The 72,089-nt window shown below is 39.0% G+C and overlaps 1 protein-coding gene across 1 annotated transcript; it reads left to right on the forward strand.

Annotated features, from left to right (window-relative positions):
* The first annotated feature begins 2,500 nt into the window (after positions 1–2,500).
* LOC149163371 (DNA polymerase zeta processivity subunit-like) lies at positions 2,501–57,532 on the forward strand. Its single transcript, XM_089430728.1, has 5 exons — positions 2,501–2,638; positions 2,754–2,834; positions 2,943–3,055; positions 56,696–56,885; positions 57,023–57,532. Exons 1-5 carry the CDS (start codon positions 2,608–2,610, stop codon positions 57,217–57,219), a joined length of 612 nt encoding a protein of 203 aa, XP_089286854.1. The 5' UTR covers positions 2,501–2,607; the 3' UTR covers positions 57,220–57,532.
* Positions 57,533–72,089: the final 14,557 nt, after the last annotated feature.

Raw genomic sequence — 72,089 nt, forward strand, 5'->3', positions numbered from 1 at the left:
TTCGTTAGGCTAGATGACCAACCCATCAAGGGAAACCAAACTTGCAAAGTCGACATACTTTTTGAGTCATTTAGCCCATCACACATAAAAAAATTTAATATCTCCATTTGTAGACCTCCTCTCTTGGTGCTTGAAGCTGCCCCTTGCTCCTTTAAGGGTGTTCTTCCATCTCCAAGGGTTAAATCAACAAAAGTCGTCTTGGTTTTGGCCCAACTCGTTTGGGTGCAAAACCCCCACCTTGAGTTCTAAACCCACAAAATCCTTTTGTGGTGCCCATTCCTCCACAACCCTGAACCCTAAGGTTTGGGGTACCTCCCAAGCTACAAATCTCAACATCCCCAACACTACATCTACCTAGTTATTTTCTTGCCATTTTCTGATACTCTATTTTTTTGCTTTGCAAGCCCCCTTTTCTTGTATATACATTTGATTGCATAGGGATTGAGACAATATAACTTATTCATTATTTAGTTATGCATTTCATTGCATAGAACTTAAGGCAATGGCCCCACAATAAGGGGCCAGAGCTTAAGATTTCTTTGGTTTTTGATTTATCATTGATATCCCTTTCACTTATCTTTTGCAGTTTAAAATTCATATCATGCTCTTTCTCTTTTTTTATACAACTTCATGAACCTTGGGCACCTGAGTCTCTTCTTTCCATGAGATTATGAAGCACAAACCTCTTTGTGGTTCATGTAACATCCAAACCAAGAGAAAGGACAACAGAGATGGGATAGATGGAATGCATTAAGTATAGAAAGGACATCAACATGTCACCCTTATCAAGTTCCTTGGTAGTATCCCTCTCCACAAGAGTGGCACCGCTTGACTAGGAAATTGATGATGACCACTAAGGTGAAACAAGACAAAAGACATAATTACCCCTAGAAGTGAGGGGGTAACAGGGACCATGCCTCTTCAAAGTGGGAAAAACCTACAATATTTAGGACTCTTAGTCTAGCCTCGATAAATGCATTCTTAAGACCAAAATGCTTTACACCATCATGAGTGGACAAACCATGACCACTTGTAACAACCCACAGAAAGGAAAATTTCCATTCCCACTCCCACCAAATAACTTTGTGCCTTAGGTTGTTAATACGTTTAAGACTAACCCTTAACCAATAATAAACAATATAATATCATACTCTGACCAAAAAGTAAATGAACCACAAAACTAGTACCTTAATCGGTTATCACTGAGGCTATAAACCATCTGTCTTAATGTAGTGTGCCTTTCTAAAAGTTACCTGTTTTAGTTCCATACCTGAAGCGAGGACATACTTCGCCTTGTTGCAGTGTAAATATATATTGATGTTCCCTCGAGCATTTTTGTAGGAGGGTGGGGATGCAAGTCAATATTAACAAGACAAAAGTGGTGGTTTTCTCTAACAAAAGAAAACATAGCCATCATAAGTTTTACTTTGAAGGCAACACTCTTGAAGAATTTGCAGATTACAAATACCTTGGAATTGACTTCAATAGAAATCTAAGTTGGGAAGACTATAGAATCAAAGGAACTTTAGGAGGTTGGAAAGCATTCTATGCTTTTCAAAACAGGTGCAAAGACACAAAGTTATGGGATTGGAAGACCATTCAAACTCTTTTTAGGCTTTTAGTGATTCCAATGGTTCTCTATGGATGTGGATTGTGGGCTAGCAGTACATTTGGCTTATTTGGCTTATAGTAGAAGCACATTGAGAAAATTCAAAAACATTTGATTACAAATAAGTTCAAAATCAAAAGTTCAATTCCCTATGATATCTTGCTAAGTGAAGTGGGGGCTATTCCTATTGAAGCAATTGCTATAGTGTGACTCATAAGATATTTAAAAAAAAGCGAGCAAATGAAAGAGGGTAAATGGCCTAAGGTTGTTTTCAATGAAATATTGTGCAAAAGAAAGAAAACTTTGATGCGTCAAAATAACAAATGGTTTAGTAAATGGGGTATTCTCTTGAACACGTACCCCACAAATAATAAAGAGATAAAAACTTTTGTTATGGATAAGTTCCACAAGGGTACTTGAGAAAGAGAAAGTACCATATTGAAGAGTTTAATCCCACTCACAATCATCATCAAAAAGCATACATAGGGGCCAATATCTCATGGAAAGCCAAAATTATTATTGCTCAATTAAGAACTAACTCTCATCAACTCCGTTGTGAGACAAGGTATTGGAAAATACCAAAAAAGTTTAAGGAGAAAAAGTATATTTTTTACCCTATCAAAAAAATAAGAAAATAAATACTTTCCACAAGATCTTCCAAAAGATCAACAATTATATAAATGTCTTAAGATAATTTATTCAGCAAAAAGATTATTAACAAATTAGTAACCCTCATTATCATATTGCATTTAAAAAAAAAAAAAAAAAAAAACAAACAAACAAACGCAGAAATTAAATGACAATGCCTTCTGTCCTATAAACTACCTTTAGCCTGGGGAGACTCCATGTTCTTCTTTTATAAATTGGTTATACAATGATTAAAACGGACGTCAGTTTTTATATACGATGATTATATATGTATATATATGGGGATTGCTAAAGGGATTTTCTTGTGCGTGTGAGGCTACGCTTTTAATCTGGCCGAGGCACTCAAAGGCATGGATCGTACAAAACAACCTCTTCCGCAGGGTAAAGTTCCGCTTTCAAACTCGATCCCTGACCGGTTTATTTTATGGCTAGAAGGCATTCTAAGGTAATATTATGGTGTTTTATATTCACCTTTGTGTGGTTTGCCACCGTGCAGAAATTATTATTCGGACGTTAACAGAATTCCTTGAAGTTGCCATCAATTTCTTGGTGTACGTCCGGGGTGTCTACCCTGCAGGTGTTCTTCATATTCACATTCACTTATATTCAGTTGCAATGGGAAGGCTGCGTGTAAATGTGTAAAAGATTGAAGTTTTGATGTCTGGAATTGGGTGTTTGGGTGCAGAGGCGTTTGAAAGACGGAGATATGTGAATATTCCAGTGCAATGGGCTCGCCACCCTCGCCTCAGAGATTACATCCATTCTGCAGTTGCAAGCCTCCAACCTTTCATTCAAAAGGTACACACGACTACTTTTCTCTATTTGTTTGTGAAGATTAGTGTTTTTCTATTGTTCATCTTTAGATTCTCGCTACTTGCTTCTCCTGTTCCACGGTTACTTAAAATTAGAATACAGAGTTAATTGCATTCGCACAGACCTATCTAAACCCAACATTGGGTGTGATATGAACCTTGATGTTGCGAAATTCACTGTTGGTTTTCTTGAGTTTCAATATTTGATATGTTGACCATTAGGTGCATATCATTATTCCGATGGAGGTTTGCGTCTGTGGTTATCGTTAGGTTCATTTATTATTCATACCGCTGCTTAGTAGTTTCCATATTCAATGCACCATTACATACACACAAGCACTGTTACACTAGCCAGAGCAAGGTTACAGGGAAGTCCTTCCCAATCCCGGTTTCCTGCTCAGAGACCAAAACTAGTACGAAAACCGAAACGTTTTCAAGGCCTTTTTATTACCGGAAAAGATTCTGAGATGTTTTCCTATCCAAAAATGCCAGAAATGACTTCTTTGACAGAGAAAAATGAAAATAAAATAAAATAAAAGGCCTCCCAAATGGAGTAGGATCTGCGTATTGACCTGTTTGTCTATAAATGAACCCCTAAAAGAGCAGAAAAACAGCAAAAAACCCGAAAGTTTTCCTAAACAGAAAACTCTTAAGAGCTATGATTCTTTTTAGGGTTTTTAATTTACAATTTCTAAAATACTTAGATATCCAGCTTTCTGCGTTCCCTAAAATTTTGAAAGGTGCCCTTTCAAAAGTTGAAATCATGCCTCATTTCAAATAACTTTGGCATAGAACATCTAAACCTAGGTCTGATGTGTATCTTGGGGTTGCAAAGTAACAGGTCGCATACCTCGAATTCTAATGTTGATACAATGGCCATTTTTAGGAATTTGGAGATATGCATGCTAATTAGTTTTAGATGGATCTGTGGTAGTAACTATATTCAATGTACCAAATGCATTGTCTAGATTCAGTGCACTATTGCATACACATAAACACCCTCACACACACACAAATATGAAGTATTGATGAATCCACTGCTGCAGATGTGTCTCCTGGTGCAATAACTCTAGAGCTACTCTAGAACTACAGTAGCTGATTTTGCACTAACCTTTTTTATTACACTGATGGTACTCTTTTAGTCCCGCTGATCTACTTTTTTGTGGTCATTATCTTATCTTATCTAGGCAATGAACACTATTTCAATGGAGTTGAGTGATATTATGGTTGTATGTGGATGGAACTAGTTGTCTTGTAAATGCTAATGGGTCGTGTTTTTCCAGCAGAGTATGTGTAGCTAGTTATTAATAGTTTTGCTAAATAGTTGAAATAAATATTTTTTCTCTCAGTAAATAATTATACCTTTATTTCAAGTAGAAATTTGGGTACATTCCTTATATGCATAGCATATTCAAAATGATGAGGACAGACTTCTTCAAAAATTCCTATCCTATTACTGTTCGCTGATGAGCCAATGGCTTCAGATATTAAGTACATTCAAAATTATCCTTTTACAAAGATACATAACTGCCCAGTTCACTAGAACTGTCAAAAGGAGCTAATACAGACAAAACCTGATTAAAAAACCACTATTGGATGACCATGATAAACCAAAAACATGTAAAGAGCAGCACAACTTTTAAAAGTCACACGGCTTTTCTGATGTGATATGCTCGGAATCTTTTCCTTGCAAACCAATTCATACAAGCCCACCTGCAACACAAGACCTTGTTTTGACATATCAGCATCTCCATTTAGTTCCCTGTCAATATGATGAGCTTTAAAGTAGATAAAAGACAGGAGAATATCTTGAATCTGATGCACAAGAGGAGCTAAAGACAATTTCCTTAAAAGGAGGACATAGGAGTGGGCTTTGACCCACTTATGTGTGCACGGGTCATGAAAACATTTAGTATAATCTCTCTGTGTGCAATCACAAGTTCGATCAGTGCCTCAAGGTGCCCCCATGGCTCCAGGCTAGCCTTTATGGTAATTGAACCCTGGCAAATGGTGAAAATTTCGTTGCTTTCCACCATTGGATCCAAGTTGTATCATCCAATCCCTTTGGACTAAATAGATGAAGTAATTGTCCATAAAAACAAAAAATTTCCTACCACCCCTGTAGACTTAACATTAACAATGCATTGTCTATAGCTGGAGAACTACTTGGGAAAATTGAAGAAAATGATAACCATTAGATGCATAGAAGTCTGCAGGGAAGATTGCATGAATCCTCACAGTGTCATGTCCTACACGTCCTCTTCTAGTTAAATTGTCCAAGGGAGGATGAAATAGCCTATCCAACCCTGTAGGCTATAGTCATTTATAAAGGGGGAAACCCATTATTCAGTGTTATTGGGGTAACATTGGGTAAATTGGGGTAATTGGAGGAAAACTTGTGAAAGAAGCAATTTTTGGGGCAAAATGCAGGGAAACTTTGTTAAAATTGGCAACTAGGGCTGAATTCCACTTTGGACAGCTCATTTGATGGAGATGATGATTGCGTTGAATTCCTCTTTTTGAAAGGACCAAAATCGATCTAAAGATCATCAAATTTGGACAAGGGAAAATGTATTTTTGGATTATAAGCCCACATGTGCATATTTGATCAGGTCGTCCCTAAAGCAAATTGGACACCCTTGGAAGGTTATAAATACAAGTGACCTCAACCTCATTTGGACATCATCATGGAGCATTCTTCTATTCTCTTCTTTGGTTTTGGTTCGCACAGGTTTTAGGTAGGTTCACGGAAAGTGTTTGGCACAGGTTCGAGATTATAGGGTCTGAAGCTTGCATGTGTTTTCTAGGGTTTTGTTTCTCAGTCGTAGGCTTACCAAAGGATAGATTCGATTGGTCGCTGGCTTGCAGGCTCAAGGGAGCGATTGGAAGCTCCTAGTCGCTCGCATGCCCACTTCCTCCCTGTGACTGGGACCTAAAGTTGCATTTTTCTGTTGACCGAAGTTTTCGCTTGTTAACCACAAGGTTCGACAGTTGACCGCAGATAGTGACAGTTGATTTCAGGCTTCTCATGTAGGGTCGTGAGTATTAACATTGTTGGGTTCATCTCATGGATATTGTTTTGACCGCAGATAGTGACAGTTGATTTCAGGCTTCTCATGTAGGGTCTTGAGTATTAACATTGTTTTGCTGGATAGTTGTTGTTGGGTGTGTGTTATATTCTTTCCACTACTAGTTACACGTGCTGTACGTTGTGCTAGGTGCAGCGGGAGGGTCACAGGAGGGGCAGCTAGCCCCCCTGCACAGGATTCGAGGCAACGCCCCAAGATATTTTTTTTTTATTCATTTTATGCAGACCCAAGGATGGGGGACAGACCCAAATATGGTGGGCGGACCTACCCATGGTTTTGGGCATGATGGTTTTCTGCCCATGGTATTTTGTAGATCTGGTCAAGAGAACTGTGGTTATGTTCTAATCTAGGGTTAATGGATTGGGGTTATGAATGCTTCAGCATGCATATATATGTGTGTGTGTGTGTGTATTTTAACGTTGAAAGGAATATAATGAAAAATCAATCTGGTAGTCCCGGTTTTGGGATCAAGGGAAAATCTCTGTGTATATTTGTTTTCTGTTCTCGCCATTGTTTATTTTTTCTGTTTTAAGAATTCGTTTGTAGGTAATTTCTGTACAGGTTTAAAACCTACAATTGTATGGATGAAGATATGGATCATTGCACTCTCTTTTGCTGAATCATTCAATGACAATCTAATAAGAAGAAGAATTTGAAAGGTTTTTCCCCATAGTGGATTTTGCCTTGGTCTCTAACCAATCCTAGTTTTTCTATGTGTGGATGCTTTTCTTCTATTGTTCCTTTATGTTCTGTTGCATTAATGATGATGATATTGTTCTTTCTACATAGTTGCATATGTTGTTGAATAATGATGTAAATTTGAATAATGTTATGATGTTATGGGGTGAATTTAATGTGTAAATGAAGAAATGCAATTATCAAAGCAAAGAACAATATAGCCCTAAGAAAATTAACATGGTATCAGAGTTGGGTTGAAGAAAAGTCATGGAGATCACCCCTATGATGACACCATTGATGGAAGCAAGAGAGGATGGAGGAGACCTAAAATAATTCTAGGGTTTGAAGGAAACTCTAGGCAATTTGGTTATTAAGGTTTGATGGATACTATGAGGTTAGGGTTTGGAAGAAACCCTGGTTTATGGCAAATATTTGAGATATGCAATTTAGAAACCCTAGCATGACTAATGTGAAGATGTTCAAGCACTTGTGTTAGATTTGATGAAGCCCTAGATGGGATAGTTTCTATTAGGCTTGGTTGCTGATAAAGTTGGTTGAAATATTGAAGGCAACATTGTTATATGGACAATGGATAGTGATGGCTCTTGAAGGCTGGTTCAAGAGGGAGATGATCACCTCTCATTGAAGATAAGTACTTTTCGATTTATGATGCTCTGTTATGTCTTTACTTTTGTTTAGACTTATTGATCTGATTATTGTTTTGATTATTACTTATACTTCCTACATGTATATGTGAGTATTTGGATACCTCTAACTTCTTTATGAGATATGATAAGTGGATACTTTTGGAGGATCATCTGAGATGTAGGAAAGGTGGCTGGTGCAGGAAGTGAAGACCTACAACTACCCATGATAAAGAAGCTGATTAAATGTTGCTGCTACCAATGCCAAATAAGGAGGTGCACAGGTATCTGAATAATGCAAGGTATGTATGGTGTATTGGTTCAATGTTATGTCTCAACTACAATATTGGATGGCAAGGTAAACCCTAAGACATGATGAGTATATCACCTTCACAAATGGCTCATGCATATGAAAGTTTGATTCATGGTACTCATGATGAGATGATGCATTTAGTTTTGAGCAAGTAACTTACATTCTATTAAGTCATGGTAGAGCTACATAGAACATTGATTTTTGATTTATTGGTATTCTTGATATTTGGCAAGCATATTTCATTTTAGACATGATGGATTTCCTGATCCCACAAAGAAGGCTAGCACATTGATTCTTATATATGGAAACTTGACTCTATTATTAATGAGTGTGATGAGCATGATAACCATGATGATAGAAGTGTAACAATGAGATTGATATTCATGATATTCTTGTTGACCGTGGTTAAGTTTTGATGAGCTTAGTAGTTATGACATATGATAAAATTGAATACCCTGACTTGATGGATTGATTTATGTGACAAAGAAGTAATGTTGTGATCATGATTCTTGAAGTATGCTCCTATTAGCTATTTGATACTAACCCTTGATGAAAGATTGATGTCATGATGTAATGGTGAAGTAGCTAATGCTAACATATATGACCATGATAAATATGTGATATAGTCTGACTTTATGATCTAACAGATTTGCTGATGCATGACAATATTATAGACAGGTTGATGACTTGAATGAAGATGACTGAAGTGGCTTCCCATTCAGAGGGAGAATCTCTCCATAAGATCCTTACTCCTATTATCATTTGCATTATATGTATAGAAGATTCTTTATTGTTGAAGTAAGATTTATGGACATGAATAGACAAATATCTGATATTGTTGGTTTGCAGCAAAGTTTTGGTCTAAGAAGAAAGAGTTTTCCTTACTCTAAGCCTCAACCGCACGAAAGCAAGCCTAAGGGTGCAACTGTAGCCTCTCAACCGCACGAAAGAAGGCCTATGGGTGCGGTTATGCTTGTAGGACACAAAAGTGAAGTTTTGTGCATGAAATTAGAAGTTCACCTGAAGGATGTCAGTGCTACAAACATGGAGCAGACAATAGAAAGTTATATGAGTAGGGAAGTTTGAATGTTTGACTTACTATAATGTGAATATGTTGACTAAAATTGTGTTTGTAGGTGACCAGAATATGCATATCAATATGTCATTCTGCTTTAACCATTGAAGCTAGTGTATGACAATATTTAATAAAAATTGCAAGGGTTTGACTAGATTTGGCCGATTGATATAAATAAGCAGTGTTTGGAGTTTTGACATGATGCTTGATAATGATTTAGAACTTTGACTTGATGGTGAGACATGTTTTGGGCTGTATATCTCATCGTGATAGCAAATTTTGGGTTTTGACCTGATGACTAATGATTTGATTTGACAACTGATGATTTGCCTTGACAACAATGCTATATGGGCATAGTGACTAATATTAACATTCAATAATGGTTTTGTATTGGCCTCATTGTCTTTGGCACATTGACTGAAGTATAAACAATTGTGATTCAGTTTGAAGTAATCCCAAAATGAGTGGATGAAACCTATATGACTTGTCCCTGAAGTATCCATTCATATTTAGTAGCAGTAATGACTCATGCTATGATCATGAGTATGGCTTGATAAAGTTTGATTGGATAGTGCTTGGTAAATAAAAAGTTTTTGTAACTTGATATTTGGATATGAGCTCTACCTGTCACTTGGTCCAAAGAATTTGTTACAGTGATAGAGATGATTTTGATTTTAGTTTTTGATCTGACATCTAAGGGTTTAATAAGCTTACTTAGTTGATTTGATTGCACAATATTAATTTATGTAAGGCTGAGCATATTGGTTTGGTAAAGTGTTATGTTTACAAAAAGCATTGTATGAAGCAAGCTCCCCGAGCTTGGTATGTCCGCATTGATAGTTACCTGGTGAAGCCAAGATGTGTCGATCCAAACCTCTACTTTAAAAGTGGTCCAAGGTATGATTTGGTTTTATACATTGATGGTCTACTCTTGACAGGTAATGAGCCTCTGATGATCAAAGCAACAGGGAGTTGGCTTATGAAGCTCAAAATTAAGAATCATGGCATGTTGAATTACTTTATGAAGTTTGAAAAAAAATCTATATCATGAAGCAGTTGAATTTTTGGAAAATGGAAATACAAATCCTTGGACACACCAATTGAATTTCAAGAAATTATGAAGAGATAATGTTGAACTTGACTTGGCAACTGACAGTTGATTGAAGCATTGATGTTCCGTTTGAACACCCATCTGTATATATATATGTTGTGCATAGAACCTAAGTGAATTCATAATTGAACTGCTTCATACACATTGAGTTGCCACCGAGCACCCTTCGAGATATCTGCATGGGACTATCAATTTTTTGGTCTGAGACATTCTTCCTATGATATGTGACTGCATGGATGTATTGATGTTGTTTGGGATCTTTGTTGATGAGATAAGCACATTTGGGTGCTGCCTTAGTATGAGATCTGCCATGATGTTTTGGATGAGAAGTTCGTAGCTTTAAGCACGATCGAGGTTGAGTATGATGTTTCTAGCATGGCTAGCTGTGAGGCAGGATCAAGAAGCTCTTTGGAGATATGTTAGGTTCTGGATATGACATGGATACAATGGACGACAAAAAGTGGTATCCGATTGGTAAAGAATCCTGTATATAGCTGGGACTGAGATACGCAGGCTTAGGCTTGTGGTGGGCACCTCCGTGAGAGGGAGGACGACTATGTTATCCTTTTTGTGATATATATATATGTATATTTTTTTTTGTTCTTATGTAATATTTGATTTGATGTTCGGTATGAACGAGAGACAACTGTTATTGAGACATGATGATTATATATGAGCACGATGATATGTTGTTGATCTACAGAGAGCATCATTGATCGAGGACACTAAGCCAACTCTTCCCCCCTGTTTGAGCTCCCAGGGTGTGGAATTGAGATGGAGGGCTCCTGGGGTTGAGGGATATCTAGACAATAGGGTATCACCCCTATCTGTTACCAATAGGGTTGGAGATGTTGCTCCCCTATCTTGGTCTTGTTAATTTTTCAAATTGTTCTATGTTGTATCAATTACTTTAGCCCAATTCCAAGCTTCAATTAGCAATATTACAATTAGTCTTTCTATTCATCAACAGTAACTGAAGATAGAAAAATATATGCAATGACAAAGAAGAGAATCAGCATAGCAACAAGAGACACTAGTTTTGGTCAAAGACCAGGGAAAAACCTCACTAGGGGGAAAACCCTTTGAAATTCTTTCTTTATTAGATTGTCATAAAATGTTCAGTAGAGAGTACAATGAGCCCAATACAATATGTTCAACAATACAACCCAACAACTTCAGAAACTAGTTTACAGTGGCAGAATAAATCAGAGACAACTTGATTTAGAGTTCAGATAGTGGTAAAAAACTTCGGATGATGGTCAACTGTAGTCAAACCCTTGGATGCTCTTGAAGAAATTTCAACCCCCACTCCGGTTATCAATTTTCCTTATCACTCTGTGCATTTAGTTTCAAATCCAAGCATGATAAAAAATCTAAAATCTGGAAATGACAATATTTTTCTGAAAACACAAATTTAGAGATTTCACAACTGCTGAAATTGCAGAAATAAAACATAGCAAAATTATGACAGCCACACAGAGAAAATAACACAGTGATTTTTGGTCAATGTGACCCCGGAAAAACCCCCTACAACTCTTGGGGAAAACCAGTTTGAGAGCTCTTCTTGATTTCTGAAAATGCTTTTACAGAGAAACTGAAATACATAGTAAAAATTCCAGCAACCACAAATTACGACTTATCTCGATTTTCGTGCTTGAACTTTGCCTTGAAAATCGTGCCAATCAGCAAACAACCAAAACATAAAATTTTCTAGCAATAAAATAGCATTAAATGTTGTATGACCTGCCTTGAAAAATGTGCACAAAACTTGCTGTATGGACTGTATGGACTATACGGATTTCAACAGTATGGTTGCCTCGAAATTCATGCCCTTGCTGATGTCCCTCTTCCTTGATTTCTGTGCTGTCCTCTTCCTCGATATCCGTGCCTTCCTCCTGCTGTATGATTTTGCCTTGGGATGCATGCCAATAAGTGCTACTGCCCAGATTTGCTGAAATGTCTTCTTGCTACTCTCCTTCACTTCTTCACTGCTCAGAAATTTTCTCCTTGCTCTCTCTACTCTTTCTCTCAAATGCTCATGAAAGAATGAATGATTTTTTCCTCCTCTCTTTTTCTTTTATTCTCTAAATGACCTTTTGGGTTATCCTAAGATCTAATGGCTGAGATTCATCTAAATCTAGGGATGAGAATAAATGTGCATTTAATTCTCACTTTCTATTTTTTAACTCACCCATTTAAATAAAGACCCACTTAGCCTTTTATTTCCATAGTCACTTTTTCGCTTTCTAATTCTTCATTGACTTTAATAAAGTCACCTTTAAATTGGAATGTAACTTTACCCCTTATAAAGTCACTTTTAAATTAGAATGTACCTTTACCATTTATAAAGTCACTTTTAAATTAAGTTGACTTTACCACTTATAAAGTCACTTTAGGAGAAAAGTAAAAAATAAATTTGGACACTTTTCCCTAGGCCAAAGATCAAAGCCTTAGGGAACCACTTGTCCTCTTACGGAGGAAAGTGTTCCTCACCATTCCCATCTTGTCTCTGAAGTAGACATGCTTGCCCCGTGGTAAGGCTTAGGCTTTGGTGAAAATGTCCGCTACCTGCTCATTTGTGGAAATGTACTCAAGCTTGACAACTCCCTTTTGGACATAGTCTCTAATGAAGCGATACTTGATCTCAATATGCTTTGACTTGTCATGAAAAACTGGATTCTCCGTGAGTTTTATACAACTCTGGTTATCACAGTAAATTACTGAAGGTCTTAATGCTTGACCAAATAGACCAAACAACATCTTGCGAAGCCATATGGCCTCACAACTAGCCAAATTAGCAACCATATACTTTGTCTCAACTGAGCTCAATGCAACTGACTGTTGTTTCCGGCTGATCCAGGACACAACTTCCGAACCCAACCCAAAATAGCACCCGGAAGTACTCTTCCTATCTGAAGCACAAACTGCCCAATCCGAATCCGTGTACCCTTCCAGTCTCACTCCATCACCCTGTCTATAATCCAGACCAAAATCCACAGTGTCCTGCAAGTAACGAAGAATGTGTTTTGCAGCCACCCAGTGCACTCTCTTGGGCTCACACATGAACTGACTCATAGTGTTAATTGCAAAACATATATTTGGTCGAATGTTGACCAAATACATCAATTTACCAATCATCTGTCTGTAGAGAGTAGGATCCACCAACTCAGAATCAGAAGCGTGAAGCTTCTTCCAGTTAGTGATCATAGTTGTAGGCATGGGTTTGCAGTCCTCCATGTGAAATCTGCTAAGAATATCCACAATGTACTTCCCTTGTCCTAGGAAGAAATGCCCCTCCTCCTGCCACACCTCCAATCCCAGAAAATAATGCATCAAGCTGATATTCTTCATCTCAAACTCTGAAGCAAGATCTCTCTTGCAACCCTCAACGAGTCTCTCTGCACCAGTGATGATCAATTCATCAACATACAACACCAGAATGAGAGGCTCCTCACCCACCACAATGAAGTATAGGTTCGGATCAGCCTCACTCTTTGTGAAATCCAACTGCTGCAAGTATGTATCAATCCTCGAGTACCAGGCTTTAGGAGCTTGCTTTAGGCCATAGAGTGCCTTTTTCAATCTGCATACATGGGACTCCTTCCCATGCACCTTAAAGCCCTGCGACTGCTCAATATAAACCTCCTATTGAATGAAGCCATTGAGAAATGCGGTCTTCACATCCATCTGGTGGATCTTCCAACCCATCTCTGCTGCAATTGATATAATGGAGTGAATAGATGTATACCGAGCTATGGGAGCGAAGGTCTCCTCATAGTCAACTCCCTCTACCTGTGAGAACCCTCTCGCCACAAATTGAGCCTTGAACTTCTCGATGCTGCCATCTGCAGCATGCTTTATCTTGTAGAGCCATCTAGAAGTAACCACTGATTTACCTTCAGGCCTCGACATGACCTCCCAAACATCGTTCTTCATAATAGAAGAATACTCATCCATCATGGCCTCTCTCCAGACCTACTGGTTAGTTGCCTCCTCATAACTAGAAGGCTCGGAGTCCACAATGCTTGTTAACAATGCCATGTAACTATAGAACCGCTCAGGTGGTTTACTCTCTCTAACCTGTCTCTTTGGCCCAACAACTGATGTGGCCTCGCGCAAGGTATCTTGAAGCCACAAATTGAGCCTTATAGAACCCTCTCGCCACAAATTGAACCTTGAACTTCTGGATGCTGCCATCTGCAGTATGCTTTATCTTGTAGAGCCATCTAGAAGTAACAACTGATTTACCTTCAGGCCTCGGCACTACCTCCCAAACATTGTTCTTCATAATAGAAGAATACTCATCCATCATGGCCTCTCTCCAGACCTACTGGCTGGCTGCCTCCTCATAACTAGAAGGCTCGAAGTCCACAATGCTTGTTACCAATGCCATGTAACTATAGAATTGCTCAGGTGGTTTACTCTCTCTAACCTGTCTCTTTGGCCCAGCAACTGATGTGGCCTCGCGCAAGGTATCTTGAAGCCACTTGGGCTTCCTCTTCCCTGAGCATACTTCTCCCACCGGAGTGAAAGAATCCTCATCATCATCAGAAGCCTGAACTCTTGAAGGCCTGCGAATTGTCCATTAGTGGACTACCCTGTGAACTGCTCTGCGGATTGCCCTGCATGCTGCCCGAAGAACCACCCACCTGACTCTGAGAGCCACTGCTCACTGATGGACCTGACATTGTAATCGATGTACCTCCTGATCCCTGACCACTGGATCCCTGTGACTGACTCAACTGCTCTCGAGGGTCTGGTGACTCTGGATACTCTAACTCCCGTGACCTCCTGAAAGCTCTCTCCTCCTCGAACTTCACATCCCGCCTGACAACCACTTTCATTTACGCAGGAATATAAATTCGATAAGCTTTCGAGGTCTCGCTATAACCCACAAAGATGCCCTTGTCTGCAGTGGGCTTTAGCTTGGTCCTGTTCTCTTTGGGGACATAGGAATATGTAAGGCACCCAAAGATACGAAAGTGCCCAACATCAAGCTTCTTCCCAGAAAAAGCCTCCTCCGGAGTCACATTCCCCAAGGCACGATGTGGACTCCTGTTCTGCAAGTACACAACAATGTTGTAGGCTTCTGCCCACAAAAATAAAGGTAACCCTTGATCATGAAGCATGGCTTTGGCAGCCCCTGCAATAGATCTGTTCTTCCTCTCCGCAACCCCATTCTGCTGGCGGTAGTAAGGAACTGTGAACTCCCTTCTAATTCCTGCCTCAGCACAAAAATCAACAAACTCACCAAGGGTATACTCCTCTCCATTGTCCGACCTGAGGACCTTGATCTTCCTACCTGTCTGGGTCTCCACAAGAGCTTTGAACTCTTGAAACCGCTTGAAGACCTCACTCTTGGTCTTCAAGAAATAAATCTAGGGCTTCTGGAGTGGTCATCAATGAATAAAACATAGTACTCAGCCACTCAAGGATACATGATACATCCGACCACTCACATCGGTATGAATCAAGACAAGGATCCCGGTCGCTCTGCTGTCACTATTGAGAAAAGGGGATCTAGCAAACTTCCCCATAGCACATCCTCTGCATACATTAAGGTGATCAGAATTGAAATCTGGCACACCAGTGGTGATCTCTTGCAATGTACTCATGGCCCCATGATACATGTGCCCCATCCTGCGGTGCCAAATCTCACACAACTCTGAACTGCTAGATCTGCTGTTGGCCTTGTCTCGACTGTTGCTACTCAATGCCATCAGGGGCTGGAATGAGAACTTGTACACCTTGGCATGGCGCACACCAATCTCTCTAGCTAAAGAAGCTAGAGTTCCCCTAGGATATATAAGCACTTGCCCTCTCCTGAACAACACATCATACCCTCTGTCCTCAAGTGCTGAGACGGATATCAGGTTCTTCATTCCAGGCACATATAGAACATCTGACACTTTCAAGGGAGGTTTGGGTCCCCTATCAAATGTCAATGTCCCCACACCAACTGCTTTAACAACGCCGTCATCACCAAGTACTACCTCCATATCAGTATGACCCTCTGAAAGCTTTGAGAAGTATTCTCTGACTACTGTCATGTGGCGGGAAGCGCCACTGTCAACATACCAAATGCTAGAAGATGCTCTGCTAGTAGCAGGGAATGCAAACTCCCTCTGAACCTGTATGGCAGGTGATCCTGCACTAGTGGCCTCACAAGCTATGAACCCAAACTCCTGATCAAAGCTCTCTGAGAAGCTCTCTATCTCTGCAGAAGCTGCCATGGGTTTGTCTTTCCCTTTCTTGTTCTTCTTCTCTAGACACACAACAGCATAGTGTCCCAACTTTTGACAATTCCAACATTTGACTTTGGAATAGTCCTCCTTGTTTTGTTGCTTGCCTTTACCTTTGCCTTTGCCTCCACTGTTGGAAGCTTGCTTCTTTGTTCTGCCATTCTTGCCTCTTGCTAACAATGCCACATTGTTATCCTCCTCCACCTGTTTGGCTGCCCCAAGATGGTTCTTTTTGATCTCATTCTGAATGCAATCATCCCACAACCTCTCCCAATCGGGAAGGTTTTCCCGTGCAACAATGCCATCCACAAAATTCTCCCAAGTCTTGGGAAGACCATTCAAAGCAATCCTCACCAACTCAATGGGTGCAATGATCTCACCTACGGCTACCAACTCATCTCTCACTGAAGTGATCTTTGTGAGGTATGTTGTAGCACTGTTAGTCTTAGCCATTTTAATGGCCTTCAGTTTCTCCTTTAGGACCATTTTTCTGTTTTCATTTGAGTTCTAGTAAAGACTGTCCACATCTCATGTGCATAAGTCTTTCCTCTCACATGAGGAATGACATGGTCTTTGATTCCTTCCAGAATCAATCTTTTTGCCTTAGCGTTCTTTTTGTTAAACTCTGCCAACTGTACAGGGTTAGCAGATACTACTACTGGGTTTTGTGTGGTATGTACCATAATGCCCCAGACTTCTGCTTCCTCAAAGATGCTCTGGAGCTCTGGACTCTCTCCTTCCATGCACCATAGTTGTTCTGCCCATCCAACCTGTCTTCAACACTCAAACCCAAAGACATGTTTCACTCTCCTACCAAACTGAAATTTTCAAATTTGTGGTAAAGGTTTTTGTTTTCTGTGTAAAAATCAACTTGCTGTAATTTTCACTTTGTTGTCCCAAACTACACTTTTCAGCCAACCAAGCTCTGATACCATGAAGAAATTTCAACCCCCACTCCGATTATCAGTTTTCCTTATCACTCCATGCATTTAGTTTTAAATCCAAGCATGATAAAAATTCTAAAATCTGAAAATGACAATATTTTTCTGAAAACACAAATTTAGAGATTTCACAACTGCTGAAATTGCAGAAATAAAACATAGCAAAATTATGATAGCCACATAGAAAATAACACAGTGATTTTTGGTCAATGTGACCGTGGAAAAACCCTCTACAACTCTTGGGGAAAACTAGTTTGAGAGCTCATATTTATTTCTGAAAATGCTTTTATAGAGAAACTGAAATACACAGTAAAAATTTCAGTAACCACAAATTACAACTTATCTCGATTTTCATGCTTGAACTCCGCCTTGAAAATCGTGCCAATTAGAAAATAGCAAAAACAGAATTTTTTCCAGCAATAAAACAACATTAAATGTTGTATGACATGCCTCGAGAAAATTGCCAAGAAATTGCTGTACGGACTGTACAGAGTTCAGCAGTACGGTTGCCTCTAAATTTGTGCCCAAATCTGCCTCGAAATTTGTGCCCTTATTGCTGTCCCTCTTCTTCGATTTTTGTGCTGCCCCTCTTTCTCGATACCTATGCCTTTCTCCTGCTATACAATTTTGCCTTGGGATGTGTGCCAATAAATGCTGCTGCCCAGATTCGCTGAAATGTCTTCTTGCTACTCTCTCACTTCCTCACTACTCAAAAGTTTTCTCTTTGCTCTCTCTTATCTCTCTCAAATGCTCATGAAAGAATGAATGATCTTTTCCTCTTCTCTTCTCCTTTTATTTTCTAAATGACCTTTTGGGTTACCCTGAGATCTAATCGCTGAGATTCATTTAGATTTAGTGATGAAAATAAATGTGCATTTAATTTTCACTTTATATTTTTTAACTCACCCACTTAAATAAAGACCCACTTAGCCTTTTATTTCCATAGTCACTTTTTCACTTTCTAATTCTTCATTGACTTTAATAAAGTCACCTTTAAATTAGAATGTAACTTTACCACTTATAAAGTCACTTTAGGAGAAAAGTAAAGATAAATTTGGACACTTTTCCCTAGGCCAAAGATCAAAGCCTTAGGGAACCACTTGTCGTCTGGTACGCAAATTTTAACAGCTCCCTTCAGGTTAGCATGCGTGCCTGTAGCATCTTGGACGTTGTCTTGACCATAGGATGTGTGCGTCCAGGTTCCCAGTTCTGTGCCAATGTTTAGAACAAAAACCCTAATTTTTTGCGAGCTTCAGATCTGAGACTTCGGACCTCCGTACAACCTTTTCCTTTGCCAATGTGTCAAACCAAATCAGATAGAAGAGAAGAAGATGCTTGATGTTGTGATGTCCAAATGAGCTTCTAGGTCACTTGTATTTATAGGCTTCTAGGGGTGTCCAACAATGTCCATTTGATGTTGAGGCTGACCTGTATGAGAGTGAAGCCGACCTAATCCAATATCCATGAGTGGGTGCACAAAATCAAAAACCAACTTCTGCTTGTCCGAACGAGGTGATCTTTAGGTCGATTTTGGTCCTCTCAAAAAGAGGAATTCAATGCCATCATCATCTCCATCAAATGAGTAGTCCAAAGTGGAATTTGACTGCAGTTGCATATTTTTAACACTCCCTCTCAACTAGGGAGAATTCCACTTGTAAAACTTATCCATCGATCAATGTGTCATCCTGTCATCATGTGTACAAATATGCTCAACTCTATCTGTTGAAACATTCTCAAATCTAAAGAAGAAGAATCATGGGGAGCAAAAGCTACCACCCTTTGTCCATCGGGCTACAACCCAGAATCTCTATCAGCGGGCTACTACTTGGAATATCTGTCAGTGGGCTACTACTTGGAATATTTTTCAGCGGGCTACTACTCGAAAATATCTGTCATCGGGCTACTACCCGAAAATATCTGTCATTGGGCTACTACCCGGAAATCTCTATCATCAGCTACTATCCGGAAATATCATGGGGGAAGCTACTACTTTGACCCCATATCGAGCAATAGGTGATGTAGGGGAGCTACTACTCAACCCATCCTATTGCCCACCGATCTTCCCAACAATGACCCTTAAGAGTCATGTGGTAGAACACCTACATCATAATCCTAGCTTGGGCAAGATACTCGACTTACCAAAGGTAAGGATCTCACGCCCCAAGCCTCCTCACCCATTGACCAGACGATGAGGGATAATCCCAACAAACCTAGCTTATGGGTATGATGCCAACTGGGTGTACTCTGCAAAGACCAAGATAGGGTGAGCTACAAAGACCAAGATAGGGTGAGCTACTACTCCAACCCTATGGGTAACAGATAGGGGTGATACCCTATTGTCCAGAGTTCCCTCAACCCCAGGAGCCCTCTATCTCAATTCCTCACCCTGGGAGCTCAAACAGGGGGGAAGAGTATGGCTCAGTGTCCTTAATCAGTGGTGCCCCTTATCAGGAGGGGTCACATCCATCAGTCCAAGCTGCTCTTTGAAGACCAAGAACTTCCCTTTCGGCAAAGCCTTGGTGAGAATATTTGCAATCTGCTCATCTGTCGATATGTGATGGAGTCGAACGACTCCTCTTTGTACCATATCATGAATGAAGTGGTATTGGATCTCTATGTGCTTGGACTTGTCATGGAACACGAGATTCTCTGCCAAACGGATCCCACTCTTGTTGTCGCAATATATCACTATAGTGTCTAGGACCTGCTCAAATAGCTCTCCAAAGAGCTTCCTCAACCAAACTGCTTCGCAACTAGCCATGCTAGTAGCAATATACTCTGCCTCGGCGGTACTCAATGCTACGGACTTCTACTTCCTGCTCATCCAAGATATCATGGTAGATCCAAGACTAAAACAACATCTTGACGTACTCTTTCTGTCGATAACATTTCCCACCTAGTTAGCATCGGTGTATCCATGAAGTCGAACATCTCCGACAGAGTATCTCAGACCAAGTGTAATCGTTCCTTGCAAATATCTCAAAATGTGTTTGGTAGCGGTCCAATGTGCATGGAGAGGCTCGGTCATGAATTGACTCAACGTGTTCATTGCATAACATATGTACGGATGGGTGTTCACAAGGAACATCAGAGCCCTAATCAATTGTCTATATTTGGATGGATTCGCCAAATCGGGTCCTGCAACTTCTCCACATAACTTCTTGAAGTTCATTTCCATCGGTGTGGGTAGGGACTTGCATTCTATCATTCCAAATCTTTCCAACAACTTCACAACATATTTTCCTTGTGAAAGGAAAATCTCATCGGGCCTTTGCCACACCTCAAGGCCTAGAAAATAATGCATGAGTCCAAGGTCCTTCATCTCGAATTCAGAGGATAACTCCCTCTTACACTCGATCATCAGGGGCTTACTTCCATGCTCTTGGGGCTTTCTTCAAACCATACAATGCCTTTTTCAATCTACAAACACGTGTCTTTCGTGCTTCTACTTCAAATCCTTGTGGTTGTTCAATGTAGCATGTCATGGAGGAATGCGGTCTTTACGTCCATCTGATGAAGGGTCCATCCTTGACTTGTGGCAAGGGAAACTATCGAATGAATGGTTGTATATCGAGCCATAGGTGCAAATATATCATCATAATCTTCTCCCTCTTTCTAGGAGAATCCTCGAGCCACGAACCTCGCCTTGTATTTTTCAATGCTTCCATCAATTCCATGCTTGATCTTGAATATCCACTTCGAAGTTACCACGGATTTCCCCTTCGGTCTCTGCACAACAACCCATACATCATTCTTCATAATAGATTCATATTCCTCGGCCATAACATCTTTCCAAACTTGTTCTTTTATGGCTTCTTCGAATGTGGAAGGTTTGGCTTGAATCATAGTGCTCATGGCTGCAACATATCCTTGGTACCTGCATGGCTTCTTCCTTTCTCTAAACAATCTGTGTTATGAATAAATATATAGGAAATAATGTAAATGATAATAATTAATAATGATTAGTTAATTAGTAATTAGGTTGAAGAGTCATGTCTAAATGAGACATGACTCTCCATGAAGAGACACCTGCTTGGTATATAAGCAAGCCTCTCACTCTCATTTGTATCATTCATTCACACATTTAATATATAATATTTGTATCCTCATGGATATCTTTATATTCAAAGTCTTCTGGAGTAATTAATCTGAAGAAGGAACTCTGTTCGCTTCATTTGGTATCGGAGCAGTTCGATCTTCTGGCCACTCAACCGCTGCACAGAGCTCGTTCTCCAATCTAGGTCTTTGACCATTGAAATTCGTCAGCTTCGTTGTCGTTGAAGCGTTTTGCTACAAGCTTTTGGAGTTTCTCCGTTGGCGATTCGTCAGAAACCCTTGGCCATTTTTAAAGAAGAAAAATAAAAAAAAGAGATCTCTATGTAAAAAAAAAATTATATAGAAAAAAAGAGTTTAAAAAAAATTATATAGAAAAAAACTATATAACAAAAAATATATAAAAAGTAAAAAATAAAATCATTTATTAAAAAAAATATATATATATATACACACAATTAATTAAAAAAAATAAATTATATATTGACACTTGATAAAAAAAAAAAAAACAGAAAAGAAAAAGTAAGAACGACTTACCTACCTGCTACCGTTCGACAGCAACTAGCGGCAACGATCGACCAACGTACCCTTCCATAGTCGTTGTTGGAATCCACCTTGCAGGGAACCACGAGCAACCACAACCAGACGCTCTAACCCAACAACACTTGCCGACTACCTGATCACTGCCTGCTTGTCTGCTCCACGGATCGGTTCATTATAGCATTAGAGCAACGACCTGTCTGCTCCACGGATCGGTTCATTATAGCATTAGAGCAACGACGTTAAATGATAGAACCGTGATTTTGCAGACATACCAACACTGCCAGGCTTCTCACAACGCTGTTTGCGTCTCATCGCTGCTGCGATCCTTCCCTTTGTAATCGTCTCAAATTCTTCGACAACATTTGCAAGCCAAAGGCAGAGTCATACTACGGCAAACAAGGTCATAGAACCACAAGAATGGACATACAAAGCGTAAATAACTATACATAACCACATGAGCAAATCGGGCAGGCTGTACAAGCCATATGAATAAAAAATTGCAGGTTTTTCTTCTTCTCCCAGTGAATCCAGTTAATTAAGTATTATTAAGACTGTTGATCTCATTAGGCCATTCGTACGGTCGTATCAACGTATTTGTATGGTCATGACCTCTTAAAGATCCCTTTAATTTTTTTTTTGGCAAGAGAAATTAATAAGGTTTTCCTGAGGGCCATATTAAAAAGAGTTAAGTAAAAATCAAAAGGGAAATATATTTCAAATATTAAAAAAATAAAAGAAAAGGGGTAATAATATAAAGTAATAGTCATAGTATTAAAGTAAGTTATATAATACTAGAGATATATAATAGAAAGGACAAGGGACTAAGAGAAAATACCAAGTGATTATATATATTAACATTAGTGGGCGAATTTGAAGAAAGTTCATCTCAATAAAATGACATTTAATTCGGAAATGAAGGCCAGAAGATTTGCAGAAACCTTACCTAGAGACGGTAAAGCATTATTTAACATTAAGGGAACTCTTGTAGGAAAAGATGTTATTATTTCTATTTCTTATGCAAAAGATAAAAATTATATAATACCTAAAATCGCAAACCAATTAGTGATCTCGGAGTCAAATATAACCGAAAAATTAGACTTTCTTGGCAATAAAAAATTTGACATAGACAATTTACAGTTAAACATTGAAGATTATACATTTGTATCGCAATTCTCAGTTCAAACCCTATGGAACAATCAAGGTGACATTATTTTGGGATCACCTTGGATGGAAATGGTAGGATCTATCATCTTAAATACAAAGAAAAAGTTTTTAACATTTTCTTACAAGAAGAAGAAAATAACACTCCAAGATGTTACACTGAAGCCAAATTCAGTAACACCAGAAGATATATTAGATATTTCAAAAGTAATTTCTCAAGAAGGTAAAAGAGTATTACAAAATATGCAAAATGAAATTGACACAATCACTTCTCATAGAAATGAAGTCTTGCGACTTAAGGATCATAGTGAAAATTACTAACACAAATTAAGAAGCTTAAAAAGGATAAAAAGTCATTAACAGCAAGTTAGAGCAACTAAATCAAGAAGTATCAAAGTCTCCAAACTAACAGTCCAGGTTGAAGATAAGGGAATTAATACCGAACCAATCAATAGCAGAACTCAAGAAGAGGATCAATCAGTGGAAGGAAAAACATACTCACATGTTACAATCCAGATGATGAAAATTCCAAACGAAGATTATGTACCTAACTAAAAAACTGTAGTACCAGAAGGAAATCAAAAAATTTCCACACACCTAATAAGGGGAAGTCAAATAAAAAAGGTTCCCTATCGACATCCAAATCATGAGAGTAGACAACTCAACCATGCTATGTATCGGGACCATTCAGAATAGAAACAACAAACCGAAGTTCCAAAGAATAGTGATGTAACCTCAATCCTATGTTGACAAGTTGTTACAAAATTCCAGTGATCAGAATATTCCACAGAAGATTAATCTAGGATGGTCTGATCCCTTCTCCATGCGACAATTTTGTTTGTCACTTAGAGGATCATATTGTCTTGCTTCGACGAAGATGACAATTCCGAGACAAGAAGACATTCGAAACAGAAAAAAGAGATCAAGCCTTTCATCAATAAGCTTTGAGGACAAAGCTTTTTTGAGGAGGAAGACAATGTTATGAATAAATATATAGGAAATAATGTAAATGATAATAATTAATAATGATTAGTTAACTAGTAATTAGGTTGAAGAGTCATGTCTAAATAAGACATGACTCTCCATGAAGAGACCCCTGCTTGGTATATAAGCAAGCCCCTCACTCTCATTTGTATCATTCATTCACACATTTAATATATAATATTTGTATCCTCATGGATATCGTTATATTCCAAGTCTTCTGGAGTAATTAATCTGAAGAAAGAACTTTGTTCACTTCACACTTCTTTTGTGGACGACGATCTTCTTCATGGTCACTTAGAGCATCTTTTCTTCTTCTATCATTTCTTCCATTGCGGTCATTCCTTCGGTCATCTCTCATTTGATCATTGAACATGTTGTTGTTGCTTCTAGTATTATAACGTGGTCCATTGTTCTTCTCGGGGCAATCTCGAGCATAGTGCCCTTTCTTATGACAATTGTAGCATTCAATGTTCACATATTCCTTTCTTCCACCAGAATTTCGAGGAGGAGGCTTTCTTGAATTTGATGGACCTCCTTTCTCTTTCTTCTTCTTGTCATGAGCGATGTATGCAACAGGTTCTCCTTCTTCGTGCTTTTGAATCCTTCCTCTTTCTATCATCCTTGACTCTTCTTGAGTGAGCTTTCCAACAATTTCATCAAATGAAGGGAGGACATTTGTGTTGCTTATAGTAGTGATGAATGTTTCCCAAATAGGAGGGAGACCTCTTAGAGTCACGACCACCAGTTCCTTGTCAGGCACAACTTCTCCAACTCTTAGAAATTGATCTCTAATATGAGAGATCCTCATTATGTAGGATTGTATGGACTCTCCTTTGTTCATCTTGGTGTCTTTGAGTTGATCTTTCAAGGTGAGGATTTCATTCAAATTGTTGACCTCATACATGCCGACTACCTTATCATACATGTCTTTAGACCTTCTTAAGTTCCCAACATATGCAAGTAGATTATCTTGTAAACCATCAGCTATAATTTGTTTTGCTTTCAACTCACCTTTCTTGTGCTTGTTCTTGATAGTAGCAGATGCATTCTCTGGAGGCTCAAGTACCTTTCCTTGAATGTAGTCCAAAACATCATTGTTATCAACGATGATCTCCAACCTAACTTTCCATGCAGCAAAATTAGATGAGTCACCCAACTTCTCATCACTCTTGAAGTAGGAAGTCGTCTTGACTTTGACTAGATCGGTTCTTTTAACCTTTCCAAAGACTGGTGCTTCAAGGCTTGTCTCATTTTGGGCTTGTCCTTCACCTTAGCTTTGATTCCGAGTTAATTTTTTAGATTGTTCTATGCTCTATCAATTACTTTAGCCCAATTCCAAACTTCAATTAGCGATATTACAATTAGTTTTTCTATTCATCAACAATAATTGAAGATAGAACAATATATGCAATGACAAAGAAGATAATCAACACAACAACAAGAGACAACGGATTTGGTAAAAGACCAGGGAAAAACTCCACTAGGGGGAAAACCCTTTGAAATTATTCTTTTATTAGATTGTCATAAAATGTTCAGCAAAGAGTACAATGAGCCCAATACAATATGATCAACAATACAACCCAACAACTTTAGAAACCAGTTTACAGTGGCAGAATATATCAGAGACAACTTGATTCAGACTTCAGATAGCTTAAAAAAACTTCGGATGATGGTCAACTGTAGTCAAACCCCTGGATGCTCCCTTCAGGTTAGCGTGCGTGCGTCTGTAGCTTCCTAGACGTTTTCTTGACCATAGCATGCATGCGTCCAAGGACGAAATTTCCTAGTTTTGTGCCAACGTCCAGAACAAAAACCCTAATTTTGTGCGAGCTTTGGATCTGAGACTTCGGACCTCTGTACGACCTTTTCCTTCACCAATGTGTCGAACCAAATCAGATAGAAGAGAAGAAGATGCTTGATGTTGTGATGTCCAAATGAGCTTCAAGCTTCTGATGCAAGGTCTTGAGTATTAACATTGTTGGGTTCATCTCATGGATATTGTTTAGTTGATTTTTATTAGAATAATTCTATTTTAGTGTTTAATGCTCATTTATGTAGATTCTGTTTCTGTAAATACTTTTGTATTATTTATTGAGCTTCATTGCTTATTGTAAATTAATTCAATTCATTCATTGATTATGGTATCAGAGCTCGGGTATTTTTTTTTCGAAATAATTTTTCATTGTTTGAAAAATTTCGTGCTTCATTTTGAAATTGCTCTCTACTGGATCGATACATTAATCCACTGTTGTAGGTCTAATTCTATTCTGGAAGAGGCTAAGCAGGAGGGTTTCTCCATCGATTCACAGAATTCCTCGCTCTTTTCTCTGCGGAGAGAGAAAATAGATCTGCCATTCTGTGCAGAGGAAAATTGTTCTTTGGATAGTGATTCTGGTGAGTCAAATCAATTGTGTAAACACGAGGGTTTCTAGTCCTCCGGATTTGGTTATCCTTGTGTCCACATGTCTTGACGGATTTGAAATGTCTGATTGATAGAGGAAAGGCTCAAGAAAACCCAATTCGATCACCGTTCCAGAAATGTGCCTCAAAATTCAGGAATTCAATCTTTAAGTCTGGAATATTTCGGCCTAAAGGTTCTCTGCTGATAAGCATCGACTTCTGCATGGGTATTTGCGTTGATGGAATCCCTGAGCAAATGCGCGAAGATCTGATAATTTGACCCTCGTTCTAGCTTGAGCAAGAACACGCCTTCCAAATCGTGCTTGGCAAATAGCTACCGCAGTAAGAATCGACCACCAGCAATTGTGAATATATACGGTCAGCCACAAGAAGCGAATTGGTACAAGTGGTTTGACCTATGTGTTGCTTATAAATTTGATCCACAATCCGTGGATGACGAATTCTGGCTTGGTAGGAGATAAATTTATGTTACAAATTTCTGAGCCGCAGTAGCACAACAGTTAGGTTTATTTGAGAGTCCGAACTTGTTCGTCGAGGAATATTGAACACGGGACCTCCATAATCAATCCCGTGGACGGCACTGTCAGGCTGCGAAACTAATTTGGAGGCTGCGTATCTCAATGTTGAAGAAGTCTGACAGAGGACGTGCGTGATCATTATGCAGGGGAAGAACGGGTGTAGAGTCTACGAGCGACACTGGGATGTCCCCACCTTTTCGGCGCAGGAAGTCGACCCTAGTGGATTATCGGGGCACAATTTTTTTATTTTATTATTATTTATGCCCATGTTTGCTGCGTCGAATTGGTAGTGGAAACACTGTGTTTTTTTAGCACAAGAAGTACGCTAAAACAGTGTGGCGTTGGTTTTTTGCTTAATCATTCAGTCTGAGCTTTTCTTCAGCGGGAAGCTTCCTTGCGCACGTATCTATGGCCGCATTCTGCTCTGCGTTCCGATTCACCACTTCCTTCCATTCATAAATTCGTCAATTTGTTTGTCGCTCGACGCCGGAGGATGTGGACTTATTAGCTTCAAGTTTTCGTCGAATTGCGAGGGCTGTTTATTTCTGTCACAGTTCTGAGTGGTTTCAGCGTGGAACTTTAGTCGAAACGCTTGGTGAGTGTCATTTCTCGAATTAATTGTTGGCTGCACAAATTAAGTCAACGTACATTCTCCAGATTGCATAATCGGTGGGGGCCGAGGGCATTTCCTTTTCAGCCTTTTCAGAAGTCGGCGATTGGACGTGTATTTTCAGTGCATGCAAATTTATGCAGGCATAATTATTGAGCGTGGGGAATTTTTGCACCTGTCAGATTTTGTCCGGATCAGCCAGCATCTGCATTGAAATCCGTGCCAGACTCCCTTGTTGTTTTCTGTGTCTTGGGAAACGTGTAGATGGCCTCGCTAACCAACCTGATGTTGGAAGGCAGTCAGTGCTTTAATGGCACCAATTATAACATCTGGAAATAGAGAATGTTGACCATTTTTGAATATAGGCATCTTGACCAGCTTATTTTGGGAAAAGAGCTCAGTCCTGGTACACCTGGTGCAGATCAAGATAAGTTTGATGATCGAAATTGAGAGGCTGTTATGCTTCTCAAACTCTTTGTGACTGATGATTAGTTAGCATAGATTCCTTCCGGCAAGACAGTTGCTGAAATCTAGCAACATTTGAAGGAATTGCACGAGGCATCCGACAAGAGCAGAGCTTTCTTTCTAAAGAATCAATTGTTCTCCATCATGATGGATGAACGTATGTCTTTACAGGAACATCTTAACAAGATTAAAGACATTCGAGATCAACTCGAAGCCATTGGTCGAACCATGGAGGAAGAAGATATGGTAGTCATCACTATGAAAAGTCTACCACAACCTTATGAGCACTTCATAGAAACACTCAACATTACCTCCACTAATGTTGATCTGAAGTTTCCGGAGTTATGCACCAAACTCATGCAGCAGGATTGTTGGAAACAATAGTTTGGTAGTGGTGCTTCATTAGCGTCCTCAGAAAATGCTTTTGCTGCCAAATATCAATCCTCTCAGTCCTTTCAGCAGAAAGGTTCTTCTCAGCCTTCTGATCTTGCTAAGAAGAAAAATGTGCAATGTAATTACTGTCACAAGTTCGGCCACATGAAGAAAGATTGCTGACAGAGAATTGCTTTTAAACAGAAGAAGCAAGGAGGGTCTCATCAGCAAGCGAATGTTGCAGAACATTCCGAGCAGAAGGAATCTGCCTTTTACGCCTTTATGGCTAAGAGGTCCTCAGATCATGCCCCATCTACTGCCTAGTACATTGACTCTGGTGCATCACATAATTTCTCTCACATGCGTGACTGGTTTACTGACTTCTCATCTTTCAGTGATCTCGTGGTATTCGGCAGAGGTGAAGAGTACACAGTGGTTGGCAGAGGTACAGTTCAGATCCAGTCTGATGGGCGCATACCCATCTTCCTGAATGTGTACTATGTTCCTGGTATGGAAATTAATCTGCTGTCTGTCAGCCATATTATGAGGAACTCTCCTCAGCTTGATGTAGTGTTCAGTGCGCACAAGTGCTCCATTATTGACAGGGAAACTCGTCTTACGGTTGTTGTTGGCCTAGAGGATCATGGTCTATACAGGCTTCTTGACACTAGTGATTCTCCAGAAGTGGCTCTAGCAGCTCGTGTTTCTCCCATCAACACTCTATGGCATCAGAGATATGGGCATCTAAACATTCAGTATCTCTCTCAGCTATCTTGGGAGGGACTTGTGTCAGGGTTACTTGATATTCAGACTCAGTAATTGGGAGTGTGCGGCGCCTGTTAAGCTGGCAAGCAACATCGGTCTTCATTCAAGGATGGAGATTCTTGGCGCACATCTAAGGTACTCCAGTTAAGTCATGCTGATATTTGTGGTCCTATGAATACATCTTCAGTTACTGGTTGCAAATATTTTTTGCTTATTGTAGATGATTTCAGTAGAAAGATGTGGGTGTATTTTCTAAAACATAAATCTGATGTATTTAGTATCTTTCAGAAGTTTAAGTCCTTAGTTGAAAAAGAGTCTGGCTATAATATCATAACTCTTAGGACAGATAAGGGGGGGGGGGGGGGGGAATTTTGTTCTTCTACTTTCTCCAACTTCTGTGATACCCATGGCATCAAACGCCAGTTAACTACACCCTACACTCCTCAGCAGAACAGTGTTGTCGAACGTCGCAACCGTACGATTGTTGAAATGGCTCGTTCCATGTTACAACACAGGAGTGTTCCGAACAAATTTTGGGCTGAAGCAGTGTTTACTGCTGTCTATCTTCTTAACCAATCACCTACTTAGGCTGTTAAGGGGAAGACTCCAGAAGAGGTTTGGTCTGGCTGTAAGCCTAAGATCAGTCACCTCAAAGTGTTTGGCTCGGTTGCATATGTTTGGATTCCAGTTGCTAAGCGCTCTAAGTTGGATTCCAAAAGCCAGAAACTCATGATGACAGGGTACAGTGATCACCACAAGGCCTATAGGCTGATAGATTTAGACACTGATCGTCTTATCTTCAGTTGGGACGTAGTATTTGATGAAGACAGAGGGTTCTTTCAGTCCCCTCCTTCTGAGCAGTGTTCTGAGGATCAGCCTCACAGTGTTCTTCTTCCGTTAGGTCCACCTGATGGGAGGGATGATGCAGCATCAGTATTTGATACTGCACTACCTGAGTTCCCTCCGGAAAATAATCCTCCTCTAACTGCTCCTGTTATTCTTGAGCCTCCTCCACCTACTCCAGATATTGGTTCTTCTACTCTCCGGCCTAAATGGTGGGCTAAAACTATTGGTGATCTCCGGGATAATGAGCTCCTTGAAGGTAGAACTTCCAGAAATAAGAGCAAACAATAGCCTATAGTAAATTTTGCTCTTATGGCTAACCTAACCTACACAGTGTTTTTGAGCCTCAAACCTATTCAGAGGCTAAGGGTATACCTGAGTGGGAACGGGCTATGGAAGCTGAATTCCAGAGTCTTCAGAAGAATCACACTTGGACCCTTTCTAATCTTCCTGCAGGGAAGAAGCCCATTAACTGCAAATGGGTGTATAAAGTGAAATACAACGCTGACAGAACCCTAGACAAGTATAAGGCTCGCCTTGTTGCTCGAGGGTTCTCACAAAAGGAAGGCATAGACTATGAGGAGACCTTTGCTCCTACAACCAAGATGAGTACCATACGGCTCGTCCTTGCCGTAGCAGCTCAGTTCAGTTGGAAAGTCCATCAGATGGATGTAAAGAGTGCTTTTCTGAATGGTGACTTATAGGAAGAAGTCTACATGACGCAGCGTCCAGGATTCAAGGTTGCTGGTCAAGAACAGAAACTCTGTAGATTAGTCAAAGCACTCTATGGTCTGAAACAGTGTTACTTGGGAGCAGGAGCAAAAGCAGGGAGCGGGAGTGACATTTTCAAAAGCTCCCGGTTTGGGAGCGAATCCCGGAGCGCTTTTTATATAATATATATTTTTTTTATATTTTGATACATATATGTCAACAAAAACATGTAGAATAATGAATTAGATATAAAAAACATAAAAAAACATAGATTGAACCATATAACAACAATCATTTAGAAGTTATAATCTTCATCAACCACGTCCACAAGTTAGTAACATAGTACATACAACATATTGAGTCTCATGATTCATCAATCTTAAAGTTTCAAGCTTTCAAAATTCAATATATAACATTTATCATCATTGATCACCAAAGTTGTACTTGTAAGCTAAGTGTAACCATTACAACAAATAATATCTAGCATGAAATGAAATGAAACAACTTTCAACTTTCATGAAGCATCATATTCATAATTCATTACTAATGAGTTATAATTGCTTCAAACCTAAATTGTCATATATTGTTTAAAAAAATATCATAATAAATATGAAAGAGTCAATAGTTATAAAAGCTACTAGAAACTAGAAAAGAGAAGTAAATCTATTATCTATTTCTTATGCTTGGGCCTCTTGCCACCACGAGAAATGTCTAATTTTTTAGTCTTGTTGGAAAATCAGGATCTTTGTCATTAATATCACCCTCTAAGCATTAATATGCAGAGGTATCTTTGTCATTACCTCTATATCTGTATAGGGATCTTTGTCATTAATATCACCTTCTAAGCATTAACATAAGATAGAAAAAGCATAGCATATCAAGTCAAGATTTTGTTTGAGTGATGTGTACATTTTTAGGAGGGTCATGATAGAGGGTCATCAACCACGTCCACAAGTTAGTAACATAGTAACATACAACATATTGAGTCTCATGATTCATCAATCTTAAAGTTTCAAGCGTTCAAAATTCCATATATAACATTTATCATCATTGATCACCAAAGTTGTACTTGTAAGCTAAGTGTAACCATTACAACAAATAATATCTAACGTGAAATGAAATGTTATAAAATGAAATGAAATGAAACAACTTTCAACTTTCATGAAACATCATATTCATAATTCATTACTAATGAGTTATAATTGCCAACTTCAAACTTAAATTGTCATATATTGTTTAAAAAAATATCATAATAAATATGAAAGAGACAATAGTTATAAAAGCTACTAGAAACTAGAAAAGAGAAGTAAATCTATTATCTATTTCTTATGCTTGGGCCTCTTGCCACCACGAGAAATGTCTAATTTTTTAGTCTTGTTGAAAAATTAGGATCTTTGTCGTTAATATCATGCTCTAAGCATTAATATCCAAAGGTATCTTTGTCATTACCTCTGTATTTGTATAGGGATCTTTGTCATTAATATCACCCTCTAAGCATTAACATAAGATAGAAAAAGCATAGCATGTCAAGTCAAGATTTTGTTTGAGTGATGCGTACATTTTTAGGAGGGTCGTGATAGAGGAGTTCGACAACCAATGTCACTAACATGAAGTTACATAGAGGGATTGGTGCTCTTGATTAAATACGAGTTCCATACCCTAATACATGACAAAATTGAATGGAAACATTGCAATCCCCCAATCTTGAAATCCTGAAAAACTGATAAGTCTGTTGGATTTTGAATGAAATCTAAAATTCTACTTTCTCCATATAAAATCCAATGAGGCCGGAACCACTCTCAAACATTCTGAGTCATTTCATGGTAATGTTAAAAATTTAAGTAAAAGGATGAAAATGAAGATTAAGGAGAATGTCACTTTTACTTTAAGAATTTAACATTACCATGAATAGCATATTAATACTAGGGCCTAGACTTGATCATTAAGCTGCCCCACTCAAAAATTATTTGTTTCTTTAAAAAAAAAAATTGCATTTCGAACATTACTACAAGAAAAAAAATTGCAAAAAGGCAAAACGCTCCCGAAAAGGTAGGGAGCGTAAATTTTTTTAGCGAGCGTGCTCCTGAAATCGCTCCCTTTTCGGCAGCACGCTCCCGACCCGATCCCAAGTCGCTCCTGCCCAGAGCGCGGATTGGGAGCGGGATTCGGGGGGGGGGGCACCCCCGCAACACTGGTCTGAAACAAGCCCCTCATGCTTGGAACATGAAAATTGATAAGTACCTAATAGATCATGGCTTTCAGCGGAGTCCATCTGAGGCAAACTTGTATATCAATCATACTGGTGATAATATTCTGTTTGTAGTTGTCTATGTGGATGACCTTATCATTACTGGCAGTTTAGCACCTTTGATCCATGGGATCAAACAGGGTTTGTGCAACACTTTTGATATGACAGATTTCGAACTTCTTCATTACTGTTTGGGGGTTGAAGTCTGGCAGACTGAGAACAACATCTTTCTCTCTCAGTCCAAGTATGCTAGAAATCTTGTGGACAGGTTCAGAATGCAGGATTGCAAACCTGCCACGACTCCTATGGAACTAGGGCTCAAACTTTCAGCTCAGTCATCCTCACCACTTGTGGATGAAACTTTATTTAGGCAATTAGTGGGCAGCCTCATCTACCTTACTGCCACTAGACCTGATATCAGTTTTGCAGTGAGCTACATTTCACGCTTCATGTCAGCTCCTAAGGCTGATCATTGGATAGCAGCGAAGCGTGTGCTGCGTTATGTGAGTGGCACTCCTGATTATGGACTTCTGTACACTCGGAGTTCAGATCCTACACTCAGTGGTTACACAGATTCCGACTGGGCAGGTTCGGTTGATGACCGTAAATCTACAGCTGGGTATGTGTTTAGTCTGGGATCCGGTGCTGTCACATGGACTAGTAAGAAGCAACAGGCAATGGCTCTCTCCTTGATAGAAGCAGAGTATCGGGGAGCAGTTAAGGCATCTTGTGAGGCAGTTTGGTTTTGACGTATGCTTGTGGATATGCATGTTTCCCAAGCAGGTCCTACTCCTTTGTTCTGTGATAATTAGGGAGTGCTCAAACTCGCTAAGAATCCAGTCTTCCATGAACGAACAAAGCATGTGGAAACCCATTGTCACTACATTCGACAGCGTGTTGAAGACGGATCCATTCAATTGCTGTATGTTCCCACAATGGAGCAGCCAACAGACATCTTCACCAAGCCCCTTGGTCTTGATAAGTTTGTAAAATTCAGAGGGTCTATAGGTGTTGTAAATAGATTGAGCATTAAGAGAGGGTATGAAAATAATGCTATTTTAGTGTTTAATGCTCATTTATGTAGATAAGATCGTCTGTGATCTTATTAGCAGTTTCTTATTAGAAACTTGCTGTTTCTGTAAATACTTTTGTATTATTTATTGAGCTTCATTGCTCATTGTAAATCAATTCAATTAATTCATTGATTAATTTTTGCCGGATAGCTGTATGGATGAAGATATGGATCATTGTACTCTCTTTTGCTGAATCATTCAATGAAAATCTAATAAGAAGAAGAATTTGAAAGGGTTTTCCCATAGTGGGTTTTGCCTTGGTCTCCGACCAATCCTGGTGTCTCTATGTGTGAATGATTTTCTTCTATTGCTCCTTTATGTTCCGCTGCATCAATGATGATGATAATGTTCTTTCTACATAGTTGCATATGTTGCTGAATAATGATGTAAATCTAAATAATGTTATGATGCTATGGGGTGAATTTAATGTGTAAATGAAGAAATGCAATTATTAAAGCAAAGAACAATATAGCCCTAAGAAAAATTAACAAACTTATCAGCCCCTCAAATTAAAACTAGAAGAGACCCCAAAGGGAATCTATAAATAGGAGAGAGGATCTCATCATGGTTGTTATATATTTCTGTTTCTGAGCTAATGCTCTTGGAGGGTTTTAAGACCCCTTATCTCTGATTGGTTTCGATGGTAAAAGATTCCACCCTAGCCAATAATTTTTCTCTATTCTATTTGGCATAATTTTCTGAGGCATCTTTCATTTGATTTTGACAATCAAGGGAGGAATTTTGTGGATTGATTGGTCTGGGGCAATTCTGTGGCACCAACGTTTGCCTAAGACAATTCCAGGACAACGAAGACCTTATCTGGGCAATGGGCAACCATTTCTGTGACAACGTAAGCTTGTTAAGGCAATTACAGGGCAACGAGAGTTTGCCAGCAACAAAATGGCCCTAAACCAAGACACGTGGAAGATGCTCCCTGTAACAACGAGGTCATATGAGGGATTTTTGGGGCAGTGAAACCCCCTAAGATCTTGTTTTGAGTTAGCAACCTTCTTGAGAGGTTTCCTTATGATAACAAAGATAATTAGAGTAGCGGAACATTCCCAGTGCCCTACTTGAGGCCTTGAGGGCTTTTAAGGTTGTTTTCCTGTAGCAGCAGGCTCATATGAATTGTTCTAGCAACGAGAGCTTATTCTATGGTTGCGGGCCGTTTGAGGGTTTTGTAGTGGCAGTAGTTCCTAATTGAAGCGCACTTGAGGAAGCCTTGACTAGTTTAAGTGGATAGGGAAAGTAACTTGCCATTCTGGGACAACAACAAGTTCTGTTATGACTCTTTGATGATAACAGGGTGGCGAGGTAGCCTAGTTGTGAAGGCAAGCAAAGCATAGAACTAGGCAAAATTTTCCCTCAGGATATGATAGTGGTATCAAAGCTGTGCATCCAGCTAGCCTGTGATCATATGGACCTTGAATGGTTATGGAAGACAGGGAGAACATTATAGTCTAGAAGAAGAGGGGTGCCCAAAACCCATTCATGGAAGACAAGGAAGAGCAAGAGAACCCTTTTGGAATCTTAAATGAGCTGTCAAGGGGGCAACAACAGATAATCCAAGGGAAACAACATATAGCACAACTATTAGCTCAAGCGTAGCAACAAATGGCACAAGGACAACAACAAATGACATAGTTTTTGGCCCAGGTCATGACAAATCTAAATGTTACAAGTAACAATGCTGCTTGTGGATCTAACGATGGTAACAGGAGTTTTACAGAGGGACGCAACAACCATAATTCAGGCTCAACATCTTTGGATAAGCAAACACGGGTGCATCTAGTAGAACGAACCATAGGCCTCTACTATTGTAGTTTCTGTATGGGGTAGCAACCCAAGGAGCATCAAAACAAAATGGAGACTTTACAAAACATTTTAGGGAGTATGCATCACTAAGGGAAGATGTACGGGTAGCCATGACTTTTCATGAGTTCAGTAGCATCAAATACAAAAATAGCACAACAAAATCATGATCTAATGCACAAGGTTGGTAAGTTATCCATTCCCTCCTTTAATGGGTCATCCAAATGCTCGTCAAGGGCTTGGGTACTATTTACGGTGTTGGACCTGCCAACATGTCAAGGGGATCTCCCCGATAAGAAGTCCCAACTAGACCTCAGACCGTTTGGAATAGGAGTCCCAGTAGTGGGTAGCGAAACTATGCCTTGACTGCGATAGCACGTAGAAGTAATTGTGATATCTTTGTCGGAAGCAAGTATGTGACCTTGCAGCAAGTCAAGTGAGATGCATGGGTGTTCTAACACACAAAGGGGGAAAAGGAAGTGTGCCCCTTAGAAGCTTGTAATAGTACGCACCCTGAAAGGAACTCACAAGTTGAATGACATCACACGCTCGAAAGCAGAATAGTCCACAATCCAAAGTGACGAGTTAAGCCAACAACACGACTTCAACAAGATTCATATAATCGTATACAAAATATTTCGTAATTGTGATATCTTTGTCGGAAGCAAGTGTGTGACCTTGCAGCAAGTCAAGTGAGATGCACGGGGGTTCTAACACACAGAAGGGGAAAAGGAAGTGTGCCCCTTAGAAGCCTGTAATAGTACGCAGCCTAAAAGGAACTCACGAGTTGAATGACATCACAAGTTAGAAAGCAGAATAGTTCACAATCCAAAGTGATGGGTTAAACAAACAACACGACTTCAACAAAATTCATACAATTGTATACAAAATATTTCATACACAAATGCGTAAGTTAAACAGCATACAATGTTAAAGTAACCAGAATAGTCGAACTACAATAACAACATATGCATGAAGACATGCTGGCTCTGTTATATATATATATATATATATATAAAGTGGAAACTCCATCCATACATACACCATTTACAAGCACTAGCCCCAATAGTGGAACATTATAGTCAGCACCTCTTGCTCCTCCAAAGAGATGTACTCGCTCTGCACTGTGGAGAAGCCAAGGCTCGTCACAATACTCTCCAAACAGGGTTTTGGGAGCCAACTGTACTGCGTAGTGATAGTTTTTGGGTTTTCGGGAAAAACTGCATAGTGACCACTGGGACGTTGAATTGCGCAGTGATAGTCACTAGTGTCAACTGCAAGATGGGACCCCGAGGGGGACAGTTTCTGTGCAGTTTCCAGAGGGAGGATAGAGTGGGGCTATAGAGGGACTATTGGGTAGTTTTGCGCAGTTTCCAGAGGAAGGACAGAGCAGCGCTGCAGAGAGACCTGCTGCGCAGTTTTCAAGGGGAAGACAGGACATGCCACTCAGGGGACCAACTGGGAATTCTGCGCAGTTTCCTGGAGCAGTGCAGAGTAAGCCAGCAGAGGACCTGCTAGACAGGACTGCGCAGTTTCTGGAGACAGTGCAGAGCAAGGCAACAGAGGCCTTGTTGATCATGACTGCGTAGTTTTTGAAGGTAGTGCGAGGCAGGCAACAGGGAAATTAGCTGGGCATGTCTGCGCAGTTTTGGAGAGCAATGCAGCCCCGGGTCTCAGTGCAATGCAGGTTTCCGGCAAACCAGAGGGAGGTTGAATAACTGTGCTTGAGAAATGTGCAGTTCAATTTGGGCATGGAGGCAATTTCTGCGCAGTTCTGGGAGGTAGACAGGTTGCTCACTTTTGGGATTGCGCAGTGTAGCTGACCTGGAGGACAACCTCAAGCATTGCGTAGTTCTGGGTAGCAGAGCAGGGTCACTGAGGGCTAAGACTGCATAGTGCAGCTCAGTTGGGGTCCGGTTGAAGGAGGTTGTTCGGTTAGAGAGATTTTCAAGAAAATGACCAAGTGTGGGAGGCAAGTGAACCAACAAACTTGACATTGTGATCACACACTTAGCATACCTTGACGACAAGACAACACATACCAACAAGACAAAACATGTGCTCAGTGAGATTGTCTTAAAGCTAAGAGCGACAAGTGCGACACTTGAGGTAGACCTTTAGACAACCGTGATGACACTTGCACGACTGTGCTTACAACTTTGTGTGTGAGTGCGACCGATGTTCACAGAGCAAAGACAACTCATGCACACAAAGACAAACCTTCAAAATTGCCAGAACAAGATCGCAAGCATGACAAAGCAATCCATATGCCAAAAGACGACCGTTGGTCCAACAAGCGACAGGGAGCAAGACACATAGAGGAAACACATGGAATGACTTTCAGTGCTTGCAACCATGCATGTCATTGAAGACAGAATGATATGACGATGATCAATAGTACTTCAAGCTACACTAAGAGATGTATTTCAAAAGGATGAGCTTTGCTTACCATACTTACCCTCTAGATGGTTATGCATTCGACGGAGTTTTCATGCGGTCTTGATCTTTTATCATAACTCGGTTCCTTGGTCTTTCTCCTCAACTCCTTGAGAGTCATCTAGCATGTCATCTTTCCTTGTGGTCATTGAGAGATACATCTGTGCAGTTTCAGTGGGCAGTGACTGCTATCGAGATGATGTCTTGGGAGGACATCTGCATAGTTTCTGAATGCAAGGCAAACTGGACAGTTGGGACAACACTGCGCAATTTTGGGATGCAAGACACTACTGCGGGATGGGGTATTGGGAGGACACCTTTGCATAGTTTCTGTATGCAAGGCAAACTGAGCAGTTGAGGGACAATACTGCACAGTTTCTCTGGTTGAGGGAAGGACACTGTAGGAAATCACTGCGTAGTTTTGGATGCCAAGGGAGGCTGGGGTCTCTGCGCGTTCCGCAATTCCAACAGGCAATGGAAAAAGCTTGAGGGTTGCAGAAGCGAAGTGTGCAGTTCCAGAAAGTTGGATGAGGCTAAGTTGCTAGGGAACTCCAAAATTTGGCTAAGTGTGGGATCAGTGGAATTGATGTGAACAGTGATAGAACTTGACTATGATCACACACTTGAACACTTAGTGATACAACATAAACCATCCAGAACATATAAAACATACTCTGCTTGATGCAACAACCTTCGTGACAAGAGTGCGTGAAGTGAGTGTGAAACATGTCTATGTAATGAGAACAACTCATATGCACAAAGATTTCCCCTTGAAGCAGAACACGCTTCCCTTTGCATGACATGATAATCCCCAAGTCCAAAGATGACACATGTTGCCAAGAATGTTTTGGCATCCTGAAGACATGTTTTGACATGCTCTTATGTCTCAGTCTCATCATTTGCAGAAGATGTCTTGCACTATAAGTCTAGAATAACTCTCAGAGGATTGTTGAAGAATATGTATAAAAGAGGTTGAGTTCCTCTTCAAGATAGAAAGTTGAGATACATCCTGTATACATACTCAAAGAGACAAATATTTGATTTGGAGGAATGAAGGAGTCATGAAGTTTCTCTGATAGTTTGCTATAGTTGATAAAATGCTACATTAAGTTTATTGAAAAGAAGAGACCAAGCCCCTCCTTAAAGTTGAAGGCTGAACCTGATCTTACACCTTGCTGAAGGATTGAGATCCAATGGCATCTGAACGTTTGAAGAAAATCTAGGGTTTGGAAGACTAGAAGTCTTGGCCAGATTCTAGGGTTTTGGATATTAGAATGCTTAGGGTTTGTAAACCCTAGCAAGGGTTTGAACAAGAAAGCCCTAGGGTTTGTAGACAAAACTCTAGGATTGATTATTTCCGCTGGAAAGAGAAAGCCTAGTTCATAATGCTGATATTGAGGATGAGGATGATGCTGTTGCAAGAAGAATGCAAGAAGTCTAAGATCAAGAGGGACTTGACTTTTCCTCAAAAGATAAGTATTCTATAACTCTCCTCTTTGACTATTACTATTGTTATTGTATATTTGCTAGTCTATTGTCTTTATATCCTTTGCCTAGTTGTAATCATTCTTCCATGACCTCCTAGTGAGGTTTGTAGGTCAATGGCAAGGATCGCCTAGGCTTTGGTAGTAGATGGAAGAAGTGGAAGAACGAAGCAAAGCAAGAGGACTTTCCAGAGTTATTACTTGGAGAAGACTCAAGTTTAGAAGGAGCGAGCAAATTTGAAGTATGCCTTGATTGTGCTGAAGAGAAGTCAAGATTTTTAGCATGCAACGGATGGAAACATGGAAGTAAGTTTTGAGAAAGCTCTCCTAGAAAGAAGATGTTTGCCTGAGTTGGAAAAGCTACCTCAGGTTTTTGAAGAGCTTGAAAAGAAGCCTCATGATTGGAGAAGACTTTGTACTTTCGATTTGTTTGAATGGATCAAGGATGATCCCAAGAAGGACTCATGTGTCAAAGGTAGTAGCTCTGAAGAAGAGTATTGCCCTCAAGGGAGCCATCAAAAGCCCTGTTTTGACCTCAAAGTGAGTTGACCTCAGATTTGGTGCAAGACTCTTGGATGATGGACTATTAGTATGAGAGGGAGCATCCAATCATGATGATGATGAATCCTGTAAAGCTGCAAGATTCAGTTTAAATTTATTGACTCAGCTTGAGCCCTGTTATAATTTCTTGGAAGAACATAAAGCAACATGGAAGAGGGTGTATATATTGTAGCTAGATTAACAAAGTTGAGAAGCAGTATGGCTTCAAAGGCTACTTGCAGTATTGCATGATGACAAACATGGTGCTGAAAGGAGTAGTGTTGCTCGAGTATATCTCCATTGATGATCAAATAGCTGATATTCTGTGCACTTTCGGGACAAGTTTGGGCTTTTGGAGATTGCCTTCTTGGTTGAGAGGGAGTGAGGGATGATATTCATCATGGATATGGTTTCTCCCTGTGTCATATTATGATTGGGCTAGATGTTCTAAAGATAGTAAGAGCACTTCTGAATGTTATTTTAGCCTAAATATCATGGATGCATATGATGCTGAACTCTGTTACACTTAGCATGAATGAAGCTGAGTCTATGGCTGATTGTTCAACCTGTTGTGAAGCAGTTTGTCTTTGAAAGTTGTTTGTTGGATTGTTTTATTAGGTGTTAGAATTGACTGTGACATATTGTGACAATCAAGCTATGTGAAACTTTTTGAGAATCCAGTTTTCCATGATAGGTCAAAGCACATTGAGATCAAGTATCACTATATCCAAAATGTTGTCCAAATAAGGGCTATGAGGCTTGAATACATTTATGTTGATGAGCAACTTGCTGATGTTTTGAAATAGCCGCTATTCCGAATGAAGTTTGTTACTGAAAGAAGCCTGGAGTGGCTGAGAATCCCTCTCTTGAAGAGAGGAAGCATTGATTGTATAGCATCATGAATCTTCCTTGGGCTTGGCTAAGAAACCATGGTTTATGGTTGGGAAGATTGTTTTGGTTACTCTCTTGGGTCATTGAGTTTGACTGGGAAACCATATGGTTGAGGAGGTTGGTTTTGAGGCTTGGAGTGATCCCTTAGGTCATTGTGTTTGACTAAGAGACTAGTAGGCTTGGTCGGGGACACTGATTTTGAGTGATCTCCCTTGGGTCATTGCATTTGACTGAGAGACCATATGGTTAGGGAGATTGACCCTTTTGACATCGAGATCAGGATTCCTCCCTTGGGTCATGGACCGAGAGACTATATAGTCAGGGAGTTTGATATGAGATAGGGATTCCTTCCTTGGGTCATAGACCGAGAGACCTTATTTATGGTTGGGGAGATGGACCCTGTGTACTCTCTTAAGTCATTGACTTTGACTGGGAGACCATTGATATGGTCGGAGAGTTTGATTTTGATTACTTCCTCAAGTCATTGTGCTTGATTGAGAAACGTTTCATATGGTTGGAGAGATTGGCCTCGTATTGATTAATCCCATGGTCAGTTGGGTGTGACCGTTGATGCCATTTGTTTTGGCTTATGGGATGAGCTTGATGCTGGTGATTATGACGTTGTTTATGATGCTTATCTTAATTAGGATCCTTCCTTATAGAATCTTTCAACTTCAGAACATTGTGACAAGTCATTATGAATACCTCCCTAGCTAAGAGGGAGTGTTAAAGAATGTAGCTATGGTTAGTCTTCATAATATTATTTTATTGATGCATTTTGAATAATTGAAATTATTATTGGCAAGCATGTTCTTCATGCTTTGTAATGGTCAAAAGAAAAATATAGAGGGGCATGTTCTTCGTGACCCTTTCAAAGGAAGAAAAAATGAATTTTTGTTGAGTGTCATTTAACCTACCAAGTTGCTAAGTCAGCCCTCCTAACCCTCAGGTCAGCTCAGTCTTATTGGCACCCTTTCGCATGGCTTGGAGGCTATATATAGCCCACTCACATTCCTCGTTGGATATACATCACACACATTCATATCTCTGATCTGCCCTCACTCAAGGAGACTTGGAAGGTCGAGTAGAAGGCAAAGCTTGAGGCATAATTTTTTTGTGGTTTTGTGGCTCGTTCCTGTGGAAGAAGGGTGAGGTCTGAGGCACATTACTCTGTGAAATGATGCGAAGCTGGAGGCTATATTTCTGTGCAACTGTGCGAAGTTCTGAGGCACATTATTCTATGGAACCATGCGAAGTTTGAGGCTAATATTCTGAGGTATAATGCAAAGCTTTGTGGCATAATCTAAGGCTGATGCAGACCTCTTTTGTGTACAGATTTGGGAAGCATTTTGTCATGGTATGCTGGACGGTTGACTTGGCACTTGGAGGTTGGTCACCTTAGCTTTCATTGTTGCTTAGTTTGTATATGACTTGATGTCTTGTTGACTTGATTCTATAAGGAAAGGATTGCTGGGTTTTTCCCCTTGGAGTGGGGTTGTCCCAGGGTAAATTCTTGTGTGGGTGTCTCTTCATGTTATTTTGTTGTAGTTCTCTACATAATTGTTTTATGTTGCATAATTAATGAAAGAAAAGATCAACGTAAGTGTAAAATCATAAGAAACGATTATCAAGTTAAGAGAACTACCAAAAATTCAACAATTTTCCAGGGAGAGGTTCTGCTGGGAAATTTGAGTAGTTGGCATGAATTTATGGGGAATTGCCAGGAATTAATTTCTGAGCAATTCTGGGCACAAAAATCGAGGAGCTGCTGGCACAAATTTCAAGGATCTGTGAGCACATTTCCCAAGGACTTCTGAGCAAGAAACCAGGGAGATAAGTTGACTATGTTGTTGCATTAATTGTTTTAGAATTTCTTTGTTTGAAATAATAAAATTCTCCCTTCCTCACTAGTTTTCTCCTTTGGCGTTTTTCCAGGGTCATTGGACCAAAAAAATCACCTGTGTTCAAATTGTGTGAGTGTTGTGTTCATTTCTCAGCAAATATGAAAAGTAGAGTAAATCTCGTGTTTCCTTTTGAGACTTAAATTCAAGTTTATATCAAATTCTAATAATGATGGGAAGGGCATTAAACTTGATGTGAAAACCAAACTTGAAATAGGGAGGGATTTACAGGTACAAATTTCTACAATAGCAAGTTGTCCTTGCATCAACTCATTAGTGACTTTATCAAATTTTTGGGCAAAGGATTGCAAGGTGGGGTCAACTTATGTGGATGGCTTAACTTTGACCTCAACTTTGGCTCTAGGATGAGATAGCAAGTCAAGATAGCTCTAGGATGTGGTCAAATTGCATTCAATGGTTATAGCATAAGCTTTGGCTTGCTCGTGGTTGTATGTTCCTTGTCCTTTAAGGCATGAGAAACATGTCTAGGAAAAGTGTCATTGTAGAGCGCAAGGATAGTCAATTAGTAGGCTTATAGAGTAAAGTCACTTCCTTGAGTAACTTACTAAACCAATGAATGAGATCCTTGACACCATTCTCCATTTTCTTAACCTACTAGAACTTGGCTAGCAATTACATTCAGTCTTTGATGGTTGCCTATCTTTGATTGAGAGCCTTATCGAATTGGTCCCATTCATTGATTCCTCCTGAAGGTACATTTAGGTATTAATCTTTAGCATTATCATCTAGGGAAAGGGGAAAGAATCTCATGACTACGTCCTCATTTTGGATGTCTCTTGCATTAACACACTAGTAAAATTGATTGATGTGTTGCTCAACAGGGACTGTAGCATTCCCATTGAACTTGGGCAACCACTCATACTTGTCACACTGAAAGGGTATCCTTGAATGTCCACTCATATCAAGGCGTTTGCAAAGACTGGTGAGCCATGGTTTTGCTATTGTGGTTGAGGTAGAAGGGCTACCAAAAAGGGATTTTGCAACAGGAGAGATAGGAGTAGCAGTGGTCTTAGGAATGGTCTTCTTTATAGGAGGAATGGTTAGTCTGTACCTGCTATTAGAAGCTCCTGTATGGAAATAGGACTTAGGAGTTGCTAGATGAGAGATTTCAGTTTTGGCTTTGAGATGTTCTAAATTTAGACCAATCGAGCCAGGAGGAAGTTGTAGCGCTTCCTTGGATAGACCATCAACTTTAATATTAAGTTCTCGAAGGATATGGCAGAAACTGATATGGGCAAAGGAATTCTAAGCATCTCTGATGTCTGCCATGAGGGAGTCAAGACCAATGACGTTGTCATTTATCTTGCGATTGGGCGAATCCATAACGAGCTTGGAGTCGCCCATCACTTGTAAGCTTGTCACACCTTTCTTCTGAGCGATTTCTAACAGGACCCAGAGAGTTGCAAATTCCGTATTATTATTGGATCCTTGCCCTGCTGCATAATGCCTGTTAGGGTCCTATAATAATAGGATTCATAATTTTGAATTGACTATGATTAGTCTTGTAGTATTGTACATACTTTTGCTTTTTGCAAAATGTTTTCCCATATTAAAAATAAAAAATGTAAAGAGGGTGAAGTCTTAAAAGAATAATCAAAGGACCAAAAGAAAGAAAAAGATCAAAAAGATATAAAATATGAACCCCAAAAAGAGATAAGAATAGATCATGAAATTGTGCAGATTCAATTGCCACTTCTTCTTACTTTGGCAAAATAATATTGTGTGCAGCTTGTCAAAAATGCCATAATCCATGATGGTCAAATAGTTTAATCTTGATTCATTCATGCTTTAAATTTCATGTTGATAGATAGAGAATAAAGATCTAGCCAAACTGTTTAATCTTGGCAGATCAGTAGTTAGGTAGAGAATAATAATGAGCTCATTAGTTTAATATGAGCCATTGGAAGTTATAAGGTTAGAATTAGATAGTTTGTTTATCAAAGAAAAAGAAATAAAGGGTCAGCAAGTTCAAATGCATCCAATGAATGAAGAGAAAATGCTAGGGTAAATAAAGGGTAGGCAGAAGAAGTTTTGGAAATATACAAGGTTGCCAACTCAAATGCACCTTCATCATGCTTAATCCTATGTTTTATGTGCAGGAGGAATTATCAAACGCAAAGGACATTCACTAAAGCTTATTCACTAATTTCCCCCCATTTCACTAAACCCTTTATTAATTTTCCCCTTATTCGTTATCCCTTCATTACCTTTACTTCCCTAATGCTTTTTCCCCTTCTTCATTTCTAAGCACCATTTCCTTTCATTTCCCTTGCAAAAATATCCCCTCCCCTTGATTTCACTTTCCCCCTTATTTCATCCCATTTCCCCTTCCCATGACCCCTTTTCCCTAGTGTGAAAACCATTCCCATCACAAATAATACCCTCCCCTTTATTAATTTCCCATTTTCCTTAAAAATCCACTAAAACCCCTTTATCCTAAGTTATTCCCTAACCTATAGTACCGCTTTATGTATTTAACTCCCCACGTTATAATTCCCCGACCCTCACTAAACCTTTGAATGTATTAAACCTGCCGCATTATTTATCCTCGGGCCTTGCCAACCACATCGCAACTTCGCCCTCGCAACTCCATTGCGCAATAGCCCTCCGACCAAACACTCCCAGATCTGACGGCCCATATCCATATCGCGTGCTCCCATCGTTCGACAGTTAAAATCCAAAAAGCACACGAAATTTGCGGTTTTGGCCGATCACTGTTTCGTTACGTGGCAGCACCACGTTGTATCGCGTGCTCTCAAAAAATACTGCACTCCACCCAAAAGCGGTGCGATATTGCATAAAACCACCTCCCCGCGTAAAATGAAACCACCCACTGTTCATTTGTTAATCCCGCGCCCAAATTGAACGACTGTTGGTTAAAAACCAAAAAAGCCCCCTTTTCACTGATTTTCGTTGCAAACACCTCTATCAACTAGTTCTAACACCCGGGAACTCTGTTCAACCATTTTCTACCCATTTGCAACTTGAAGACCCTGCCGACTCCAAATTGAAGTAGCACACAGACAATTCAATCTTTAAAAACCTCTGCTGCTACCACAGAACCCTGTCTGCACACCTAATCGTTGTTTTTCCAGGTATTCTTGAAAGAACCAGAACAACCCTGTAATTAAGCTCTGCACACTGTTTATATAAGGTTAATTAACTGAATTAATTAAAAAACCTTGCCAAACTAAAGAAACCCACTGTGCATCCGAAGAAACCCTTTCCTGCAGACTATATTCACCCTTCCCATTGTTCCAGAGCTTTTAACCCTACTCCTAAAGCCAGAGAAAGAGTAATTCAAATAGAATAAACCAAATTATGGCTTCCCAGAGCATTCTAAATGAGAAACCCCTGCAAACCCCTCACCTAGACATTGACCACCTCCCATTGGCCAACAGAGATTTCCAAATTAAAGACACATCCACCTCTAGCCATCTATTAAAACTCCACTGCTGGAGTAAAGATAAATTCCTTAACCAGAATGATGACATTCACCTATGGGAATCAAATTTGCCCAAATACTTGTTCCCACAGGTATACCTGTTCCCAGAAATCATCCATTTCTGCCAAGCTTGCTATATCCCAAGTCAAAGAGCCATAGTCTCTCCTGACCAACAAATTTTATTCACCATTACTGCAAAGTCAATAAATCAAATGCTGCAGGTCCAGCGAAGCCCAAATGAAACCCATTTTCCATTGAAAACCTACTTGAACTTTACATAAAGCTAGACCTTCCCAAGAGGGATCTTTCAGACTTTCATCCTAGAAGAGTCTCATACTCCTACAGACAGTCCTCCATACTCTGCCACCATTTTCTCTGAGAGGGCAAGACAAATTGTAACCATGCTGTCTTGTATCCTTGGGTATACTACTGATGAATTTGTAGATGAACCTGTACTTGCTTTCCTCTCTATTTTTTGCCCAGGCAAGCCTCCAGCTGCAATTTTCAATTTTGCCCAGTTCTTGGCAGACAGAATCCATGATCAATTGATTAGATTGCCAAATGAAAGAGTATTCAAATACTCTTTAGTATTGTTCCACATGTTCCTATATTTCCAGTCAGCATCCAAAAATTGGACACTAAGGGCCAACCAAGACCTGTCATTTTTTGGACACCATTGATCCAAAAATATTCCACTGTTTTTAGTTATAAGGAGTTCATTGATTCCTTTGTTCATCTAGTTGTAAATACGCTAACCAGTGGCAATCAACCTAGGATTAGTGATGAGATAAAAAGAGTTTTGTAGTTGTCTAAAAACAATAGAGTAGGAGATTGGTATCTATACTAGGGCCACACTGAAATCAGGATATATGGATGCCAGCTCACTCCCTACAAGCTGCCTAGATATCTCCCCATGAGAATATTTGCATTAGAATATTTCAGACAGATCATAAACTCAGATGATGTCAATTTTCTGTCAGCTAGGAAGAAAACACAGTTCAAGATCAAAAACCAGCTGGGCCCTTTTATTTGTAATAATAGGGAAGCTGGACAAGAAGCAGAGAAAATTTTACAGCAAATGAAGTTCAGTAGCAGTTTCATGTGGCAGTATGACCCTAATGGAGTCATAAACAAATTAAGGCTCAAATTCAAATTAAGCCCTTTTATGCATGAGTCCAGGCCAGACATTGAAAAATATGCCAACCAGTCAGAGTGGTTGGAAAATACCTTAATAGATGTGGAAAAGCAGATAGATACTAGTTCCTTTCTGTAGATTCCAACCCTACAAGAACAAATGGGTATTAGTCCCATTCTACAGACTCCAGCCATGCAGGACAGAAATGTAAAAAGAACCAGGGAAGAAGGTTCTAGCTCTAAAATGGATACTACAGATGACAGGTTTGAAATCATGTACAGGAAGAAGCCCAAGCTTAATCCTGTAAATGAGCAAGAAGAGACCATTGAGATAGTTGAAATCATTGATACTGACACAGTGGTTAAAAAGAATACAGCTCCAGTAGTTTCAGAGGAAACTCATCAACCTTCCACCTCAAATACTCAGATTATTGAAAAACAACTTAGTATTGAAGTCTCTTCATCCAGCAAACTAGTGGATAAAGAGAAAGATATAAAAGAGAAGTACAAAGAAATCAAGTTGAGGAATGAGGCATTGAAGGCTGAAACATATGCCTAGTACTTCAAATGGACTCCTAGCAATCAGAAGAGGTTGATGTCAGCTTTTGACATTAAAACTAGTAAAATGCAAATGACCTTTTTGCAGCCTACAGTCTAGCAGCCTAAAACATCAACAGATTATAGGAAGACAGAGTTTGAAGTTTTGGCTAGGGATGTTCACCCTATTGATCAAATTGAATTTCATAAGCAGGCAGGTGAAATGATTTACTCGACAATGACTAACAAAGCAATAACTGTGCAGAAACTTCAAAGTTCTCTAGACAACATCACAACACAATTTAAGCTAGAAAAGGCATCCTCACAGGCCAAGGATAACAAAATCAAGTCACTGGAGGACTTGGTGATTGAGATTGGATATAATCCAAATGACATCAAGGCAACAAAAAAGCTCATAAAGAAGAAAAATGAGGATATTGCTGCGTTGAAGAAGCAGTTAAAATTGCCTCCTACTGAACATCCACAGACCAAGGAGGTCCTAGAGAGCCAAACCCAGCAGGATGAAATGATGGATCTCATTCTTCAACTAAATGCTCAATTGAAAGAAATGGAGAATGAATTGGACAATTTAATACAGCTGAAACAGGTCAGCATTGAGACAGCTACTGCCACTACTATCCCTACAGTCACTACAACAGTGCCTTCCACTTTGGTAGCTTCATTGGCCCCAACAGCGCCAGTAGCTACAACACTTCCAATTGCATCAGCAACTACATCAGCAACAAGTTCAACAATAGCAACAACTCATCCAAGTGATGAAGCAAGTAAATTGGTCAAAACCATGGAGGACATGTCCATTCAGACCACTGAAATAAATAGACTTAAAGAACAAATAAAAAGTCTAGAGGATGAGAAGAAACTGGCTCAAATCATGCATAAAAATGAAGTATAGAAGTCAAACAGGTTGACTGAGAGGATAAAGAACTTAGAAAAGGAATTAACATTGAAGAATCTACTTGCTCAAGGAAAAGAGAGTAGCTGTGGGCCAATATCATTGACTCTGTCAATGATATTTGGCCATCTATACAAGTTATCTTTGAACAAAATGATTTAGTCAAAGGGGCTGGTGAAGCAATTCAAAGGGTTAAGGCCGAACTTGGAAATATGCCAGAAGGAGCCTCAAGAATAATCCAATTCCTTAACTCAGAATAAATATGAATTGCAGGAGCTTGGCATAGTTGACAGAACTAGCACTATACTAGAAGTGAAGAAGGTAATCATCAAGAGGAACTTGATGATGCAGCTTGAGGACAAATGCCAAACCATGGAGCAAGCTATAGGTAGGTTCATAGTCAAATTTGATGCTTTGAGGCATAAAGGTCTGCCTAATCCATTGGTAATAAATGACAGGTTAATGCCACATGAAGATTATGACAAGAGAATCAGAGAAGTGGCAAAGGAGCAAGCCAATAGTTCCTTTATGAAAGGGATGCCTACAGGAAAGGTTCTTTACCAAACTTTTGAGAACCTCTTTTACCTCCAACATGAGGTAAAACATCTTTTTGTAAACAAGCCCACCTTTGCAAATACACAGAAGTTGATGAAGTCTACAAAAGAATGGTAAATATTAAATTACCAGATACAGAGACTTGGGAAAAATTAAATGATTTACCATGAAAATGCAAGGTAAACAATGGATACAGAGCATTGAAAGAAAAGCAGTAGATCAGCTAAGTCAAAGAGTATCAGATGAAAGAGTATCAGTCAAAAGGCAAAGTAAAAGAACAGTCAGCGTGGAAGACAAACAACAAAAGAGAAAAAGCAACGTAATATCAAAGAAGAGCCAGCTGCAAACAATAAAAGAGGGACAACTTGCATTAGTTACATATCTGTCTCTATCTTCTTGCATGAAGATATTTCTTTTTCCTTGAATAATTCCTAAATCAGTTTAGGATATTTTGTAATAATTTTTTGTATAAATACTTCATAATTCGAAGTATTAAGTGTGGATTGCTAAACATTTCTATAGTTGTATTGATCTGAAACCTAAGGGTTCATTGTACCATTTTTCAAGTCAACAGACTGGACTGAGTAATAAAGGCATTGCATTACAGGATTCATGTGTTGGGCCACTTCAGTGAAGTATTTTCTATTTGTCAAATTGTTATCTTCTTAAGTGTTTCACATACTTGCATTTTATTTAAATTGAATGAAATAACTAGAATATTATTACAAAATTTGTTTAAGTACACTCTGTCTTGAACAGTTATTCATTTTAAAGTTTTCTTCTGATATCCAGAGTAGGGAATCCTTCACTTCTCTCTAGTTTCGATTGACCTCTATCATTTCCCTCATTATCTGGTTTAAGGAATCCTTAACTACTCCTTGACCCCGATTGAAAACCACTTCACCATCCAGCCTAAAAGATCTGAATTTATTCACCTACCTTGCCCTATGAACACTATCTTTAGAACTTGATTTACTCCTGTTTTCTTGACACTTGACCCCATAGCCCAATGGTAAAAGACATCCCTTTATCCATCTAAGTCAGTGATTCCACCACCAAATCAAAATCAAAACCCAATCAAGTTTAAATAACTAGCCTAAAATCAATTAACTCAACAAAGTCAAATCATAAAGAGAGAGCCCTCTCTGAACATTAGGAAGGCTAGATCCTGATCTCAAAAGTAGGTTTGTGGTTACCTCTAATATTTATTTGGACACAAGATAACAACCCTAGGGAAATTTTAGAGTGATAACAACGGCCACATAAGAAATGTCTATGACTCAAATATAATATGGCCCGGATTCCACAGTAGGGAGGGCGGACCTGGCTTGCACTGTCACAGTAACCCCAAGATCCATATCTTGTGTGATTATGGTTTTGAGTGATTGTATTCTTGTTTGTTCTCTAATTTTTGCATAATATATATTGCATGCATGAAAGTAGTGACTTAATAAATCCAAAAGTGAAAGGAAAATAACCTTCATAGTATAGATTTCGGAATTTAAGTATAATTTTATGTTGTGACGAACTGTCCAATGGAATATCCACTGTAATTTATGGATCGTCAAGCTCCTGAAGTTAATGCCTCAAACCCTAGAGGATGCGTTATCCTATCATTTTTAACCATTCACTCAAGCTGATGATTTTGATGAAGGCCTAAGCGTATGTCTTCTATAGTGCATCTCTCTTGGTGTTCATGTGTTTGGTTATGGTGTGATCTTCTTGGCTATGTTTGATCTCTTCCTCAAGCACACTATGATATGTATTTAGCTCTCTTGTAATCAACAATAAATGATGTTATAAATCTGCTGTAATTTTGTATTCTTGATTTGTTTTTCTGAATTGTTCACCATAGATTCTATCTCCTAGTGATCTCAATATATATTTCTCTACACACACGCACACAAAAGTTAATTGGGTTGGTGAAAGTGGGTATGTTGGAAACATTGAGAGGGGGGGTGAATCAATATTTCTTTTCAATTGTTACTTTTACCAGTTAGATCACTTATATTTAGAATACAAAATGAACAATAGGAATAAATGCTTTTATTAATATAATCTTTACAATGAATCAAGTACAATATAGGTAGGGCTCCAACCCTAGATGAAGACACCCATCTTCAATCTCCCAGGCTCCAACCTCTATTTGCCAAGCACCAACTTGGACTTCCAAGGCGCCAACTTGTATTTGCCAAGCACCAACTTGGACTTCCAAGCCTCCAACCTTGTCAATTTTGAGGCACCAACCTCAAGGGCTCCAACCCTATATCTGGTTCAGGCTCCAACCTGGTTTCTTGAGGACTCCGATCCTCTAGGGCTCCAACCCTATCCTCCAAGACTTCGATCTTGTTACTTTGAGGCTCCAACCTCTAGGGCTCCAACCCTATCTCTGGTATAGGCACCAACCTGGTCTTCTTGAGGACACCTATCCTCTAGGGCTCCAACCCACAACTTCAATTCGTCAATATAAGATTACTAGTTCTTCACGGCTCCCAATATCATCTGCAATGAGCCCTGACAAAATATTCACCTTCAACAGTGCCTTCACTTAATCTCCAAATCACTTCATCAATGACAACTTTATCTTCTCAGAAGCTGTCACCACAACTCTTCATTTCACCCAAACAAATTCTCCAAGGTCACCTCATGATGACTTCAGCGATGCATCATGGTCTCCAAGAGGCTTCAATAGGTCTGCATATAATGTCCTTCAACGAGCTGCTTTACCAAGACTTCAAAGATCCTTCAATAATGCTTTGGTGATGTGTCAAGCAAAGCCCAAACTGTCTTCAGATGTCTGCTCCAAAGTACTCTCCAAGGTATGCTCAAGTATATCTTCACAAAGTGTCTTCAACGGTGCTCCAAGAGAAAACTTCTGAAGATGGTCCAAAATCTCTTTAAAGACACTTCTAGGTCTGGTCCAATGTCTGCTTAAAAAAGTACTTCAAGACTGTTCCAGAAATCTTCTAGGAACACTTCAATAATACTGCCTTTACCCAACAATTTTCCAAAGTCTGCTTTTCAAGCACAAGTTCATGCTCCTTTATCACAGGTTTATGCTTCAATAAGTATATTCAATGGTGCTTTAAATGACTCTTCAAGATCTGCGCTTTAACCTTCTCCAAAAGGCTGCTCCTAGATTTTACAGCACTATAAAGTTTCCTCTTCAGCAAGAACTCGCGTCTCTTCAAAATAAGCAGGTTCGAGTTGCAAAACTTTTGCCACAGTCCGAGATATATAGTCACAGGTTTGAAATATGTAAATCACAGGTCTGCACAGTATTCACAAGTCCAAGCTTCAAACAGAAAATCTTTTCTGCTCCACAAGCTGAGTTGCAGTCTTCCACAAGTCCAAAATATTCTGTCCATCTGTCCAAATCTGAGGTCTGGTTTGAGCTGCTACAGGTGAGCTGTGCTTCAAAATCAAGTTGAAAGGAGGTCACAATATATAAGCTACAGGTTATGTTTCTTGATAAGAGGCCAAGACACAAAATATTGCTCCACGAAATTCCACAAAACTGCTCCACAGTTACACAAAGATCCACGCAGAAATATTACACAGTGAAGACTCCACAGAAGTATGCCCAAACGTAAATCTCTTTTGTTCTGTGCTTCATGACCGAAAAAATGATTATGAAATGAAGTTTGAAGCCCTTATAAATAGTGGTTTTCGCAAGCCAAGGCGAAGAGATACGTCACTAAAGGTAGGCCGACTTGGGTCGGCTAGCACAGGTCAGCTTACTGTCATAAATAAATTTCTTAACTTCAAAAATCCATTTCCCCCAAACTGCTTGGAGTTTCGGGCCAAGTAATAGCTCGTTGGAAAGGCAGAAATGTGCTCTAAAAGATGGTGTAGGTGTCATAATGAATTGCTGCCTCTAAGGTAGTGACAAATATTTTTTAGTGTGACTGGTCATTTATTAGTGCAGAATTTGAGGTAGGGAAGTTAGGCTTCTTGTTAGGTTTCTTCATCATAGGCTTATAATGTCATCAAGATAGTGATATGCCATTAATCATATGCAGCATTGAGTTTTCCATGTCATCATAAAGTCTTCCATCATCAAGATCATCTGAGGTAAGAACATCTAAGGTTATGGCTTCATCATCAAGATCATCAAAGGTACATGATTGGCACTTCTTCATTAGTGTCTTGATATCTTCAAGAGTTATGACATCATTTGGCATCTCAAGAATATTTGTCATCCCGGCCAATACCATATTGACATCAATGACAACCTAGATTAACAGGGTATTCTCTTATCCCACATGAGGGTTGAAATTTTGCAATAGTGGCCTGTTTGCCCTGTAAGGATGGCTGAAAAGCAGTAGAACTAATATGACCATTAAGTTGGGTCGGGTGGCCTCATGTCTGTCTACATTAAAAATGGCAAATGGTGTCCCACTTTCAGGTGATGGTTTTGCTATCTGGATGTATTCTCAAATATTCCTATTGTATGGATTTCATATTGCATAGCGGAGCATCTACCAAGGGGAGTAGAGAGATAGCAAAAGAGAGGAGAAAGAACAGTCTGTACTACCATAGGGGATAGTAGCAGACCATACTGTCACATAGTACCACAGTGGGTTTGGTAATCTCTATGGTCTCCATCGCACTCTCTGATTTTAAGAAAAAAACATATTCCTTCATTTGCTGTAATATTTACCTACATTGGGTTTCTCTACAGTAAATATTGTGTTTGTGGTTTTCGATTGTGTCTTTGCTGCTGTTGTTTCGTTCTTATTCTCAGATTTTATAGAATTCGTATGGTGTGTTTGTTTTCCTGTTTAATCATTAAATACAAGAAAAATGGCGTGGAGCATAAGCTCACTGTGTTAGCAGTAAGTTTTAGGTTTGTTCTGGTGAGCTGACCATTGGGATTATCGAAAGTGGTTTACTTATTCTTATGAACTAATGATGTACATAGATAATGCTCAGTAAGGATAAAAGTCAAAATAACAGATATTATACTAATAGTTGATTTATAGGCAAAAGTTAGCGTTGTAGGGTCCCAAACTTTTGCCTCTTTTTCATATTATAATGATTATTATTACTATTATTTTTAAAAATTTAAATATTTGAGTCTTTTTGAAGGATTCCAGCTGCTGTGTTCTGATGCCAGCAGGCCAAAAACAGATCCTCTGGCATTACCACTGTTTAAAATGATCGTTTCTGTATCTGGGCCAGATCCTATCTGCAGAAACTCAGATCCTAGATCTGGTAACTCAGGATTTGATAAGTTGTCTTATGATAATCATGATCATCTTGCTTATGCATTATTGGAGATTTTAGTTTTTAATAAAAGCAAAAAAGCTCACGAAAAGTTCCTTACAACATGTTTCAAGTGAGGTTCATTTACGCCACTGTTGGGAACCAAGTGTGACTTAGAGTGCATTAGGAAGAGTAAATGTAATGAAATGTAAATGACAGCTGAATGTACTTGTAAAAGAGATGCACTTGTAAAGAAGATGAAATTGAAATGTGATGTAAATTACCTGAAATGTGAATTTGCCACGGAGGGAAAGTTAGTTAGGATATTTTATTAAAACATTCCCCTCTAGTTTTACGATAAGTTTTAGGCTTAGGGGCTTTGCTGAGGCATTCATCGGAGTTTGTGTCTTTTTTTGGGAGTTCTGCATAGGGCTTTGGGGGGAAGAGAAGAGTTTTTGGAGGCAGCGCAGCCTGCCTGCCACCATGGCAGGGAGGGCTGGCATGTTATGTAAATTTTGCTTGTGTTAATGAAGGAATCCGGATTCCAGTTCTGTTTTCTTTATGTGCAGCAGTTTGCTGGTATAGTTTCCTTGTTAATTTGTTTTGCTGTTTGTAGATGTTTTTTTATGTTATATTTTTGCAGTCATTTTTCTTTTTGTTGGCCCTCCTGGCCAGAGGGAAAATTTTGACAAACAACCACTTATATCCTTGAGCCTTGATTACTATAGTTATAATGGAAATAATGCATTTGTCCTCACAGAAATGGAAATGTGTCAAATTGCTGATGATTATTTGATTCTCAAGAAAGAAATGCAATTTGAATCCCAAAGAAATGAATTTCAAAGGTTTTGTGATTTAACATAACTTGAACACTACATTTACAAATCACGAGTATGATAATTAAATAGAAAAATATTGCCTCAAAAAGGGCTTTGTTAAGTTGAGTGATAACTTTAAGGTATTTATCTGTTCAAGTTCTTGTTTATAGGTATAATTTTTTGGCTGTTAAGGAGACTTTGCGACATTTGGATTTGTTTTCCTAAAAAATTAAGGTAAAACGAATGTCTTGCGAAAGGAGAAAGGTTTTCTTTAAACAGTTAGCGGTTTATAACAGAACCTAAGTTTCTCAAAGACATTTAGATATCTTGTGACCAAAACTATGGGTGAAAACATAACAGTAACTAGATCTAGCCTACTAAATATAGCCTATAATATGAATATTTCTATTTTTTAGGTTTTATATAACTTCAATTGTAGCTGGTAAGCTTTTTGAAGATTGTCGTTTTCTTGTAGGGTTTTGTATTCACATTTCAGACAAAGGCTTCTCAATTTTTTGGGTTACTATTCTATGCAGAATGGTAAATATTCAAAGTAAGATGAGGAGATGAAGCAGCAGGCAGAACTAGAATAATATTATGAATTTAAAGGGAATTCTTGTTAAAATGAGGTTTGGTGGTAGCGATAAACACTCTAGCAAGCCTTGAAGCTCATTGGGATGGCCTCCAATATGCAAGGCCAATGCACCAAATCTTTCTAGAAGTTGATGCATGCAAGTTTCAGATTTCATCATTTTGATGAATTTTTATGTTAAGTCCAGATTCTATTGTTGAGAGCTGGCCAATAAATACGCCAGTGAAAAAAATATTTATGGAGCTTGGGATGTGTCATAAAAATATTGGATACTAGATTCTATCTAGGGTATAAATTTCAAATAGGAAATTCGTATACCTTTTTCAAGTTAACAATCAAAATTGAAGATAATCTGATGAAAAACTAGACTCTTTTGATTTTATAATTAGCTGCTTGCGTAATGGAACTTCCATCCTTTATAAATTGCCTTTTCAGTGATTTATTGTTATTGAGAGCAATAATAAATGGTTCCTGAACAGGATATTGTGGAGAGAGTGGCAGTCATCTTTAGTGACAAAAATCAAATACCAATCGAGAAATTTGTTTTCAGATTGAAGGTGAATCAATCATATAAGTTGGATTTCCCGGAAAACGACCTTGAATATGCTTTAAGAGCTTTTCTTATCAAGTTGTCAGCCTCTGAGTCAATGCTTCAGCCACTTCCGGATGGTATGTATTTTGTTATTCCGATGGTTTGTATTTTGTTATATGCAAATTTAGGACTTTGCCAGAATATACACAAACAAATATTAATGTGTAATTTGGCTCAATGAATGACCAGTGAAGATGACATTTTTATGTAACAGATTGCACATGGGAAATACTAGGCTACTTCAAGCAAATTCCTGGTGATGCCAGTGATAAAGGGCAGTTTTGGTTACCTACAGATACGAAACATTGGTCGCAGCCACCATTGATAACTCCTATTAAGTCCATGAGCAGTGAACCATTAAATGTGCAATTGTATATAGAACATCCTTCGGAATCAGATAGAAAACTATAGTGTAGTGTTGCCACTTCAGGAATTTGTGATTGACATAGGAAATTTAAATGTGCAGATGTATAATGAATGATGCACACATACGGTAATTATTGCAATTGTGTTTATTTATTTGATGTCTAAGAACATAGTCTGTATTCGTGTTTTGGACAAAAGTTCTTTTTTGTTCAAATTTAAGCAAGGTGACTTTGTTGCATACTGTATATATAGTTTATTCTGCTAGCTCTTACTAAAGCTTTCAAATATTTTTGAACAATATCTGGACTTTTTCTTCTCAGTTCTGTTATATCATATATGGTGATTTATTTGAAATTTTTATTCTTCTTATTTTTCTTACGTCTTTCCTTGGAATCTAGCATTGTCATTTGGCTTGATATGCATGTTATTTGTGTTACTTGGACTTGTTTTCCTTAAATCCCCACCTTGATCTTTTGGAGCCTCACGTTGTAGCCTTCTGCCAACTTTGTTAGCCACCTTGGTCCTCACACAGCCTTAAGTCACTAGTTCCTTCAATATTTATAGCACCTATACTCCTTGTGCACTATTCCTTCGGCAAAGAAGATGATATATTTCCTTGCAAATCTCCTTTGTCACTGGAAGTCATACTATATTGTTGTTGTTATGCACCACCAAGGATGGTTAATAGCAATATTACATGCACTTGGTGGGATCACACAACCTGAACCATTTGTTATAATGAAATGCTACTGAAGCAGCTCTTTCCATTGTCAGAGAGGGGGAGAGAGAGAGAGAGAGCGAGAGAGATCAACACAATTTACCTCCAAATCCTTGCTTATAATTTCTTAGCTTTTGTGCACTTTTTCAAGCTGCAATTGAGGGTAATCTTCTTTATCATTGTGACCTTGTTGGACTTTTGTCCACATTGTGAGGAACTCATCTTCCCAAGGATAATGGTGTATTGGAATGCACACTAGTTGCTGACATGGATTTCCTTGCCAAACTGAAGCCATCTATTATTGTGAGGTAGTGGGGGTGGTTGGTTTGCAAGCTTCAATCATTACATAGTGGCTATGCAATTTGATTCTTGTTTTTAACAATGAAAAATAGAGGCTATTGATGTATCTGCATATGATTGTGGAACGATTTCTCTTCTTGTTCCTCTAGTTCTATTATTCTTGACGAGGGAGTTCAATCATATGTCCACTATGAGAATAATGACTTTGTAGGGTTTGGACGTAGAGGTCAAAATTGCGTGCCTTGCTCACAGTTTTGTTCTACTACGAGTTGCACCAAAGGAGATTTAAGGAGACACCAATCCTTATTATCATGGTCATGTGTGTTATGAGTCTCACCACATACTTGAATCTTTCATTTGTTGATGTTGGCATTCACTGATGTTGGGTATTTTGTGTAATGTACAATATGAGTCTGTTTTTTCAATATCTTCTCATTATTTATGGAATGAGGTTGTTGGGTGTGTTTGTTCCCATAGGAATTGGGGCACTACTTGTGTTTTTCCTCAATCACAAGTCTTTAGAGTGATCATTGAAGGTTTGTTTCGATGAACAATGGACTTCTTAGTGGTATTGAAGGGTTAAGCAATCAAATATTGGAATCAATCCCTATGTTGGCTCTAGTTATGGAAGGAATTTTTCATATCTCCTTGCTTAGATACTAATCATGGCATTCAAAGAAAGATAGCAATTCATACACCATGTAAGATGTCTGTAGCTGATTTTGAAGATAACTAAGCTGGAAATTGCCATATTCTGTTGTATCTTATTGTATTGTAGAGCCAAACTCCTGTCCTTCTAGGTTTTGATGTCAATGATCTAAACCTGGAGTAGGATAGGTCATCGAGGTGCACATTCCTATCACTATGAGGATAGCAATGGTAACTATGACTTGTCGTGTTGCTTATGACCAAGCAAAGTTGTGAGGCCCAATTAGGATGACGTGGTGAGCTCAAGTAATCAAAAACTCAGAGCAAACGTAAACAGGGATTTAACAATGTTGATATGTTGCATGATTGTATTTGACCGAGCAAGTCTTATGGGACTAGAGGTTAAGTGTGAAGGCACTATATATAATAGTAGAAATAAAAAGAGAGAGAACATATTCAAATAGGAAATGAACACGTAAAACCCAAGATAGGGTTCAATTATATGACTCTATTACTCGTACAAGAATAGATTTAATCCACAGTCAAGGATCAAAAGATGTATATATTGTTATGGCTCTCAATGTAAGAGATTGTGGCAGAATGCAATTTTGTAAATAAAGATCACTACAAAACTAAATGGATAATGTACATGTGCATGATCCTACTAAACATTTCAACATTACATGACAATTTACAAATAATGGAACTACATATTTATCCAACAAATATCGTGTAAATTTTCCATTAACGAGAGAATTACCAAGTTAGTGAATGTACTAGCATACTGTTAGATCTCTTCAAAATGTGTTCTTGTTATGCAAATTGGCATAAATGTTGTCAATTTTGATATTCGACTTATTGGGCCCATAGACCTTGTCCACTTTGAGATTTTGTTTAAGATGCCAAGGAATTTGCGGTTGTGGGGTAAAAATTAATCTTGAGAATACAAATGATTACAAGAATGCGTGGACTTTGTAAAACTTAATCTTGAGAATACAAATCATTACAAGAATGTGTGAACTTTGTATATATGTAATAATGCTTACTTTCCCATTCAAGTTCGATAGAGTCGAGGAATGGAGTCTGTAGAGGAGGTCAAGGTGGGGGTTAGGGGGGAAGGAGGAGATCATAATCAAGATCCAGGCTGTAACAATCGTGGTTGTGGATGACATGGAAATTATGTCAATGATAGAACTTAGAGGCCTTACAGTCAATATGAATTGAAGTATGGGGGATTTTCGCAGTGCATTATATTAGATATCATTTTTGGGATTCAACTGCGTTAAGTAAGTCATTCAAAGTATGACCATTTCCATGAGAGGTAGTCGTAAAGTGACTAATTTCTCATGATTTTTGAATAGTTCACTTAGCACTCATTGCATCGGGTGATGCTCACTTAGTTTCAATCCCACTTCTTCACCCCTGTGAGCATCACCCGATGCAATGAGTGCTAAGTGAACTATTCAAAAATCATGAGAAATTAGTCACTTTACGACTACCTCTCATGGAAATGGTCATACTTTGAATGACTTACTTAACGCAGTTGAATCCCAAAAATGATATCTAAAGTCAATATGAATGTTAGAGTGGTACTGGGCGAGGCCATGAGGTTAAGAGAGAAGGCATTGCTTGAGGAAAAAGGGGTGGTGTTGTGTCCTATTTTGGAGGTTCGATACACTGGCTAGTGGTTAAGTGAAATGTGTCCTTCAATTTACTTGGGATTTATGAAAGAAAACACACTGAACCTAGTCAACTCAATATGTGAATGCGAGTTTGTTAGAATTGTCTACCCTAACAACTACAAGGTGAAATAAAGAAGATTCAAGACAAAGATTGAACCGAGAATAGAGGAAGAAGATCAAAGACTCTCCATGGCAAATGATAATGTTTGACTGTAGATCCTTAGTAGAGGATGTGAGGCAAAAGAAGAAAACAAGATTGTGGACCAACAAGGAGGTTTTGCAAGATTTGATAAGGAATTAAGAGAAAATAGAGGAGGTAAATGATCATGTTTTATGAGTCATTGGTCAGATATCTCTTATTGCTATTTTGCAGTCCTACATGGCAATATTGTGATTTAAATTAAGCCCAATTAGGATGAGGTGGTGAGCTCAAGTAATCAGAAACTCAAAGCAAACATAAATAGGGATTTAACAATGTTGATATGTTGCATGAGTGTATTTGACCGACCAAGTCTTATGGGACTGGAGGTCAAGTGTGAAAGTACTATATATAATAGTAGCAACAAAAAGAGAGAGAACATATTCAAATAGGAAATGAACTCATAAAACCCAAGACAAGGCTCAATTATACAACTCTATTACTCGTACAAGAATAAAGCTAACCCACAATAAAGGATCAAAGGATTTACATATTGTTATGGCACTCCATGTAAGAGATTGTGGTAGAATGCAATTTTGTAAATAAAGATCACTACAAAACTAAATGGATAATGTACATGTGCATGATCCTACTAAACTATTCAACATTACATGACGATTTACAAATAGTGGAACCACATGTTTATCCAACAAATATTGTGTAAATTTTCCATTAATGAGAGGATTACGAAGTTAGTGAATGTATCAGTGTACTGTTAGATCTCTTGAAAATGTGTTCTTGTTATGCAAATTGGCATCACTGTCGTCAATTTTGATATTGGACTTATTAGGCCCATAAACCTTGTCCACTTTGAGATTTTGTTAAAGATGCCAAGGAATTTGGGGTTGAGGGTTAAAACTTGATCTTGAGAATACAAATCATTACAAGAATGTGTGGACTATATATATATATATATATATATATATAATAATGCTTACTCTCCCATTCAAGTTGTGAGAGAGTCAAGGAATGGAGTGTGTAGAGGAGGTCGAGGTGAGAGTTGGGGTGCGAGGGAGGAGGGGAGATCATAATCAAGATCTAGGATATAACAATCGTGGTCGTGGATGACATGGAAATGATGTCAGTGATGCAACATAGAGTCTTTATAGTGAATATGAATGTTAGAGTGGTACTAGACGAGGCTATGAGGTTAAGAGAGAAGGCGTTGCTTGAGGAAAAAGGGGTGGTGTTGTGTCCTCTTTTGGAGGTTCGATGCACTGGCTAGTGGTGAAGTGAAATGTGTCCTTCAATTTACTTCGGATTAATTAAATAAAACATATTGAACCTAGTCATCTCAATATGTGAATGTGAGTTTGTTAGAATTGACTACCTTAACAACTACTGTTGTAAAATGTAACTAGCTTCAGTCTTCATAATGACATGTAATTATGATCTTTGTAAACACTGAAAAGAAGAGAATACAATTATTTTTATAATTCCTTGCTTCATGGGTTTCATGAGCAAGAGGTTTATTTTAGATGGCTCCCATTGAGAGCCTTAGGATTTGTCAAAGATTCAATGTCATGTCAACTGTAATATAGTAAAATAGCCCTCCAACGACAAGCACACAGTCCTCTTCTTATGTCGGCCTCAGAATGAATAAAGGAACTCACGTCGGCTCACATTATGGAGACACATCAGTTCAAAAACTCATGTTAGCTTATATATACAGACATACCACTATATATACCCACCGTGGCCTATTCCACAGTGAGAGAAAAATTCAGATACCTTTGAGTTTTTTGGATGGGTAGAACAAAAGACAGTTTCAGATCTTTGACACAGTGAGAAGGTTCAGATATCTTTGAGTTTTTCAGAGGTAAAACACAAAAGCAAGCTCAGATAGGAATGCATAAAATTGTTTCAATAAAGGAGCCCAGATTAGGGTACTAAATTGCATCAAACAAATTCTGTATTGTCTCACAGTCAAGAGTGGATCTCGGTCTCGGTACAACAAGAGAAGTTTCGGTGAGATTACAATGATGTCTCTCCACTGTCTCATGAAAAAGGTCTCGGTGCCACTCATGAAGAAGGTCTCGGTGTAGCTATGATTTAGTGCTACTGTTGAAGATGAAGTTCATATATTTCAGTTCAATGTCATCTCATGGCTACAATGATCTCATATGGTGCGAAGTTTGAGGTAAAAGAAATCAAGAGAAGAATGAACGAAAAGAATGGAGGACTTGTGTCTTGGTCTTGGAGAGGCTACTAGGTCAAGGGTCTTGGTCTTGGTTTTGGTATTCATCAATTGGAATCTCTATAGGAAGAATTTGTGCGGGTTTTCCTCTCAAAGAGTGAGAGGTTTCGGCCCTGGCTCATAGCCTACATGATGTGTCTCTTGTTTATTTATGTTCATGCATTGGTTACTGTTTCATAAAGAACACTAATAATTTAACATGAAGAAGATCCTAATCTAAACAAGTAAAAGGCATTCACAAACAATCGCTAATAGAAGTGAAATCACTTAATGATAATGCCCTAGATTTCTCAACATGGTATCAGAGATAAGCTGTTGAAGTCAAAGGAAGGGCATCTAATGAAAGAGACACTCAAGGATTGAGTTTCAAGAAAGGCATCAAAGCAAGTCAAAGGTTATCAAAGAAAAAGATCAAGATCTACATTGAAGAATCAAACCCTAGATCGAAGAGGCAGTCTACAACAACAAAAGTTTTGGATCCTATAGTCATCATAAAAAGAACACAAAGATCCTCATCAAGTTATCTACAAAGCAAGGTAGCTCGAAGTACTTTAAAGTTGAAGATTACATCATCTTGGAGAGGACAATGATGAATTTAGACTCCTAGCACAGTCACACATCCCTGTGTTGATGGATAATTTCGGATGTCATATCACAGTATACAATTCAAACTCAACAAGAAGTGAAAGCGAGGGTTTGTTTAGGGTAAAGTTCGGATCTCCACAGTGAAAGAAGTTTTGACATAATTTCGGCTAGATGATGTATAGAAGCCACAATTTGGTTATGTGTAGGCTATAGAAAGGACAGTTTGGTGTCAGGACAGTAATATAGTGCCATCTCAAGTGTGTCAACAGTTCAATTGCTATCATATTATGCTTAGAAAGGAAATGATCTCAATAAGAACCGAAAGGAGGAAGGAGAAGATAATCAAGAGAGCTAGATCTAAAGGCGATGTCTTTATAAAAGGAGCAATCTCCTCTCACTAAAGAAGGGTTCTTCATTTGGAAGAAGATCTGTTGGACACCTAATCCTCAATGGGTTAGTGTGGAAGCCGAATGGACAAAAGGAGTCCAAGAGACCTTGGGATGTGGAACCCAACGGTCAGATATTGTACTATAAATGTAAATCAATTGTTAATAAAAATTGTACTCTCCTGATTATCTTTCATATCTCTCTTGCTGTCCATGTGTGTTTAACATGGTATCAGAGCCATGATGTGTGGCCTGTGTAGTTTTCTTCCTCAGGGTTTATCCTTTAGTTAAAAAAATGAGATGTTGTTATTCCCTGAGCAACCGGTCTGAGCTGCCTTGAATAGTGCTGGCCTAGTCTTCATTACCTGTAACGCTCCATTAATTCTGCCTGCCTATTCTTCTGAATAAAATAATCGCTCTCTGATTGTCATAAACGTTTAAAAAAAGAGCGTCATTACACCTGCGCCTCTACTGCCTGACAATTCACCTGATTATTCTCACCTGCATTACTGAATGTGTTTGAATAGCCATTAAACTTGAACGCTGTGGCATGCTGTATCGGAGCACAGGTCCCAGGCTCCTTTTTTGGCGTGACTTGTAACTCCTCTGTCCCATACTCTGCCATAATGCATCTGTCTGCTATTGTGCATCCGTTGGTTAACGCCTGACATGGTTAACGCCTGACATGGTGAACGTTTGAGATTCTTCAAACTGAGGCTGCGTGAATGGTGGAAGGAGCCATTTCATTTTTCTTAAAAAAAAAAAAGACAGTAAAACTTTCAGGCGTTGATGGTATGGAGTCGTTATGGTCTGCGGATGCTGAATGAGCAACTACAGTTGTGGTTATTGCTCGAGAAACAAGACTGTGGTTTTTCAGCGGTTAAATCGGCCTCGAGATGCATTACGCTGGTGTAAACCGCCTAAAAACCTCAAGAATTCCAGAAGGAATAAGCCATCCCGAGCCATCATCCGAGCTAGGTCATCGTCACTGTAAAGATCCATCTTCCGACGCCGGCCTTCTTCGTTAATCAAAGGACATTGCAACCGAATATACCAAGCTCGAAGCTCACTCGAAGCTCACTCGTAAACACATCAACTCTCATGCTGTTCACCAACTCCTTGAAATAACAGTCTTCATAGCGTTCATAGATGAGACTGCCTTTAATTATTTCTGACTCATCTAAGTCAGGTCTGTGATAAAAAGGGCCAAGAGGAAACTTCTGAGGCGCATACAGTTTCTCCTGCTTACTTTGGGAGATAGCAGGCGAGTCATTGGAAATGTGGGAGATGTTTTGGGGGTGTGTGCCAGCCTGATCGATTACTATTTCAGTTGGCTGTGCCGAGTAAACACGATCGGCGGGCCTATTCCATACCCAAAACCTTTTAAAAAGGTCAACTAGTCCGTGGATACTGGAGATGGTTCGGATGCCTCTTCCAGCCTTCTCTTCTCGCTTTGGTGAGTAAGTGGGCATATCTATAAGCGAACTAATCCTCCTTGGCACCGGCGAATTCCAAAACCGATATGATTCAAGGGTTCTCTAAGAGGAGCTCCAAGGAAATTGTATATTGGGTGGCATATAATTCCAGCCCACATAAGTAGTTGGTCCTCCATATTCTGGTATAGCCTAAGAAATTTTTTACCTTGGAAATGGGCACGCTAAACCAGAGTAGGTAGTCTTTGTAACTTATTACAGTTTAAATTATGAATGGCGCTGTTGAATGAATAATATAACACATTGAATGCAGTTGAATGCGTGATAAATTGGTACTGTGGGAAAATCGATGTATATCAAGATCGATTAAAGCATTTTCTGCAGTGGTGTTGAATTTGTAATGATGCCTTCGATAAGCCATTGCCATTAATAATGATTGTGTTCAATGCGTTCACCCGTTGTTTGATTGCCTGATGAGAATTGAATCACAGGTCAAAAGCGCAGTGGAGAAGCAATGTAACGGTTTTTCTGGATGTTGAAGAATGTATCGGTTCATTTGCAATCGATCATCAGAGTTCTGCTGGAGAGCAAACAGCGTTTTGATAATCCAGAAATGACATGCCAGAAGGTGCGATCCAGAATTGATAAAAGTTTGATGAATTAAATCTGAATTGACAGCGTGGACAGAAATGTTGAAGACGCAGTTTGCCAGAGTATTTGTAAGGTTAAGCATGTTAATGCAATTCCTGTGGACGATGATTTGCTGAAGAAAACGTTAAATACGATGTAGGAGTTGCAAACAAGAATGAAGTTGCAAGTGGAAACCGGACGCAGGTTTGAAAAGTCTTGCTAGTTGCTCTATTCCTGGACACTATTGAAATGAAATCGAATTGTTGGATTGAACTGTAGGAGCGCAGGGTGAAAGTTTGTAAAAAAAAAAAATGGAAGTTATGATGAAAACTTGGGATAATTTGTACTAATCATGGTTTTATAACCATTATTGTTTTGTACAAAGAAGTTTCCAAAAGTAGTTGAATTTGCCAGAAGTGGATTTTCTTAACAAGTGATTGAATGGTATTTTGATATGATCAAGCAATGTGATTCCGGGAAATACAGGTTGCCTGCATCAACGTATGAAAGTTCTTGAGAAGTAATTCTCGGTTATGCATTCGAACAGTGTGAGTAGTTTGAATAATTTGAGAAGTACATTAAAGCAGCGAGTCATTTGCTACATTGAAATTGGTATTGTGCTGTCTGCTACAGTGACTTGGTGATATTGGCATCCTGCTACTCATCTAATAGTTGCAATTATTTATCATTTTATAGACCAATTTGTAGCTGAAGATAACATCACTTCTCTGATTATATTGGTTTGAAATGGATAGAATAGATGATGTATTGAAACTACTGAATAATTTAATACTTTCCACTGTTGATGAGATGGTTAAGATCAACAAAACCTCTCTTTCCAATATCAAAATTTGTCTCCAAAATGCACATGAAAATATTGAGTTTTTGCAGCTTGAGACAAAGCTGCAGCAAGAAGAACTACAGCAATGGAGTCATCATTCTGAACCTGTTTCTGTTCAGAAGATTGAAACAGACTCCCATAAACAGCAAGTCAATAATGTTACAGTTCATTCAGATAAAGCAACAGTTGTACATGCAGATGTAGAAACTCAGTCTGCACTTCCCAAGCCCATCATTAGACCTTGGGAACAGCTTGTCCACAACAAGCACAGAACTGGTCTCGGATATGACAAGGACTTGTCCTTTCATATTCCAGACTACGCCAAGCCCATTCAGTTTCAGAGTGCTGGATTCATTCATGACAGTTCAACTGCTCCTCATGACAGTTCACCTCCAGCTGTTCCAGACTCTGCCCCTCTTCCACAACAACAACAACAACAACAACAGATTGTGAAATGCCAACACTGTGATCGAGTTGGCCATTTGAAAGATCACTGTTTTGATCTTCATCCATGTAAGCACTGTCATAAAACTAGCCATTCTTCACACAGATGCTTCAACAACAAACACCCTGCAAGAACAAAGATTCATCTTGGATGGATCGCTTCTTGGCAATGGGCATCAACAACCAAGAAGATATTCCAAACACATGTCAGAACTTGTTCCAGAGTATTGAAAAGTCTTGCAGTTGAGTTTCCTCCATCATCTCACCTTGTATCTGACAGGGGGGGAAATGATGGTCATCTACAAGCTTCAAAGTCACATCAAGCGAGCCTGAGCCACAACCTGCCACACCAGTTTCAGAGTTGTAGCCAGAGACAAAGATGCCTCATGAACATGCCTTCAGTTGGCAATCTGGGACACTTCCTCTAGCAGAAGACTTCAGCTTCTTGCCAGTTTTGGAAGAATTCCAGAAACAAAATTGAGAACACTTCCTCTAGCAGAAGACTCCAGCTTCTTGCCAGTTTTGGAAGAGTTCCAAGAATTGCATTAAGCATTCTAGAGTTGTTGGTCATCCTTAAACCATCACATGTTGAGACTTCCCTTTTCAGGTTGAAGTTTTCCCTTTTATGCGGGGTGAGACCTCCCTTTTATGGTTGAAGGTTTCCCTCTTTAAAACAATAGGATCACTTCCTCTAGCAGAAAACTTCAGTTTCTTGCTAGTTTTGGAAGAGTTCCGGGAACTGCACTAAGCGTTCCAGTGTTGGTGGTCATCCTTAAACCACCGCGCTCTATACCAACATTTCAGAGAGCACATTCAGCCTAGTGCTGCCATGCATATTTGCACATTTTGTATTACAGCTCTCTTCTTGGACTCATACATAACCCTTCGGATTAAGGGGGGAATGTTGGACACCTAATCCTCAATGGGTTAGTGTGGAAGCCGAATGGACAAAAGGAGTCCAAGATACCTTGGGATGTGGAACCCAACGGTCAGATATTGTACTATAAATGTAAATCAATTGTTAATAAAAATTGTACTCTCCTGATTATCTTTCATATCTCTCTTGCTGTCCATGTGTTTAACAATATCATCCAAAAGGGATCACTAATACATCTCCTTCAACCATCATTAAAGTGATCAAGTTGAAGATTTCATCTTCACTTGTCAAGTAAGTATCTTTCTTCTTTAATCAATTTGGTAAAATGACTACGTGTTTGCAAGGAGATCTATAAGCTGGTTGGGTCATTGAAATTCCTTGCATGAAAAAAAAGGAGGATAGACATAGTCCTCGAAGAAAGTGAATTCATTAAACACATCAATGGAAAAGGTCTCCTCGGAATTCATGAAAAGGGATTCTTATGAAAGGTCCCCTCATATAGCAATATTGGAGACAACAAATATATGTATATGATAAGCTTGTAAGAATATTCTTTGAAGATGCGATAAAGAAGGTCACATGACTTAGATCTGATCTACACAAAATTGAAGGTATCAAAGAATGAAGGGATATCTTCATAAGATCTGGGAGAGGTGATAAGAAGATAATCATCATTGTTCTAAATGCACTAACTGATGAACAAGGTAACAAATGTCCATGGGGATAAGAAAGTTACCTCATTCGACAACTTGTGGTTTCTATGCAAGATAGAAGAAGACAAGTTGAGGGCAAAAGTGTTGAATGTTAAAAGACTCGAACATTCACAGGAAGGAAAGGGAAGTTTTGAAAATTTTGGTCCTCAGAAAAGAAAGAAGAGCATAGTTGAAATTCAATGCTATGGACGTAAAAATTATGGACATTACAGGAAAGATTGTCCTAAAGAGGCAATGTCAAAAGAAGAAGAGAAGAAATCCATATCACCAAAGAAGTGGAGCTGAAAAGAAGTCCAAGAAAACAAGAAGTAAGAGATCTCTAATATGCTGAGATAGTCTCCCTCACAAAAGGTCTGGTCATAGCTCCTAAATCTTTTATAGGATATGGCTATAATATATAATAAGATGTATCGTGGCATCATGGAAGCATTAGAAACAAGAGCTCGTGACATCACCATAGGGAATCATGATGAACATACGGAACAAAATCCATGGCAATCAAATATGAAGGATATAACTCTTGGGAAACTCATTGCAAACCTAAGAAAATGAAGAAGTCATCTAGGACAAGGATCATAATGCATCAAATAAAAAAGGAAACATCTGTTGGATAGGGATATACAAGATCCTCAAGATTCTCTGATGGAATCCTCATCGGAGGGTTCACCGATCTAGAGAGGAAGCAAGTGTTTCATGAGGAACTCCAACTTGTGGAGTTCATGGAATGATGCTATGATGAAATAAGAGATGTAGCAAATAAAGGGGTTAAAGATATTTTCAATCAAGGACGCTGCCGAAAGAAGCCTAGATGACCTAAAGGTAAATGAGGTATGTATTCTTGTATTCAATAATATAATGTCATGTCGTATGGTTGCAGGTAACATCGATCACTAATTCTATCTTGAGAATCATGATCAAAGGAAAATGATCTCCTCCTCTGAAAGGATGCAGGAAGGCATAGGTCACATTAGATGAAATAAAGATAATATGTCCTCATATATAGTATGAGGTGGTTGACTACAATTGAGGAACTCTGATTGGAAGCTCCTGGGAATGAAATGTGTGAAAGGAAGGAAGAGATCGTGAGATATGCAACCATGGTAAAGGCAATCAACATCTAGAAGACCAAGAAAGATTTGACTAGGAAATCTCCCGAAAAGATATGAAGACTCTGATGGAAGTTTGAAAAAGATGGAGACCCTTGACAATGGATATCTTTGGGAAATGTGTCAACATGTATGCATGATGCTGATGCCTACAGGAAGATTCCATGATGAAAGACCATCACAAATGTAATTTTGATTTAAGTGTTCATTTCTTATTTTTGAGCAAATATGTGGATGGGTTTATGCAGGGCTACCAAAGGGAAGAACTGCGGATGACTTCCAAGAGGACCATACAGAAGGATGTAAGATCCTTCTGGAAAATATGGCATGAAGAAAGCAACATGACATGAAGCATAGCCAGATGAAGACTAATGGATCACTTTCTGATGAAAGGAATAATGCCATGACTGACCCATGGATGAAAGTGATGGATGGTCTGTGCCCTATAAAGAAGCCACGAAAGATGAAAAAACCTGGACAAAGAAATTCATGACATCGAAGGAAGGAGCTCTTCAAGCAGTTGGTTAATGAGCTGCTGTAGGTCCCTAATTAAGAGGGAACCTAAAAGCAAGTTTCTTACTTGGAAGAAACTTGGAAATTCCTAATCCAAGAGGGAGCTTAGGTACATTCCTTCCATATGAATGAGTACATTCCATTATTGGAATTGATATGTCCTCCCTAATTGAGAGGGAGATATAGTCACATCATTCTCGTCTTCACCCAAGAAGACATAATGGAGGATTGGGTAACCATATGGCATCCAATACTCTTTGAGGATGAGATAGGGCATCCAAGATAAGAGTAGTTGTGGACTGTTTTTCTTTGAGGACTAGCTATCCAAGATAAGAATAGTCCAAAGAAGGTCATACTTTGTGAACACCCGGGTGGAATATGTACCTTGAGAGACAATGATTTTTGGTGTCTATGAATCATTGGTCTCGCCAACATTGTGCTCTGATCATGTGAGTAGAGTTGTTAGTGAAGGCCTTTCTATGTGATAATGATGGTTGATATGATGCTAGAAAGATGGGTTACCAATCCGATTCTTCTTATGAGAAATTCTTCAGATTGAGAATGACCAAGTACATGCCAAGTACCCATATGAATGCCTCCCAAGTTAAGAGGGAGTGTTGTAAAATGTAACTAGGTTCGGTCTTCATAATGATATGTAATTATGATCTTTGTAAATAATGAAAAGAAGAGAATAAAATTATTTTTATAATGCCTTACTTCATGGGTTTGTTAAAGATTCAATGTCATGTCAAATGTAATCTAGTAAAATAGCCCTCCAACGACAAGCACACAATCCTCTTCCTATGTCGGCCTCAGGATGAATAAAGGAACTCATGTCGGCTCACATTATGGAGACACCCCAGTTCAGAAACTCATGTCGGCTTATATATACTGACAAACCACTATATATACCCACCTCATCCCATTCCACAGTTAGAGAAAAATTCGGATATCTCTGAGTTTATCGGATGGGTAGAACATAAGATAGTTTCAGATCTGTTGAAATTTGATGACTAAAAAAAGTTTACAACAATTCCAAACCGATTTTAATTTCACCTTATCACTCCCATTTAGTTAGATATCATTTTTGGGATTCAACTGTGTTAAGTAAGTCATTCAAACGTATGACCATTTCCATGAGAGGTAGTCGTAACTGACTAATTTCTCATGATTTTTTTTTGAATAGTTCACTTAGCACTCATTGCATCGGGTGATGCTCACAAGGGTGAAGAAGTGGGATTGAAACTAGTGAAATGTGGAGAACGAATCACATAGCATCAATCATCACTTCCGGGGCTTGCACCCGGTAACCAGGACTTCCCAGGAGGTCACCCATCCCAGAACTCCTCTGGCTCAAGCGCGCTTAACTGTGGAGTTTTTCCCACAATCAAGCCCACTTAGCTTGCTACCCCATTTGCAAAACCTTAGCAAGTATTGTGCCTCATGAACCATTCAAGTAGAGATCCCTTGACTCTTTTTGAATTTAAGTATGGGGGATTTACGCAGTGCATTATATTAGATATCATTTTTGGGATTCAACTGCGTTAAGTAAGTCATTCAAACGTATGACCATTTCCATGAGAGGTAGTCGTAACTGACTAATTTCTCATGATTTTTTTTTTGAATAGTTCACTTAGCACTCA

This window comes from Pinus tabuliformis, chromosome 5_1 (genome assembly GCF_031772625.1).
Source record: "Pinus tabuliformis cultivar Carrire ecotype Pingquan chromosome 5_1, CPIR1, whole genome shotgun sequence".
NCBI lineage: Eukaryota > Viridiplantae > Streptophyta > Pinopsida > Pinales > Pinaceae > Pinus > Pinus tabuliformis.

Bases quoted from the DNA above. Each gene is read 5' to 3' on its own strand.
- LOC149163371 (XM_089430728.1), top strand. From the start codon at position 2,608: ATGGATCGTACAAAACAACCTCTTCCGCAGG. The intron at 2,835-2,942 runs GTGTTCTTCATA...GTTTGGGTGCAG, and splicing joins CCGGGGTGTCTACCCTGCAG to AGGCGTTTGAAAGACGGAGA. The intron at 56,886-57,022 runs GTATGTATTTTG...TTTATGTAACAG, and splicing joins GCTTCAGCCACTTCCGGATG to ATTGCACATGGGAAATACTA.